At 33.4% G+C, this 72,089-nt stretch overlaps 2 protein-coding genes across 3 annotated transcripts; one reads left to right on the top strand and one right to left on the bottom strand.

Annotated features, from left to right (window-relative positions):
- The first annotated feature begins 52,655 nt into the window (after positions 1-52,655).
- LOC107873066 (IAA-amino acid hydrolase ILR1-like 3) lies at positions 52,656-56,767 on the top strand. Its single transcript, XM_016719783.2, has 5 exons — positions 52,656-53,215; positions 55,142-55,267; positions 55,360-55,674; positions 55,781-55,909; positions 56,175-56,767. The coding sequence occupies exons 1-5, from the start codon at positions 52,850-52,852 to the stop codon at positions 56,544-56,546; spliced, it is 1,308 nt and encodes a 435-aa protein (XP_016575269.2). The 5' UTR covers positions 52,656-52,849; the 3' UTR covers positions 56,547-56,767.
- A 2,138-nt stretch (positions 56,768-58,905) lies between these two features.
- On the bottom strand, positions 58,906-71,203 carry LOC107873065 (eukaryotic translation initiation factor 5B). 2 transcript variants are annotated; one of them, XM_016719782.2, is made up of 13 exons: positions 71,021-71,203; positions 70,003-70,835; positions 68,099-69,879; positions 67,904-68,011; positions 67,713-67,816; positions 67,512-67,602; positions 67,321-67,431; positions 67,157-67,222; positions 62,074-62,133; positions 60,527-61,084; positions 59,940-60,059; positions 59,598-59,717; positions 58,906-59,480 (listed from the first exon to the last, which is right to left on the bottom strand). In XM_016719782.2, exons 2-13 carry the CDS (start codon positions 70,754-70,756, stop codon positions 59,415-59,417), a joined length of 3,939 nt encoding a protein of 1,312 aa, XP_016575268.2. In that variant the 5' UTR covers positions 70,757-70,835; positions 71,021-71,203; the 3' UTR covers positions 58,906-59,414. The 2 variants fall into 2 exon arrangements, with proteins under 2 accessions (XP_016575268.2, XP_016575267.2); XM_016719781.2 differs by having other exon boundaries at positions 68,099-70,835.
- Between the last annotated feature and the right edge of the window lie 886 nt (positions 71,204-72,089).

The following is a 72,089-nucleotide window of genomic DNA, read 5'->3' as shown; positions in this document are numbered from 1 at the left end:
TCATGTGTCAATGTCTTGCTAATTGAAAATTAAAATATTTTATTCAGCGATAAATGAGGAATCATGAATAATGTTTATTATATGTATCATTTATTATTCATATTTTATACAAAATATAAAACTTTTTTGTAATTATATATTATTCTTACTCATATAAGATTTGAATAAAGATGGAGTGGGGTGAATATTAACAATTTAATATCCTTAATTTATGAATAATATAAAAAAAAGTAAAACATAAAATTTTTTTTTACAATTACATTAATTATTTTTTTGTATAAATTTGATTAGAGGTTGGGAGATGGGGTGATAGATAGGTGGAGGCGTGGGGGCATGGAGATGAGGTGGAGGTGGGGATTGGTAGATTTTTATTTTTATCATATTTCATTGAGAAATAATATGAACAATTGATTTTTTAAAGGTAATATGTTTAACATCTCGAAGGAGACATTTCAATATCAAACAATTAGATATAATATTTTAGTGTCATCACATGTGTGCTAATTTATTTTAATACTATTTTAGATATACGCGCATCGCACGTGTACCTCACTTTAACGAGTTCAAACGTTACACTAAATACGATATTTATTTAAATAATTAAAATATTTAAATTCAATATCTTTTGAACATATAAAGGTGGAGAATTTATTTGTAAACATCTAAGATACAAATAAGGTAAGTAAAATACATTGACGGCCCCTTAATTTTGCTAGTAAAATTTATTTAACCACTTGAATTATTGTTGTTTGATTTGAGCACTTAATCACATGATAAAGTGTTTCTGGTGTTAATTTTTCTATTTACTCTCATACATCTATTAAATTTTGAAGTCAATCGAATAGTCTAAATTCATACTTTCATTGAAAAACTTAATAATGTATCATGTTCCGTTGTGATTGATAATCCATAAAGTTGCACAATTTGACTTAGTTCCGTTTTAAAAGTGACGAAATTTTACCTACACATTTCATGTCACTTAAATCCCTCTTATTAATCAAATGGTCGGTATATTTTTTTTTTCTATAGAAGAATAGAAATTGTGATAGAGACACACTCTCATTGCCTTGTACCCAGTAAATTACATGGTATAACCCCAATAGTGGGTGACTTTAAATTTTCGACCTCAATAAGAAAAGTCATTAAACACAAGTCTTCCTTCCTTTTTAAGTATAGTACAAGTACGATTTTGCCTCTCTACACCTCAAATATTTTTAAATTTTTCATACTTATTTGTCTCTCAAATTCTATTTTTCTCTTTTTTCTCAAACATTGTCTATTTCTTTATTTCTTTTTTTTTTTAATTCATTTGTCTCAACCTTTATTTTTCTTTTAATTATCTCTTTTTTCTTATTTGTCTATTTTGTTTGATCTCTTTTTTCTTAACTTATATTATATTTTGCTAATAAATAAAAAAATTAAATAATCCGCAAAGGAATTTTCTTTTTTTTAACATCAAAGCAAATTTAAGGGCATATTGTTGTTAGAAAGTTATTTGGGATAAGTTTTGCCTCTAAGGCAAAAATTATAGAACAACTGATAAATCAAGGTACAATATGGTAGTGTCAAGTCTTACTTGTGGAGTATAACTTATTATTTGAAAATCCTTGAGTTAAGTCTTGCTTCGAAGGTAAGAGTTATAGAACATCTATAAATCAGAAAATAATGTGGTAGTGTCAACACTTGTCCATTTGGCGTAACTTGTTCTTTTAAGAGGTTCTTGGGCTAAGTTTTTTCTTAGAGGAAAGACTAACAGAGCATCACATAAATCAAGACACAATATGATAGTGTCAACTCTTGTCCATGGGGCGTAACTTGTCGGCTAAGTCTTGCCTCGAAGGCAAGAGTTATAGAATATCTCATAAATCAAGACATGATGTGGTAGTTTCAACTCTTGCCTATGGAGCGTAACTTATTTTTTGAAAGTCCTTGGACTAATTCGAGCCTCTAAGGCAAGAGTTATAGAACATCTCACAAATCAAAACACAATGTGGTAGTGTCAATTCTTACCCATGGGGTATAACTTGTTATTTAAAAGTCCTTGATTTATAAAGTATCTTATAAATCAAGACACAATGTGGTAGTGTTAAATCTTGCCCGTGGAGCGTAACTTGTTATTTAAAAGTTCTTGGGCTAAGTCTTGCCTCTAAGGCAAGAGTTATATAATATCTCATAAATCAAAACATAATATGATAGTGTCAACTCTTATCCATGGGGCATAACTTATTATTTGAAAGTCCTTGGGTTAAGTCTTTCCTCTAAGACAAGAGTTATAGAATATCTCATAAATCAAAACACAATGTGGTAATGTCAACTCTTACCCGTGGGGCACAACTTGTTACTCGAAAGTCCTTGGTCTAAGTCTTGTTTCTAAGGGAAGAGTTATAAAACATCTCATAAATCAATACACAATGTAGTGGTGTCAACTCTTTTTCATGGGGCATAATTTGTTATTTAATGGTCCTTAGGCTGAGTCTTACCTCTAAGACAAGAGTTATAAAGTATTTCATTAGTAAAAAACATAATGTGTTAGTGTTGATTCTTGCCTAATGTACGTAATTTGTTTGAAAATTCTTGGGATAAGTCGTGTCTCTAAGGCGAGAGTTGTAGAACATATCATAAATAAAGACATAACGTGGGTAGTATTAACTATTGCCCACGGGGCATAATTTATTATTTGAAAATCGTTGATCTAAGTCTTGTCTCTAAGGCAAGAGTTGTAGAACATCTCATAAATAAAGACATAACGTGGTAGTGTCAATTCTTGCTCGTGGGGCATAATTTGTCATTTGAAAGTCTTTGAGTTAAGTCTTGCCTCTAAGGCAAGAGTTGTAGAACATATCATAAATGAAGACATAATGTGGTAGTGTTAACGCTTGCCCGTGGGGCATAATTTGTAGTTTGAAAGTTCTTGAGCTAAGTATTGACTCAAAGGTAATAGTTGTAGAACATCTCATAAATGAAAACATAACGTCGTAGAGTCAACTCTTGCCCGTGGGGCATAATTTATTGTTTGAAAGTCCTTGAGCTAAGTCTTGCCTCTAAGGTAACAGTAAATCAAAACACAGTGTGGTAGTATCAACTCTTGCCCATGAAACATAACTTGTTGTTTGAAAGTCATAAATATTGTCTCTAAATAAAGTAGTGTCAACTCTTGCCTATGAAATGTAGCTTGTTGTTTGAAAGTCATAAGTCTTACCTTTATAATGTGATAGTGTCAACTCTTACTCATGAGATGTAACTTGATTGCAAGAAATCGAAGAAAAGAATAAAAAAATAAAAATTACGGAAAAAGAAGACTAAAGAAAAATATTTAAAAAAAATAAAAATCAAAGAAAATGTAGCAGATGAGAGAAAACAGAAAAAATAAAGGTTTATAAGAGAAAGATAAAATAAAAATAAGGGTCGAGAAAAATTGAAAAGAAAAAAAGAAAAGAAAAAATAGAAATAAGAAAAATAAAAAAAGTTTTTAATATAAATGTAGATGTTGAGAGGGGTAAAGGTAAAAAAAATTAAGGGTTGAGAAAAACTAAAAATAACAACAAAAAAAAAAAACAGAGGAAAGAAAAAATTGAAAATCAAAGTAAAAGAAAAAAGAGAAAAAAAGTTGAGAGGAAACAAGAAAAAAAAGTAAGGGTTGAGAAAAATCAAAGATAAAAAGAGAAATGAAAAAATATAAATCAAAGTAAAATTAAAAAGAAAAAAAAATTGAAAGATGAATAAGTATACAATTGTTATCCACTATGAGGATATTTATGTAATTTACTCCATTGGTCAGGGGCAATTTTATCTGAAAATATATCCTTTAATAGTCGAAGGCTATTTTTATGAAGTTCTTTTATGGGGAAAGGACAAAAATAACACCTAAAATTAAAATAATTTCACAAAACTAGCACCTAAATTTAAAAACCCGAAAAATAGCACTCGATCATGGTGCCAATGGACAAAAAAGTAAGCAGAAAGCGTGCAGCTCCACTTCCTATGATATACCAAACATAAATATGATATTATCTTTGACCCTTTTTTTAGAAAAAACCAAAATGTTCCACACCCACGTCAATCTTTTTTTCTTTTTATTGCATGTACCTAACTATATGCAATTCAACTTTTCCTTTTGCAAAGCAAAAGTGTGGATTTTGCATGCTAGTTACTTCTCGTTTTTTTCCATTTTATTTTTTAAAACTCTAGTTTATTTTATTTTTTTATTTTAATTTTGTTGCTTTTTTTTATGTTCTATTTTTTAAAAAAACTTGATGTTTCATTCTATTATAAAAAAATCACTGAACTTTTGTGTTTTTTCACTATTTTTATACTCTTTTTTTACAGCTTTTTTATTTTTTTAAATCTATTCCTTTTTTGAAATTAGCATAACCACAATTGTTATACGTTGAAACATGCATTATGTATATCTATGGAATGATGACATTGACTATCAAAAAAGCCCTGTGAAAGCTTTACTATAAGAAACTTTATTTGACCAAAACAACTACATAGGATTTTGAGGAGGCAACTCAAACTCAAAATGGAATACCTAACTCCAACTTTCTTCAACAGTTCAACTGCAATTTCCCAAATCCAAAAACCAACACCCAACATTATTGCAAGTCCAAAAGAGGAACTATAAATAAAACAAGTCAAACATCAAAAAGAAAATAGATATACACATTCTATACAATTTTTAACTACAATTATTATTTAGATACATATTTTATACGACTCTATATAGTTTCTACATGCATTTTAAAAATGTATCAATCTAATATAAGAGAGTATCAATTGAGTATATGGGCACTGCAAGTGTATCAATGTAGTATAAAAGTGTATTAATGTGGTATAAAAGAGTATCAATTGAGTATAGAGGCTGCATGTGCTTATATAGAATTTCCTTTCTTTTTTTCTAAAAAGTGTATCAATGTGGTATAAAAGTGTATCAATTAAGTATAGAGACTGCATATACCCAATTGGGCCAAATGGCTATAAAAGAAGATTACTTTAGCCAACTGGCTATAGCATGTCCATCTTTTCAATTATGGGTCATTTTGTTTTAAAATGGACATGCAATGTCCTTTTCCCTTTTTTTTTTATTTGGGGTCAAAACTTGAAAGTCACCTTATTTTGGGACTATTCTTGCAGTCCCCCCCTCCCTCCTCCCCCAGAAAAAAGAATCAGCATGTTAGGTAAATTTCAAGTCAATTTCAAAGTTTTAAAGATTAGGAGCTTTACATAGTTTAAATAAGGAAAGATTTAACAATCTAATTTTATTTGATTTCAGATTCCTAAATGTTAGAATAGTAATTAAATGTCTAGTTTTAGCATAAGTTATATATTTTATACAAAAAAAAATAAAATTCTCTAAAATAGTAATGAACTCAAAACAAATAGAACATTTATTAAATAACAAATAATGTTATTACTTACATTGATATATACACTAAAATCCTATGAAGAAAGGAGTTTATATAAATTAAGATTTAATGCCCTTTAAATGATATGTTTGACCCATCGGGACACTGGAGAATAGAAGTAAAATTGTTTCTGACAATTATAAAGTTGTTGACTTCAAGATCGAAAAATCTCAATAAATAAAAATAAAAGGATGGTTACAGTGTCGGCTCCATGGTGAAGCATGTAAGGCACTTTCTTTAGACCCCCATATTTTGAGGGCCTTATCTTTTAGAAAAAATAGAGATATGTTTGGACATAAAAAATATGAAATTTAGAAAAAAAATATTTTTTTTGAGTTAAAAATAATGTTTAGAAATTTGAGTTTGTTTGGACATGGATATAAATCGAATTTGTTTTTGAATTTTGTGAATGATTTGAAGTGAAAATAATTTTTGTAAAAGTTTTTCAAATTCATGAAACATTATGGAGTTTTAAGTTTAATACTTATTTGTAATTGTCAGATGACGAGAATTTGAAATAATATTATCTTAAATTTGAATTTTTCTTAAAATATAATATCCTTGATAATGACTATTTAGACTTATTTTCAAAATTAAAAGTGTTAAGGGAAAGTAGTACCAGTAAAAAAATAATACTCTAATCAGTGATAAAAAGACATGATGCTTTTTCAAATTAGTGAACTTTAGAGATAGAGAAATATTTTTATAATTAGTTCATTTCTCTTCTATTATTCTTATTTAATAATGTTAACAGTTCCTATAGCAATTGCCCAGTAAAAATACGTTTTTAAAAAATTCATATCAAAAAATCTTCCCTAAGATCAACAATTCTAAAGAATAAATGAGTTTGTTATAATATCATTTAAAAAAATAATTATTAAAAGAAATCAAAAATAAAAAAACTATAAATACTAATTTTGCATGTTAAGAAAACTAGAAAAATCAATTTTTTTAGAGAAAAAATAATTTTTTTAAACCTTAAGGCCTCTAAATAGTTTTCGGCTTTAGGCCACTAAAATGATTGAGCCGCCCTTGGATGGTTATATTTAAATGTATTAGATGGTCATGGTCTGTTAAATGTAGCCAAATAATTATGGAGAAAATTTACAGAAAAATCAAAAGCTACAGTTCTCAGTTCAATAAAAAACTAAAGATATTAATATGAAATTTATAATTCTAAAGCTAACCAAGCCTTAAACTTTAAAAAAGTTTGTAATTTGAATCTAACCTACGACAAAACAATACGATAATCAAGACATTAAAAAAATACAATTAAATCTAACATTTACACAAAGGAGGGGCACCTGGTTACTTTTCGGAGCAGGTTAGCTAAGACTCAGATTGAGTTTTTGCTGCTTAGGAAAGGGGTGGAGTTTTGTGTAAGGATTGTAAGGTTTTTTCAAATGAGAATCTTGCGACCCAACATAGACTTCTGGTGATGGATTTGGTTATTAAGAAGGGCAAGAAGGGAAGGAGTGAGGAGGGTCGGTCTAGAGTTAGGTGGGGTGGCCTAACTCCGGCTAGTGCTTTGGAGATAGGGGTAAAGTTGGAGGGGATGGGGCGTGGGAGTGTAGGGGGGGACGTGAAAAGTATATGGGATAGGGCCGCGGGTTACATCAAGGAGAATGCTAGAGAGGTTTTGGGTGTATCGAAGGGATAGTCTGGCCGGCCTTGGGGGGACTAGTGGTGGAATAAACAAGTTAAAGAAAAGGTGGAGACGAAGAAGGCAGCGTACGTCAAGTTGGTTGAAAGTAAGGATGAAGAGGAGAAGTGGGTGAGCAGGGAGGAGTACAAGTTAGCTAAGAAGAAGGCTAAGTTAGCAGTTACGGCTGCTAAGACAATAATTGTTTTGAAACTTTATTCGGGTTTAGAGGAGAGAGGCGTGGAAAAGAGGTTGTATAGGCTTACCAAAGCTAGGAAGCGTAAGGGTCGAGATTTGGACCAAGTGAAATGCATTAAGGGAGAGAATAGCAGAGTTTTAGTAGAGGACATTCTAATTAAGAAAAGATTGCAGTCGTATTTTCATAAGCTCTTGAATGATAAGGAGGATAGAGGTAGTGTGTTAGGGGAGTTGAAGCACACCGAGAAGTTTTGCGATTTCGTCTATTGTCGGTATTTTAAGATGGAGGAGTTCTGTGAGACTATTCGTAAGCTACGAAGAGGCAGGGCGACGGGGTCCGACGAGATCCCGATAGATTTTTGGAAGTTTGCTAGCGGGGCAGGGTTGAGGTGGCTAACCAATCTGTTTAACAGCATTTTCAAGTCCGCCAAGATTCCTGAGGTGTGGAGATGGAGCACGATGATTACTTTATATAAAAAAAAGGTGACATTCAGAGTTGCAATAACTACCGTGGTATTAAGTTGCTAAGTCACACGATGAAGATTTGGGAAAGGGTGGTGGAAAAGAGGTTGAGGAAGATTGTGTCTATTTCGGAGAATCAATTTAGATTTATGTCTGGTCGCTCGACGACTGAGGCAATTCACCTAGTGCAGAGGTTGGTAGAGCAGTATAGAGAGAGAAAGAGGGATCTCCACATGGTATTTATCAATTTGGAAAAAGCGTACGACAAAGTTTCTAGGGAGGTCCTTTGGAGATTTCTGGAGGCGAGGAGGGTCCCAGTGGTGTACATACGATCGATAAAGAACATGTATGAAGGGGCGAAGACTCGGGTAAGGACTGTGGGAAGGGATTTTGAGCATTTTTCGGTCTTGACAGAGTTACCAGAGATCGACTCTTAGTCCATTTTTATTTGTCGTGGTGATGGATGTGTTGACGCGGAGTAGCCATGGAGAAGTGCCTTAGTGTATGCTTTTTACAGATGATATAGTCTTGATTAACGAGTCGCGTCGAGGTGTTAATGATAAATTAGAGGTTTGGAGACAAACCCTGAAATCTAAAAGTTTTAGGTTGAGTAGGACCAAGACAGAATACTTGGAGTGCAAGTTTAGTGATTCGAGGCAAGAGGACAAGGTGGTAGTGAAGTTGGATTCTCAGGTGGTTTGTAAGAGAAATAGTGTTAGGTATCTTGGGTCTATGATTCAGGAGAATGGAGAGATTGGTGGGGATGTCTCTCACCGTATTGGGGCAGGTAGGTGAAATGGAGGCTCGCCTCGAAAATTTTATGCGATAAGAAGGTGTCTCACAAGCTTAAAGGCAAATTCTATAGAGTTGCTGTGCGGTCGGCAATGCTGTATGGAGAGGTGTTGGCCTGTTAAGAATTCTCACGTTCAAAAGTTGAAGGTGGCAAAAATGAGGATATTGTATTGGATGTGTGGATTTACGAGGGCAGACAGGGTTAGGAATGAGATTATTCGGGAGAAGGTGGGGGTGGCTTCGGTGGAGGATAAAATGCGGGAAGTGAGGTTGAGATAGTTTGGTTATGTGATGAGAAAGAGCATGGATGCCCTAGTTTGTAGGTGTGAGAGGTTGGCGTTGGACGGTTTTAAGCGGGGAAGGGGTAGACCGAAGAAGTACTGGAGATGAGTGATTAGACATGACATGGGGCAGTTACAGCTTACTGAGGACATGACCCTCGATAGGAAGGTATGGAGGAAAAGTATTAAGGTAGAAGGCTAAGGTGTGGGGTCGAGTCGTAGTCTGTAGCTAGGATGGTTTGGTGTAGCTTGGTTGGAAGTTCAAGGGTTGGGGGAGGGGGGTCCTTGGTTTGTTATTTTACTTTATGTTTGTGGATGGCGTATCTCTGTTAGTTTATCTTGTTGCTCACTTTCGACTTTTTTTTATATACGGTCCTTTGTCTTGAGCCGGGAGTCTATTGGAAACAACCTCTCTACTTCTTCGGAGGTAGTGGTATGGACTGTGTACACTTTACTCTCTCCAGAACCCACTATGTGGGAATATACTGGGTTTGTTGTTGTTGTTGTTGTTATTTACACAAAAAATCTTCAAAATCCACTCAGACATTTATCTACCACTTGTATTAATAAAAAAAAAATAACAAATAGTAACAGGATAGAAATAATAACAAAATAGTATGATAATCGAGTCATAATTTAAAAGAGAAAAACAATACTAAATTTTAGAAAAGAAAAATAAAAATAAAGAAAACAAATAATTGAATCATTACAAAAAAAAAAAAACTAAAGAGAACAAATAATTGAATCATCTAAACAATTCTTTTGCTAAGTTGTTGCGTAATAAAACCTAAAGAAGTGTTAGGTTATATATGTGTTAACCTAGTATTTATTAAAATAAGCAATTGTAGTGTGCACCATGAGTACTAATCTAATTTTAATAGAATTGTTAGCCTATTCAATCTGAATAGGAATGAACTTTGTCCGTGGATTATTATCATAATTCTAGCCGGGCACCATTTTAGTTCAAATAATTTATTTTAATAATTAAAATATTTATTGATTTGCCAATGTATTTAAGAATGTATGAATTATATTTTGAGGCTATAATTTAGGATTTCTTTTTCATATATACAATCAAAAAATTTAATAATATTAATTTTTCATATATTTTTCTCTTGCTATATATTTTAGAATTTCTTAATTTTTCAAGATTATAGTGAATATTATCAAAACAATTAAATATTATCAAAGAAAAAAAAATGAAAGGAGATTTTGTCTAAAGAAAGACTTTTAATGAAGGGCAAAAAATTTGAATAACTTTTCTAAGGGTCTTCACATTTTTAATATGCTAGAGATTAGAGATTAGAGATTAGAGATTAGAGATTAGAGATAAATATACTTCCATCGTTTCAAAAAAAATTAATTTGACTTAACACAAAATTTAAGAAAATAAAAAAGATTTTGAATCTTGTGAATTTAAATTAAAGTTATGTTCAATATTTTAGAATCTTCTTAATCTTGTAGTCTTATATATGTTATATGAAAAATTGAAATTAAAGAGTTATTAAAAAAATGAAAGAGATCAAAAGAAATTTAAAAAAAAGGAGGGAATACTTTTTTCAAAGTTCTCAATATTTTAATTGGAAAAAGGCCTAAAATATCCTTCAATTATATGAAATAGTGCAAAATGTCTTTCATCTACCTATTGGGCCTAAAATGTCTTTTCATTCTACCTATTGGGCATAAAATGCCATTTTTGTCTACCTACTGGGTTATTTTGCCCTTTTATAGAAAAAATTATATAATACTACAACTTATATTTATTAAACTACATAAAATCCCTATCATTTTTATTAATTTTAACCAAAAAATAGTGTACAATATCAATTTTTTCGTTATTCTAAATTGATCTGATAAATAAAAAGAAAAACAACATAAATAGTCATTTTAAAAAAATTATTACATATACATAGCCGTATTAGTTGGTTGTCAGATAGAACATATAAAATATTTACTTTTATAACAAATTCTAATATATAGAAAAATAATTATATATTAAATTCTCATATTTCTTATTTGTTGCCTATTTTTATAGAAGCCTTTGTTCATTCATTTTTATATACTATATCAAAATTTTATGTTTTTCATTTTTATTGTCTGGTTTCACGATGCTTGCATAAAAATATGTGCTATATTTATACCATAATAATTCATGGTATATTTATATATTATACAAATTATATTTATATCATAAAAATACAAGGTATATTTATATCATACAAATTATATATATACCATATAGATTATATTTTGTACCATAAACACACATAGTATATTTTAGAAATAAAAAGTTTATACCATGTAATATTGAAAATGTATATTTATATTCAATAAGTAATTTTATAACAAGAAAAGTACTTCCAACATAATGATATATACCATGAATATTTATCCCATAAATTATATCAAAAATATAATAATAATCTGAATTTGACATAAATTATATTTATACAACAAAAATACATGGTATATTTGTACTTCCAACATAATGATTTTTATTCCATAAATATTTATCAATAAAAAATTATTGTTAAGCCATTACATTAGAATTTAAAATGTTGGTTTTTTAGCTTTGAAAGTAAAGAAATAACAGAGAAGGACTTTGAGAGAGAGAAAATACTGCAATTGTATTGTCAAAGGAAATTATTTTATTAATAACTCAAAGAAATATATTTATAGTTAAATTTCTAACTAGACTTCAATTCAAATTCAAATTCAAATAACAAAGAGATAACTAATTCTTATTCAAATAACAATGGGATAACTAATTCTTAAGTCTAAGCCACATAGAACTCTAATAATATAAAACTACTAAAAGTTATCTACTTCTACTTTATTTCTGAGACATTTTCAACACTCCTCCTTGGATCAGAAATTGTATTTGACCTCTTGAATAAATCTGTCAATTCTTTTTTTGTTTTGTAGGACTTGTGTGCATTTTCTGTTGGATTAAATAAGAAACTTTTGTCTCTCATATCAACTTGTAAAATCTCATGATTAGAGAAATTAAAGATTTGATAATATTTGTCTTCAAATAATAATTTAAATCCTTTTTCCATTAGTTGGCCAACACTTAACAAACTTTTAGCAATATCGGGTACGTATAGGATATTTGAAATTATTTTTGTACCTGAAATTATTTTGATTGCAACATTTCGTTTTCCTTATGCAGAATTATAGTCACCATTCCCAATTCTGACTTTCTTATTTTTCAAAGGCAGAAACTCTTTAAAAAAAGTTTTTTCATATGTCATGTAGTTTGTACAACCACTGTCAATCATCCAAAAATCAGATTTCTTGGTTGAAGAATATGTTGCCACAAATAAGTGATCTTCTTCTTATTTAGTGACTTGGCCATCTCCTTCATATTTTTTAGATTTATTTTTGCAAATCAAAGCTATACGACCAAGTTGATTTCAGATCTTGCATTGTGCATCTGGTCTCTTCCAACATTTAAATGGAGGATGACCTATTTTGCTACAGTGCTGGCAAGGTGGGTAATTTTTTCTTGAATTATTGTCCTTGCTTTGAGTCTTGTGGTTGGCTGCCAAAACTTCTTCAACCATATCATCCTGCCTCATAAGCCTCATTTGCTCTTGTGACTACAATGTATTTAACAATCATGTCAAGGTAATCTTGGACATGTCTTTTGTGTTTTTCAAGGTAGTTATTGATACTTCGTATCTTTCAGGCACTGTAACGAGAATTTTTTTTAACAATTCTTGAATCTTTAAATTTTTTGCCAAGCAATCTTACCTTGTTAGTAATGCCAAAAAGTTGGTCTGAGTACTATTTGACGGTCTCAGATTCCTTCATCTTTTGCAATTCGAATTCCCTTATTAGATTCAATACTTTCATGCCTCGTATTCTTTCATCTCTTGTATATGCTTCCTTCAGATAATCTCAAATTTCTTTTGTTGATTTAACGGTCATAATTCTCATAAAACTTATTGGAGAAACACTAACAAACAAAGTTGTTTTTGCCTTTGATTTTCTAATTTTATTTTCCTTCGACTTTTGATCTAGGTCACCGCGAAATTATCGGGCAGTGGAAGAACATCATAATCCTCCTCCACGGCCTTCCAAAGATCTAAAACCTCAAGATAAGTCTCTATTCTTACTGTCAAAAGTTGACAATTCTCACCATCAAAGACAGGAGGAGCTATTTGGGAAAAAAGTTATTTTCAGAATTCATCTCACTCACAAATCCCTCAAGAAATTGGCTCTGATATCAATTGTTGGTTTTTAGCGTTGAAATTAAAGAAATAGCAATGAAAGACTTTGAGAAAAAAATACTTCAATTGTATTGTCAAAGGAAATTATTTTATTAATAACTCAAAGACATATATTTAAGTCAAATTTCTAACTAGACTTCAATTCAAATTCAAATTCAAATAACAAAGGGATAACTAATTTTTAAGTCTAAGCCACATAGAACTCTAATAATTTAAAACCACTAATAGTTATCTACTTCTACTTTATTTCTGAGACATATTTTCAATAAAAAATACACGATAATGAAATAATACTAGATGATTAACATACATGAAAACAAAATGAAACATACACAAGCAAATAATGGAATACTTAGTTTATTTAAAAATATTTGAATTTTGAATATAAAAGAGAAAGATTTGGAAACAGGAATTATCTTTTTCACTTTTCATTTGAAGATTCAATATGTATCTCTTAAATTAAGGTGAATTGATAATTAGCTATAGCATTAAATTAGAAATTATAATTATCTTTTCTGATTTTTTTTTAAACATCTATATATGTAAAAAGAAACTTTTATTTTTATAATATTGAAAAAGTACTATTATTTATGTAATGAAGTTTTAAAGATGGTCTTTTTATGTAATTTGCCAAAATAAGGAAAAATTAACTAAATAAACTTATTAGATATTTTATCACAAGTTATAGAAACGCTTTTTAGTTTTCAAATTATAGCACTTTCATTTTTAAAAAAAGCTTAAAAATATATTTTTCATTTTTTTTAAAAGGCATATCAAAATAATTACTGAAAAGGAAAATAAAGATTTAATATAACTAATCTACTATATTCCTTCCTTGAATATAGTTAACCTTAATAATTGATATCAATCCCACCCCCAATTCCCTCTAACAGTTTTTATTTCTCCTATTTTAATGCATCCATTAAGAGTTTCCATCTTCATACACTTTTTTCTTTTTTCTACACGATTTTATTATTTTAGTAAATTAATTTCATAATTTCTTTTTATTTTATACAATTTATGAGATTTTTTTTTGAAAAAAAAAGAAAAAGAAAATATAAGTTATTATTGTATTATAAAAATATGAATTTTGATAATTTGCATTCAATCATGATACGTCATGGAGGGAGATAGATTCATCAGGTATGTTAAATTATTCAGCAAATTGAAATGATGTATGTGTTTCTTCAATTAAATAATATTTTTATGTGTTTCTTCAATTCTTTATTGTTATAATGTTGAATTTTGTATAATATGATGATGAAATACTTTTGATAGATTAACTGTGTTTGAAGTTGTGTCGGTTTATGGGTTGCATGATAAAATCAAGAATTATATAATAGTTGTTAAAACAGGTATACCTAGGGACTTTGGTAGTGACAGGATTATGTATGATGCAACTACAAACTACAAAGGATTAGTAGAAACAATTGCAATACAACTGAGGATAGACACAACTTCGTGTCAACCTTCTTATCACCAACTTTGTCAATACTCACATTGGACTTGGACCTTGTAACTCTAGCATTTTCATGATTTTTCATTTTTGATTTATTAGTTTTGTGAGCCAAAATTTCATCTTCAAAAACAGAATCTGAAACTTGATCAACAACAACCTTTTTTCTCTTATCAATCATCTTATATTGTGGAACAACTTTTTTGACACTACTGTCCTTTGCATATTGAGTTGTGGTTGCTTCAATAATAATGAATTTTTTGAAAAATTAATTTTGACCGGCAAAATTTTGCTTTGATTATGCGAAATAGACTCACCTTCAATTACCTTCTTCTTGCTCTGTGATAATGGAAATGGGATAAAACACCCCAAATCAAATGAGGGTCTTGACAGAATAATCAGACTATTTTGTTGTATTAATCTAGGGCTTTTTCTATTAGGAGTAGAATCAAATTTGCATTTTTCTAACATGTTTCAAGAAAAAAATTAAAATGAAGAACTCTTAATCCAAGCGTATGAGTGAATGTTGGGAAAATCTAAACGAATGAGTGAATGTTGGGAAACCCAACTTCATTCGGATGAAAATCAAAAGAAGAGAAAAAGAAGATGAAATAAATATGGTAAAGAGGGAAGACTTTTATTGAAAAAGAAATACTAAAAGACGTGATAAAGTGTAGAAAGTAAGTCAATTATTAAAGTTAATAAATGTCAAATATCAAGTATCAATGTAAAAAAATATATTTACCATATTTGACTCCTTAAATTGTGAACAAACTTTGAAACTTAATTATTTAACTAAAAAAAATTATTGATACCAATAAGATAACTTTCCATAATTATCAAAAGATTTAATGAAAAGTGATAAATATTAAATGCTATAAATAAGAAAATAATATGAATATTAAATATTAACAAAATGATTTTCGGATATTTAAGTAAAAAATATTTTTGTAAAAAGTTGCTATAACTTGTAATTATTTCTTTAGTCCAGTAATTATTGAAAAATGTTGCTATTACTTGTAATAAACAATCTAATCAGTTCATTTAGAATAATTTTTACCTTAAATAAAAGGGCAAAATAGGCCCAATAAGTAGACGGAAAGGACATTTTAGGCTCAATAGGTCGGTGAGAAGGATACTTTAGGCTCAATAGGTAGGCGAAATGGACATTTTAGGCCCAATAGATAGACAGAGGGTGTTTTTGCACCATTTTACATTGTTGAAGGGCCTTTTAGGCCCTTTTTCGTATTATAAATTATCCCATTTTACTTGATCGATGTTTAAGTGAGTAAAAACATTACCAATAAAATAAGACCCACTTGTCTATTTTTTTTTAAATTTAACACAACAATACAAACCCCGTTAAAATAAGATCGTAGCAACAAACAAAGAAAACCATCATATAATATACCTAAGGGTCATTTGGTACACTAGATGGGATTAGGCCTGGGCATATTTTAGTTCAAATAAAAAATCAAAAAAAAAAACAAATTAAAATTAAATTTTGATTCTATTTTTTAGGTTTTTGGATCGATTTCAATTTCTAATTTTTAGGAATTCGTTAAGCGGTTTGGTTTTCAAATTTAAAAAAAAAAATTGATTAAATCAAAAAATCAAAATTATATAAATAATATATTAATATTTTATTATATCTAAATGAAAAAAGTATACAGACTGGCAAACTTAAGTCCACGAGTTTAAAAAATTATGTGGGATAACAACAATTGCAATATTTTAGTGGCTCATTATCCTACCTTTTTCTCTCTCTCTCTTTTTTTTTTTGGTAATTAGAATTATTATTAATCACCAAAGTAGTGTCATTACAAAACTGACACTTAGCCAACACAGCTAGTTTCCCAAATCAAGAAACTAAGTAACTCTCTATACTTAAAGCTACATCTCTTCAAACTGTTTCGTGCCAATCCATAGGTCTAACATAGCATACACTGGCAATTTTCTTAGCTAAATCTTCAACGGTATGTTCAACTTGACGAAAGATCCTCAAGTTTCTTTCCTTCCAGACGACATAGGTTAACTTTATATATACCATTTTTCATAGTTGCGCTCTAGGGGTATTTCCCTTACTTCGTTGGACGATCCATGTCAACATATCATCCCAAGTTGTTTGTATTGGTTGTGCAGCATCCGACCAGTGAACTAATCGCTTTCATAGTATCATTAAAAAGTTGCATTCCATAATTAGGTGATTTCTTGTGTCATGCATTTGTTTACATATGACACATTCAAGATCAACCTGCATATTCCACTTCAATAATCTATTCACAGTGAGTATCCTATTCTGAATATGTAATCAGGTGATGAATTTAGCTTTAGGTCTTGCAGAATTTTGATACACTAAGGGTCGTTAATACACCTTGTTATGAGTACCTATTAGCTGTAAATACACTCTTCTAATTAAACTTCTCTTACCACTAAGAGTATTATGAACCAGGTGAAACGCATGCTTATCCCCAAGAATCTTTCTAACCATCCAACACACTTAAGTAGGTACAACAAGAGCATCCAATCTATTGCCTTTCATGTAATAACTGTGGATCCACTTGATTCACAGACTATCTTATTTTTGTTCAATATTCCAGTACAACTTTAAGATATCAGCCTTGTTCCATAATTTTAGATTGATCGAATTCAGTCCTCCTGCAGCTTTAGGTAAACACATTTTCTCCCATGAGACAAGTTCTCTTTTAGTGATAATATTCATAACAGACCAGATGTAGCTTCTGCAGTAAGCCTGGATAGCTTTCATTACTTTTGTAGGAATGACAAATAATTGCGCCTAGTATGCCTGCACCCTTACAAGCTGTATTCTGCCTTCATATGAAAGCTTCTTAGTTGTCTATGATAGAATCTTATTCCCAATCGAGTCAATAAAAGGTTGCCATTGGAAAATAGTTAGCTTATTGGTGGACAACGGTACTCCTGAATAATTGAAAGAAAGAGAACCATAGCTGAACCCCAAGATCTGCTGAATTTAAGCTTCAACTTCTTCTGTGACTCCTCCAAAGTAAACAATATTTTTTGCTTGATTAGCTTGCAAACTTGAAGCTTCTATAAAGATTGTAAATTTCTCATGTAAGAGCTTCACTGATGTATTATCTCCTCTAGAACATAAGAGGAGATCGTCTGCAAAATTCAAATGTCTTAGATGGAGTTTTTTGCACATTGTATGGTAATTAAAATTCTTCTGATGCTCCAGCTCATTGATATTTCTTCTCAGATACTCTATAACTATAGGAAACAAGAATAGGGGCATTGGATCCCCTTGTCTAAGCCCTTTGACTGCCTTAAATGGTTTTGTCAATTCACCATTAATCAAGAATGAGTAAGAGACAGTGGTTATACTGTATCACCTAATTGGTAAATTTTTTAGGAAAACCTAGCCCATCCATCACCTGGTTCAAATAGTGCCAATCAACAGTATCATAAGCCTTTTGAATATCCACCTTGATCATACATCTGGGAGATACATATTTCATGTTATAGGCTTTAACTAGTTCACGAGCAATTATGATATTATCAGCTCCTTTTCGACCTAGAATGAATCCTGCTTAAGATTGTGAGATGACTGATGCAATTACTCTTTGGAGTCTGAGAGATAAGACCTTAGCAATCAGCTTGTATATCCCTGAGCAACAAGCTATGGGCCTAAATTCTTTAATGGCAATAGGGTTTGGCACTTTAAGCAAAAAGGTAACTGTTGTACAGTTGATTGGTTTGTAGAGCTTTCCTGTGCTAAAAAAATGTTTAACTGTTGTACATACCTCAAAGTTAATCATTGGCCAAGCTTTTTTGAAAAACATGGCATTAAAAACCATCAACCCCTAGGGTTTATCGTCACCTATAGAGCAAAAACTTATGTAGATTTCTTGGCCAGTCACATTATCACATAGGTCTATTTTTTGTTGATAAGTCAAGGTAAGTCCATTCCTCATGCTAGTCAGATTCACAGCTATCATATTTTGTATAGAAGAACCCATGAGAGTATGATAGAAAGTGAGGATTTCCGTTTTAATATCCTCTGGTTCCACCAATTTTTCCCCTGTCAAAGAAGTGAGTTCAACTATTTGTTTTTTGTTCCTTCTATCTGTCATCACAACTGTAAAATATTTTGTGTTTTAATCACCCAATTTAATGCATATAGCTCTAGATTTTTGTTGAATTATGCTTTGTTCAATGATATTCCATTTCTCCAGATTTAGCAGAATTTCTTTCTCTTATATCTCTAACCTTTATTTTTTTTATCTTTTTTTCCTTGTTAGATTTTGTCATTTTTTATTATCATTTTGTTTTTTCTTTTTCTATTTTAATTTCATTTTCTTTTTCATTTTTACTTTTTACTTTTTTTTTTCTTTCTTCTATTTCTCTTTTGTTCCTTTTTCATTTTTTTTATTTTTTAAGGTTTGTTTGTTTATTCTTTTATTTCTCATATTTTTATTTTCTTTTCTTATTTTCATTTTTCGTATTTTTTATTTTTATTTTTTTGCTTGTTTATTTTTACTTTTATTTTTACTCTTATATTTCTCTTTTCTTCTTTTCTTTTTTCCTTTTTCACTTCTTTTTCTTTTTCTTTTGTGTTTTCTTTATTTTTTTTTACTCTTTTATCTCTAGAATTTATTTTTCTTGCTGTTTTTTTCTTCTCTATTGTTTTCATATTTTTTCTCATTTTCTTATGGGTTCTATTTTATATTTTCTTTGAATTTTTGAAAAATATGGCTACGTCGAGCACAAATCATGAATGATAATGAAAACACCACAATCATTTATTGTATTTGTATTAGCATCATTATTTATATTGTATATTCATTGATACAATTGTATTCATATTTTATAGTTCACACTTGTATTCGTATGTATTTTATAGTCTACAATTGTATTTGTGTTTTATAGTTTGTACTTGTATTTGTATTTTATAGTTTGCACTATCATTTAAATTTTGTATAATTCGAACTTGTATTTTTTTTAAAAAAAATTATATTTGTATTTTATTGTTGACTGTATATTGTATTTTTATCTTAGAATTTTATATTGTTTGTATTTTTATTTTTATTTTATTTTCATCGATACACTTGTATTTTAAAAATTATTTTGTATTTATATTTTTAAGTTCGTATATTACTTGTATTTGTGATTTCATTTATTCGTATTTTAATTTATAGTTGATTGCATCATTTGTATTTAACAAGTGAAAAGGAATTGTTATTCTTATTTCAATGAACACTTGTGTTTATATTCATTGATATGATTTGTATTTTTTTTATACTAACTAAACAATATAAATACAAATGATAAATTATACAAATACAAATGTTATATTTGTATCAAATGATACATGTTTATACAACTTGAACAATACATATACAAATGATACATGTTTATATATATATATATATATATATATACACACACACACACACATACACACACAAATACAAATGATAAATTTGACATATGAGTACAGACGTTACATTGTATATTTATATATTTTAGACTCAAGAAAATACAATTAATACATGTACTTGTTTGTACACAAAAATAAATGATAAATTGTGCATATTCACATGTAAATTATTCAAATATAAATAATAAATTTATTTAAAATATATAGTTTAATACAAATAAATATAAAATTTAAAAAATATATAAATATAAAATACGCAAAAGAAGAATGAAAAAACTATATATAAATAAAAAAAGGAAAAAAAAGAAAGAAAAAGAAAAAAAGGAAACAATAAAGAAAAAATAAAATACCAAAAAAGGTGAAAAGAAAAAAAGGAAAAAAATACAAAAAAAAATTTCAAAGATAATTAGAAAACAGTAAAAAAATGAAAAATGGAAAATATGAAGGAAAAAAAAAAAGAAAAATAACAGAGAGAAAAATAGAAAAATATTTTTTTAATCATTCAAATCTATTTTGAGTTTTGAAACTCATTAAAAAGGCTCCTTCAATTAATCTTTAATTGATTAGGTGAACGTGATTTAAGGAAGTTGAAATTCTTTTGTCTTTTTAAACTGAAGATGTTACCTAAAAATAAGTTAATTAATTGTATTTGTATGTGTATTTAATATTGTCTTGCACATCAAATACATATATAAGTTATTGTTTCGGGTAATTATGAAACTGTTGCAATGAAATGCCTAATTATTGATTTGCTACTTGTGAATTTTTCTCTATTTAAATTATATACAAACCTAACACAAATTTGATTCCAACCCAACAATAGGCCCGGGTTCAACTAGCCCAGTACCCGTTATTCTATATAAGTTATAACAAGTGAAATTATATTGTATATACTTATTAGATTGTTTATTGCAAGTTATAACAACACTTTTTCATAAATATTGAATTGAAGAAAGAGTAAATGCATTGTTTCCACCCTGCACTATAAACGAAATTGCTGAGACACACTCGAACTTAAGGAGGGTCCTATTACCTCTGGACTAATTAAAACCGTATTTTTGGCAATCTTAGTGCCTACATGGTACATCAGTGAATCAACACACTGAAGGTCCATGTAGATACTAAGATTGCCAAAAGTACGATTTTAATTAGTACAGGAGGTAATAGGACGCTCCTAAAATTCGGGTGTGTCTCAGCAATTTCGTATATAGTTTAGACGGGAAACAGTGCATTTTCTCTTAAAGAAATAATTGCAAGTTATAGTAAATTCTTAAAAATTATTTTTAAAATTAAAAAAATATTTTTGCATTACTATTAGTCAAATTATCTCCAAATTTTTAGTCTTTAATATTTGTCTCTCCTCATTAACTCTTTTGATAATCATGGCAGGAATAATTGTTGGTTTCAATAATTATCTTTATTTACATATTTTTTTTAACTTTACCAGTTAACTTACAAAATATGTTCTTAAAGTAAGGAGTAAAATTTGGTAAATATATTTTCTACATTCATGCACATTTTTTAACTTCTTAGTAATTTTTTTTTACCTTTTTAATATTTACATGATTCTTCATATTTTCTTTATTGATAAAAGATTTTAAATGTGTTGATATTTATGGAAGAAGTAAAATTTGGTCAATATTATATCTTCATTTATCATCCTTCTTATCATTTTCAAAAGAATCTCACGATTTTTCGTTTGCTTTCTCCCTTTCTCCCCCTAATCTATAGTATACTACGAAATTAGTCAACCCATTTGTAGTGAAATTGATTTGATAAACCCAATCCACTGGTTGATTATTTAGTTGATTGTCAAAGTGCAAACCTAAAATCCTTTTAAAGTTTTCATTAACGGGAAACATGAATACCAAACAAATCAAAATACTTTAAAATTAAAATCCTGACCAGTTAATGTATTGAGTTTTACTACGTGTAAAAACTATTTTATGTATACTTTTAAGATTGTTTATTGCAGTTGTAACTATATTTTTGTATAATTATTGAACTATACAGATTGTCAGAAAGCAAAATCAATATAGTAAATCAACACCAATATCAACCAAGGCTAACACTGATTACCTTTTTTATTAAAATGAAAAATTATTTGATATCAAACAATAGTTTATTTTCAATATGTACGGTGATAATTTTTCACTAAATATCAATTGCATACACTAGATAAGTCATGTAATATACAACACCATTTTTTTAATCAATTCTCGTATTTATAAAGCTCATTTCATACAAATGTGATATACAAAGTGTTTTGTGGAGAAATGACTATTAGAGTTTTTCACAAGTTCAAATACTTTTGAAAAAGCTTTTAAACTCGAGAATAGAGTTGTCACTTAATTTATTTAGAAAAATAAAGAAAACCTTTATAAATTACTTAAATGATTCAAAACAGAAAAATCATTTAAATTTTGAAATTCTAGGTAAGCGATTTCTATTAATAATACTCTTGGAAGGTTATTAAGGCACCAAGAGTATCTGTTAACTTGCGGTTATGCGAATTATTTGAAAATAATTTTTTTAACTAACTTTAAAAAGGAAAATTGATTATTGAAAAGAGAATTGATTAAGAAAATATTTTTTGAGGTTTATGCAAAGACAGTTTTTTAACGACTTAGTAGGGGATTTAACTAGGTTCGAAAGAACATATAACAAACAAACATAGAAAAGGGAAAAGGGGAAAAACAAGTAATTTAGGCTCTTAAGCCCAAATCCATCAATCTTGTCCTGAATTAATTGGTCTTTCGGCCCACCTTCACTTGTCCTAATCTAAATATTGGGCTTTGGCCCATAACATGTCCAAAACTATCTTTTTGGACCTTTTGGTCCATAATCGACTTCACCTGTATTAACTTACAACTTTGACTTTGAGGCCCAAATGAATAGATAAATAAATAAATAAATAAAGCAATAACATAATTGAGACTTTCGAGTCTCTTAGCAACTCTAAGAGAGGGTTTTAACCCATCATTCATCTTCTTCTATCTTCTTGCACCGATATGCGCCACATGATCAACTTTCAAACTCTCTTTGGGAGTTGACTCAAAAAGAGAGGCCTCATTGGCCTGTTATAAAATGCAAAGAGCGAAGTAGTCCATTCGAATACCAAGGCGGGTCCATCCAAAGACAAAACAAGAGAGAATTAATACGTATCCGAAAATTTTACACTTAATAGACGAGATGGAAAAGATAGCACACTCAAGCATAAAGAAATATTGAACTATGAATAAAAGAGGTAAGATTAAAAAGTATATCACTGAAATATTTCTAGTCAAAACATGACTATGACTAGCAAATAACAGTTCATGATTAAGCAACATTCCTAGGAAAGCTACCGTGAAGCCATTCCAATATCATTACTTTCATTATTAAGAGTGGGTGAACCAAGACAAGTTGTTTTACCTCTTTTCTCTCACGATAAACGGGATATAAGACAATCAAATCAAAGAAGGCAAAGAAGGTCATATTTAAGCAAAGAAACTATCAACTTTCTCCCAAGACTAAATTTAAAATGAAGTCACCTACTTCAATAAACCCAAACAATACAAAAACTGTATGATATTCTCATGTTACCTCAGACTAAAGAAAACAAGTTGCAAGCAAATTTTGAAGAATTTTATGCCTAAATACAAATATGTTGGAACTATGCGACCATACCAAAAAAAAAACTAAATGATAACAGAGAAGAGATGAAATCTATGCACAAAACACAAATTCTACCAAAATAGTAGGACATAGTTGCAGCGATGATCATCCAAATATAACATCAAACTAGACGTTTCTAAAACATAGGGGCAAAACAATGTAAAATAAAAAGCTAGGAATTAAGCAGACGAAACAAAAACCAAGGCATTATGCCGAAATAAACAATAAGAGAAACTCAAGGAACACACTTTACTTCATAATAAAATTCCAACTTAAAATAGTCTAAAGAATAATCCTAACAAAAACATGTTGAAACAAATAGAGAAGAATTTAGTCACTATTTAAGAATAAGAGCATAGTCCTACCCACGTTCTGTATATATGCTCAAGAGAAACTAATGTACGATGAGAGATTATAAATCACTTAACAAAAAAATTAACACCAAATACAGATGGGATACCTCGACATATAATTGTATCAACACGGTATATGAGATGGTTTCAAGGAAATAAAATTAAATCAACCTTGTATAGTAAATAAAATGCGATCAAAGATAAACAAGAACATACAGAACCAAGGTAGTTACGCAAGTAATCTTATCTACAATAATAACAATCTTCATAGTTAACACACAAAGAAATACAACTTATAACCCCAAGAGGAATATGCTATGACCTTACCCTCATCTTCTCTTTGACCAACTTGAAATGAACTTTCAAAGGTCAAAGGAGAGATCCTTGAGGGTTACCAGATTTGTTGACCTTACTGCGGTCGTGCACTCATTATCTTTATTGATATTAAAGGTCAAGATAATTATAAGGCAGCCCATATCGGGTGAATATAATCAATTAAACCGACACCTGTAACCTTACCTTAAGAGCAAATTAAAAGGAAGACAAACAATCAATCCGAGAGAGCACCATACTAAAACAAAGCATTAAGACTAAAGTGGGATATTCAGCTAAAAATATAGCAAGTTTGACCACAATGTTTAAGTATAAACATGACACACTGGGAATTAATTATTTTTGATGCTACAGTAGTTTCGCGAGGTGAACTAGACATGAATTACGAGATTTAAATATTGAACTCGAGGTCAAAAATAATAAATAACAAATCAAAGCAACTATTTAATCTTCATCAAACCAAGTTGAGACTGCACAGTGTCCTAAACTCTCACAACAGGAATCGTTAAATCAACGTAGTAATCTAGAAAAGAAAGGCAGAAATTTAACGATATATATGCTGATTCATACTATAAATTTGCAGATAACCAACATCATCAATCATGAGACAGCATATTCAAAGTAATCAAATCAAAAATTACAATGTGAACGCTGATTTAGCAAAACAGCATAGCAATAATGATCATAAAAAAATTCTAAGGTCGTCATAGCTATCTATCACGAATTATCCCATAATTACTATCACTACAGAGAAAGAGATGAAGAAAAAAGTAAAAAATTGCAAAAAAATGAAAAGGGATAAAGCATCACCTATTTCAGAGCAGGAAAACGGTACTTGATTTATTATTGGAATGCCACCACCGGAAGTGATACTTCGAGAATTATGAGAATTTTGATCAGTCGATGGCTTCTAAAAATTTTACTAAAAAAAAATTTGCACTGATTTGCTCGAAATAGTTTTTCACCCTCTTGAAACTTTACCCTTGCATCTCAAGAATGAGCTATTTATAGATAACAACAATGGGGAGTAACATTTGATCAACCAATGTGGGAGGAAAATATTAAGGGCGTTTTGGGAATTTTGAGAGAAACTTTAAATGGGGATGAGAATGAGCTATAATTCGTACTCCTTAGTAGGGTTTTTGAATTTTGAAATTGAAAATCGAATAAGGTTGAAAGTTAAAGGGAATTCGCGGTTGTTAGATATTGTTCGGGAAGGGTTTGGATTATTTTTATCGGGTTGGATTCAGATTGAAGTCGAAATTGAGTTTTACCAATTTATTATCAGTGTTGTTTCTATTGATATCATAGTTATTACTGTTGTTTTGTCGATATCAGTCCGCTGGTTTCGGGTTATTGTTTGCGATCTTTCCGGTTCGATGTTATCATTGAAGTTACTTTTAATGTTATTGGTGTTGCTGTATGCGTATTGCTGAAGAAGATAGGGTAGAGTGGGCTAGTTCAGCTGAATGATTGGGTTGAGGTGGTGATGTTTGGTCCTGGTGAGTTTTTAACGAATTGGGCTAAAATTAGGGTTATTTAAAATAACCCCAATTAGATTAGGAATTTACAAATTTAGGCTATTTGTTAAATTAGCCTAATTATGAGAATTTAACCAATTGAATTGAAATTTTTAGCCTAATTAAAAATTAATTGACCAATTACATTGTAATTGTGGCCAAATCAATTTCAATTCTGGTCTAATTTAATAGTTGGCTAAATTGAAGCAATACTTGAAACAAATTAACAACCGATTTAATTCTGAGTTACTTGATTTCATAAAACCAAACACATATTTTTAAAATAAACCATTTTAGAATAGATTATACTTCAATCGAGATTTTAACCATTTGAATTAATTTTCAAGATAATTCTTTGATTAAAATTCAATTTTCATAATACAATTATTTAAGTAACAAAATTATATAATTTCGTATAATTAAATATGATAATATATAATCTTTACTTAAAATGACAAAATTACCCAGATAACTACTTTGAAAAGTTTTTTATTCGGATAAAATAAATATTATAATTTTATTTAAAATTGAAGAAACTCAAAATTCAACTTAGTCGTGGAGGGCAAAAATTAGGTGTCAACAACTGTCTCCTCCCTTTGGATAGGGTGGATGCAAGTAACCCTGGGCAAAGGTAGTTTGACGTTCCTAATTTTTTGTCCGACCACAAATTCGCTTCTGAAAGAGATTGATTTTTGCACAAGTTTCATGGAGTTATGGCCGGACCTCAGTATCAAGTTTCCTACATATCTTAGATTACATGAGAATTTAGACCACTTGTAGCTCATAAAGCTTGATTTAAAGCATGATTTTAAAAAATTTCACAAGTTATCTCAATTTTGGAGTTTTTTATGAAACCAAAAAACTGGGGAACAAAGGGATTTAGGGGGAGGTTGGAATGCAGTCGAGTTTACAGCATAGAGCCCAGCCTACATATCCTCCAGACTCAGGGAATCAGACTGCTTGCAGTTCGGCTCGATAGGTAGATAAGATAGTATTTTATTTTAGATAATATTTGGTTCGAGATGAGTGACAAGTTGATTGAGTTACGGAAAAGAGGCTTTTAACCTCTTAACCATGAACGTGGGATCCTTTACACCCACAGGCAAGAACTTACCCGGATATAATTTTCAAAACTCTAAGTATGTTGTTACCCGAATTTGAAAGAAAGAGAAGGTTACCCTCGATATGAGTTTAGAAATATCTCAAAGGTGAATCTAAAACCAGAATATTCCAAAATACCCACATGCCTTTTAATAGGGGTGTGGTTGGATAGTGGTGGCGATCATCCTTTAGCTCACGTCTAAATATCTTGACCCACATGCAGTCATATCATGTACTAGCTCAACGAATGTCTTCTTCTTGAGGTTCAATTAATTATGTTCGACATCCTACGGAGGTTTTCAAAACTCATCATCATTGCTGGAGAGTTCTTCAAAAAGTCTTGTCATAGCAAGAGATTTAGTCTATCTAGATTTTGTCGCAACTAGTAATTTTTAAAACTTGACTTTGACCTCCTGGTGTTAGGGGAATTGAAATACATTCCAATATATTGTTGGAAATTTTGAGGACTCCCTTAAAAATTTTTCCCCAGTTTAATACTACTTGAGATGATCCTGGCTTGAGATGATCTGAACCCTTCACGGGTCTTCATCTTCTTTATTGGATGATGATCTTCCTCTTGTGAATTTTTGAGATTCCTTCTTAAAAATTCTACCCCAGTTTCCATTTCCTGGGTTTATATAACTGAGCCGTTGGAGCGCCTACATATCCTGTTGAAGCAGGAATCAGGTCAAATATAGTCCAGGACTACACTAAGGATATATAGAAAAATCTGATGAGTTGACCGAAGCCGACATAGGCCGTCTACGTATCCTTTTCTTGGGAGTTCTGGCCATCACGTAGTTCATACATAAATAAAAAGGATAAATTCTCCTAAAAGGTTCACCGAAGCCGATATAGGCTGCCTACGTATCCTTTTCTTAGGAATTCAGGTCAAACGTAATTCATACATAAAGGAAAATGATAAATTCTCCTAAGGGGTTGATCGAAGCCGACATAGGCCACCTACGTATCCCTTTCATGGGAATTCAGGTCAAACGTAATTTGTACATAAAAGGAAAAGGATTCTAGGAAACAAAACCTAAAATATCCTTCAAGCATAGTATCTCTTTACTGCATCCGAATTAATTGGTTTGGTCCACTCTTGACCATCTATCTCGGATAGGATCAGGGCTCCTCCAGATAGCACCTTCTGAACTATATATGTTCCTTTCCAATTCGGATCGAACTTGCCTTTGTACTCTTTTTAGTGAGGAAATATGCGTCTAAGAACCAATTGATGGACTTCAAATGTTTGAGTTCTTACCTTTTTGTTGAAGGAACGGATCATCCTGTATTGATACAACTGACCATGACACACGGCAACCATTCTCTTCTCATCAATCAACATAAGTTGTTCTTAGCGAGTGCAAACCCATTCTTCGTTACTTAATCTGGCTTCTTGAATAATCCTTAATAAAGGTATTTCAACCTCGACAAGTATCATAGATTTATCCCCATAAACAAGTAGATAAGGGGTTGCCCCAGTTGAGGTTCAAATTGTTGTGTGATACCCTAGCAGAGCATAAGGCAACATTTCAGGCCATGATCTATTATTTTTGACCATCTTCCTCAAGATTTTCTTGATGTTCATATTGGCGGCTTCCACGGCTCCACTCACCTATGGACGATATGCGATCGAGTTGCGATGAACAATCTTGAACTGATTACAAATCTCATTCATCAAGTGACTGTTCAAGTTAGACCCATTATTAGTAATGATCGATTCTGTCACTCCAAAACGAAAAATCAATTTATTATTGACAAAATCTGCAACGACCTTCTTGGTGATGTCTTTATATGAAGCAGCTTCAACCCACTTAGTGAAGTAATCAATAGCCACTAAAATGAATCTATGCCCATTTGACATCGGTGGCTCTATTGGTCCGATAACATCCATACCCCAAGCTACGAAAGTCCAAGGTGAACTCATTGTATAAAGCTAATATCGAGGCATTCGAATCAAACCCTCGTGTATCTGGCATTTTGAGCACTTCTGCACTTACTTGTTGCAATCATTTTCCATAGTCATCCAGAAGTAACCAGTTCTCAGAATCTTTCTAGCAAGGGCAAACCCATTCATATGGGTCCTACAAACTCCTGTATGTACTTTTTTTATTAATTTCTTGGCTTTCGCGGCATCGAGACATCTTAAGAATCCTAAGTCTGGGGTCCTTCTAAAAAGAATGTCCCCACTTGGAAAATAATTCCTCGCCAAACGCCGAAGTATCTTCTTCTGTTTGTTGCTGGCGTATTCAGGATATCTTTCATATTCTAAATACCTTTTGATATCATTGTACTATGTCTTTCTGTCAGGATCCTCTTCGATGTACACATAATATGTGGGTTGTTCATTTAAGCTTATTTCCAAAGAGTCAATGTAACTCTGGTCGTTGCTGAATCATGGAGGATATAGTAGCCAAAGCATTAGCAAACTCATTCTGTATCCTCGGGATATGTCTGAAATCAACTTCCTTGAATCTTCCACATAGATCCTGCAGCAGCCCTACATAATTAGTAATCTTGGAGTTCTTTACCGCTCATTCCCCTCATACCTGGTGAATCAACAAATCTGAGTCTCCGATGACTAGTAATTCACGAACACCCATATCAAGTGCCAAATTGAGACCTAAGATGCAAGCTTCATATTCGGCCATGTTATTGGTACACGAGAAGTGCAACTTAGCAGTTGCTGGATAGTTCTAGCCTATTTTGACACCAAAACTACTTCAATTATTGAGCCTTTGAAGTTGACCGCTCCATCAAAGAACAATCTCCATCCGGGGTATATCTCTGCAGTGTCTTCTCTACGAATAAAATCTCTTCATGTGGGAAGTAAGTTCAAAGTGGATCATATTCATCATCAAATGGATTCTCAGCTAAATGTTTCGTTAAAGCTTGCCCCTTGATTCCCTTTTGAGGCACATACACAATGTCGAACTCACTCAGCAACATTTGCCACTTAGCTAACTTTTTCGTGGGCATGGCTTTCTGAATATATACTTCAATGGATCCATTCTGGAAATTAGATATGTTGTGTACGAGGATAGATAATGCCTTAACTTTTTTGCGACCCAGATCAAAGCACAACACATCCTTTCTACAAGAGTGTAGCAATCCTTATATGGCATAAGCTTTTTCCTTAAGTAGTAGATTGATTTATCCTTTTTATTGGTCTCATCATGTTACCCGAGGACACACTCAAAAGTATTTTCTGAAACTGACAGGTAAAGCAACAACGGGTTTTCTCCCTTGGTAGAACCAAAACAGGTAAAACGGGTAAATATTTCTTGATTCTGTCAAAACCTTTCTTACATTCTTCTGTCCACTCATTCAATACATCTTTCTTCAAAATCTTAAGAATTGGATCACATATGATTGTTGATTGGGAAATGAACCGGCTAATGTAATTCAAATGACCAAGGAAACTCATAACCTCTTTCTTGGTCCTTGGCGGTGGTAAATCCTGAATTATCTTGATCTTGGACGGGTCTAGCTCAATGCTCCTTCTGCTGACTATGAACCCCAGTAGTTTCCCGGCTGACACACCAAAAGCATACTTAGCAGGATTCAACTTCAAGTTGTACTTTCTTAGTCTGATGAAGAAATTTTCCAGATGGGTCAGATGATCTAAACTCTTGCATGATTTGATAATTACATCATCCACATATGCCTCAATCTCTTAATGAATCATATCATGAAAAATCATCGGCATAGCCCTCATGTATGTTGCACCATGTTCTTGAGACCAAACGATATTACCCTGTAGTGATAAACACCTTAGGGCGTAATGAAAGCTCTTTTTCTGCATCTTTCTCATCTATTAATATCTAATGATACCCGACTAAACAATTTATGAAAGACTGCATTTCATGTTTCACACAGTTATCGATGAGGATGTGGATATTGGGTAGCGAAAAATTATCTTTAGGACTGGCACTATTTAAATCTCTATAGTCGATACATATTTGGATCTTGCCGTCCTTTTTTGGAACTGGGACAATATTGGCTAGCCTTGTTAGATATTTTGTGACTTCCACAACCTTAGATTTGATTTTCTTTGTCACTTTTTCCTTGATCTTCAAACTTAAGTCCGGCTTAAACTTCTGCATTTTCTACTTTACTGGATCAAACTTAGGATTAATTGGTAGCTTATGCGACATAATATTGGTGCTTAACACTGGTATATCATCGTAGAACCAAGCAAATACATCAATGTAATCCCGTGGCAAATGGATGAGTTCTCTTTTTTGTGTTCCTGCTAAGTGAACACTAACACTTGTCTCTTTGATTTCATCATGATCGCCAAGTTGACTGTTTCAGTTTCCTTCAAGTTGGGCTTCTCTTTGTTTTCAAATTTCTCTATATCTTCCACTAATCGCTTCTGATCATCTTCTTTCTATTCAACGTCATTCTCCTTGATTTATTCGTCTAACCCTTGGCATGACATGACATTGGCAGGTTTTAAATTACTGCTACTGTAATAAACAAACAAACCAAGTTAGATGATAACAAGATAATAAAATACACTAATATAATCATATTTTAAAATAACTTCTTAAATAAAGGGAGGCCTTTTCATTGAAATTTGGGAAATAATTACAAAATATAGCTTATGACTCGCGCAAATGTGGGCTCATGCTTTTTTGAAAGCAATAAAATACAGAAAGAAAATTTGAGACATAAAAGGATGGATCACAGGGCCTCCTCTGTATCATCACTAATTTTTAAAACTACTAGTAATTGTCATTTCATCTACCACGATGGCCGATGAGTTATGAGTGGAGTGAAGGTCCAGTTTTGCAAAGCCTCTCCTGGTGCAACCTTTCTCACCCCACTAGACTTCAAAAAATCTCTGGTATAGCATTGAAATCCTCGAACATATTTCCTATCCCATCCCCAATACCATCATCTTTTAACATCTCACACATAGAAAATAATTGGTACAGGAGTGGCAACAGTTTAGATAGACTCATCTTTGACTTATTTTCAATCTCATCTTCCTCTTTTGGCTGGTATCCTAACCCATACTTAGATGTTTTTTCTGGGACCATAATAGGCTCAATAATTTCTTTCAAATTCTTACCCAAGCCTCGACTGGGCTCAAACCCACTTCTTAACATCACAGTCGCAATTATTGTATAGACAGGGGGCATCGGCGCTTGGAGAGTCAGATCTTTCTCTGCAGCATTAACAATTTCCATTGTATAGAAACTACTACCCCTTGGAATATATTCACTCACAGGCACATAACCATTGGGATAATTCAAACGACTTCCTTCTCCTTCAATAACTACTCCATGGTCTTCCCAAATAAACTTCAATAATTGATGAAGGGTTGATGAAACTGCCTTTGCACTATGGATCTATGGTCTCCCCAGGAGCAAGTTGTAACTAGGATGGATATCCATAACATGAAATTTAGCCTTGAATTCAGCGGGTCTCATCTGGATGTACAAGTCAACTTCCCTTATAGTATCTCTCTGTCTTTCATCAAAATACCGCATATTAACGTGGCTTTGGCAAATTTTCCCCATAGCCTATTTGAACCAATATGGCTAGAGGACAAATATTCAAACCAGACCCGTCATCTATCAATACCCGATTAATCATATAGTCCCGCAATTAATAGTAACATGTAAGGCTTTGTTACACATAACCCCCTCAAAAGGAAACTCTTCCTCACTAAATAATATGTGGTGATTCCCATAATATTTTCTATTATTGCGGCTAGATTTTCAACACTCATTCCTGTGGGAACATATGCTTCTTCTAGGATTTTTAATAAAGCTTATCAGTGATATTGCAAACTCATCAACAGTGCCCAAATAGAAATTTGGGCTGAAGTATTTCCAAATGCTTGACAATTGAATACTCTTTTGGTTGCATACGCCTCTAAAATTCTCTAGCCTCCCTTTCAGTGATTTCCCTTCTTTTTGAATCCTTTGGTTGGTCAAATCTTAGAGGATGTAGCATCATCTAGATCGTGTTATCCCTTGGGCAGGGGCAATCTCAACAATAAATTCCTTTTTAGGCGGTGGTGGAGCATACACCTGAGTTGGGGCTGTCATTACTAAAAATGGGGGCCTTTCATTAACACTTAAGGTATCCATGACTTTCTCTATCTTATCTAATCCTTCTGTCCTTTTGGCCTTTTTTGAATATACCTTAGTAATGGTCTTGCTAGGTACCCATTCGCCCTCTATTTTGATCATATTAATTGTAGCTCCCCCATGATTAGGCAATAGATTACTATTGATATTTGGTGGCGGTGACTAAAGAGTGATGACTTCCTGATGAATCAAGTCTTGAATCCTATGCTTCAGGTTAATGCAATCCTTAGTATTGTGCCCCACCACTCTCAAATGATAGGCGCAATTTTGATCAGCATGATAAGATCGAGAGTAGGGATTGGCAAGTTTTGATTGGATAGGCTGTAAATGACCGACGTCTTTTAATCTCTCACAGAGTCGGGTGCAACTTTCGACCAATAGCATGAAGTTTTAGGGAGGTCTCTTTTTGAAGTTTGGACGTGGGGGGTTATATGGGTTTTGATTAGTGGTAAGAGGTACTTGATGATTGTTTGGAGGTGCTCATAAATTTATTTGGTTGTTTGGAGGGGTAACTTGAGCATGAGACTGATAATTCGGCTGCAGAACTTGGTGTTAGAGTAAAATATTTGCCTGTGGAGGTTGGTATTGAGATTGTATTTTGGGAAGTGTAACTTGGTACTGGAATTGGATATTTGGAAGTGGATCTTAGTACTGGGATTGTGTGTAGAATACAAGCTGAAAACTTGGTAACGGTGGTGAGGAAAGAACATTCCTAGGCTTAAATTTCTTCTTCAATATAGCAGCAGAGTCGGTAGATACCACACTCACATCTTCCTTTTTCATCTTTGGGAACACAAAAGTCCCAGATGATGCTGGGGTTTTGACAATCTTTCATGTTTGAGTGCCTTCTTTTAGCGATTCCCCAATTTTTACCAAATCTTCAAAAGTTGCCCTGACCGCGGATACTATCCTAGTATAAAATTCTCCTTCCTAGGTGCAAGAGAACACTGACACCATCTCTTCTACAGACATGGGAAGTTGTACTTTGGCAGCTTCTTTTCTCCAATAAAAGGAATAGTCTCAAAAACGCTCATCATTGTTCTACTTAATCCGAGCTAATGAGTATCGGTCAGGGAATATTTTAACTTTAAATGCAAATATATCAAGAAAACTTTTAGCCAAAGCCTCCATCCAGACCATCTTTTTAGCTCCTGAGACACGAACCAATCTAAAGCTTCGTCGCTTAAGCTTCGGATGAATAAGAGCATTAGTAATGCCTCAATTCTTCCTACCCAAACCATTTGGTCACAAAACCTTCTTAGATAAGCTATTGGATTTTCGGTGCCATTAAACACTTCAAACTTAGGGACCTTGTACCCTTCTGGCAGATCTACTTCCGTGAGCACACACAGATCATCATACCCCAAATCATCATTATCCCCTTCCCCATGTGATTTCTTGATCCTCATAATCTCTTCATTTATCCCTAGCAACTTCTTTTCATGCTCAGTCCTCCACTCCTTTTCCTTCTCCTCGTAATGGTCTACCCTAGGATTAGGAAAGGGATTGTAGATGTCAAGCGATGTGATGACATGAGAAGGATTTAAAAGAGTAGATTTATTTTGAGGATGAAAGGAGGTTGGGTGGTAGGTGGGGAGGACATTTTGGAAAGTGAGAACATTCGTGGAATTTAAGAGTAGTTTGGTGGAATTTGAGAAGGATTTTGTGGATTTAGAAATGAGTTCTGTGGATTTGGGGATGGATTTTGTGGATTTGGGAGAGGATGTTGTAGGTTTGAAAATGGATTTTGTGGATTTAAAAATGAATTTTGCGAATTCGAAGACAAATTTTATGAATGGTAAGCATCTGGGTTATTTTCTTAATTGGTGTTTTGGACAGCATGAATTAGAGGATTACTGAATATGGGATCTGGGGGAAATTGGGAAGAGGAGGCGGACGGTATTGTATTTTTATGGTTCCAGAGAATAGGCGTACTGAGGGGAGAAATTTGGAGTAGAGTCACATATCCTCCCGGGGCAGGAGCATTAACGGTGATGGCCAGATTAGCCAGGTCCCTAGTACGATTCATCTCCTCTTGAAGCATTTCCAATGTTCTCGCAAGTTCAGTAATCATCTCACTTTATTCTGCTATCACATTGTCCCTGATGGTTAATACATTATCTTCGTTGCTTCCGATCATATTTGAATGCTGGTCAGGGGATGGAATTTTATGAACTTTTAACCGTGTGAAGTAAGGATGTTCTGCCAGTTTGTTTCAACATGGAGTAGTTTTTTGTTACCTGTGAAGTAAAACAAATCAAAGGCAGATGTTTTAGTTCCCATATGTGATAAATAATGCAAGATATTTGACAAGAAGTAACCACATAGAGTTATTTACCTCATAGGCAAACTGATCCAGGGGAGCATAGTGGATAAATTTGTCTTTGATTCAAAAAAATGTGCATAAACACATAAGGTAGTTATATCACATAATAACATTATAATAAACACATATCCCAGTTGGGGTAACCCTTTTGAGCCAAGGGTTGGTCTAGCGAATTTTGAAGGAAATATATGATTCTTAAAACCAATCCATTATCCCCCAAATCTACACACACACACACACACACACATATATATATATAAAAGGGAACAAAAGCCTATAAAAGTAACATAAGAGGGATACAATTCTTTAGGGAAAAAGAAAATAACATGAAAGGAAGAACAAGTCCCGCACAGGGGGTAGACAAACTAATTCCTAGATGCTCCTTCATTGAACTTTGCCTTCTCAGCTTTATCCACCTCTTTCCATATATGATATTTGTTGATGATCAAGTGACTCCCGCATAACTGTGCTTTGTTCTCGTAGGTTATCTTTCCTATGCTATCAATTTGAGAAACCATACAATCATCCAAATTAATCAGACACTGTCTAGCATCATCAACCTCTTGCCTGACTCGCTTAACTCTTCTCTGAACTGGTGTATGGTGGAGGCATCCTCCATATGCATTTGTTGGTGTACGATCTCATTTCTTTGAAATTCATCTTAAAGCTTGTGGAGTCGGATCTAATATTGTAATTCTACATCAACAATTCTAGTGGGTACATTCGGCCCTGGGATCAATGTTCCAAAAAGATTCTTCTTCAACCATTCCTTCTAAGTGTCACTAACCTCGAGTTCATACTCGATACAAAAAGAGTCTTCCTCTATCTTTTTTCTCCTCCACCCATATACCATGTAGTCCTTGAGCGAGGTTTCATCTTCTTTATACTTAGTGATAGACCTAAGCATAAGCGCAGTTTGCGGTGTCTCCTACTTGATTTTGAATTGCCTAATGACTCTGCCAAGATTATAAGAAAGAGTCCCCCTAAAACCTGGGAGTACTAGAAAAAGCCATTCGCCCCATCGAGTGATGTACTTCCCCGAGCAAAGATACATGATGGACCACTAGACATTTCCATCTTTTAATTACCCGAAAACCTTAAACCAAAAATTCTGAAGATGCCTTTCTCTTAAACCTGTGTAGGAACAACCACATATCATACAATGATATCCGAGGGTCTGGCTGCTCTATTCTAGGATTTTTCACTAAGTATTTCATCATCCACCATTGCAAGATGAGGTTGCAACCTTGAAAGAAACGAAGCTCGGCTTGGCACCTTCCCAATGCCCGATATATTTCGGCTACAATCATGGGAGGTAGGGTGTGAATATATTCTCAGAACCATATTTTATTCCATAAAAAATGTATGTGTCACTATAATGACTCTTGGATAAATAGTGTTATTTTCTCCTTGTGGGAACACCATAGTTCCAAGTAGACCTACCGCAAACGCAAATGCTCTTTTCTCCTTCCATTTTGTCTCTGATTCAAATTTGTGTTAGAACTTCTCAAAAGCATTATACCTTCCAAACCGGTGATACAACTTACGAAAAGATATGTTTGCCCCATCACATTTCCCCAACCAGGTATCATCATTGATTTAAAAGGCATCCTTGATCTCTTAACGATTCCATACAATAGGGACTAGAATACTTTTATCAGGTGTACTTTTCTCTTGACACACATATCAATGCTCTCATAACAAGTCATCACCAAAGCAAAACATTGTATTGTCATCATCCCAAAATATCGTTAGCACATGGATCATTTCAAGCCAAGCATCCATCTCTATGAGCGAAGGCAGGTGCCTAATATGCGTTCTAATAATCTTTTTATCTTCTCCGCTCATGTGATCCCACTTTACTTTTAGGAAGTTATCAGGTCTGGTAACCATCTTGAATTTTTGTAGGGGTATGGTTGGGTCATTCCTACATGAAAGCCAACAAAATTAAGTCTTCCCCCTACCCCAAAGGATAATGGATTGAATTAAACAAACATATATTTCTTCAACACATAATTCTGATTCGTTGGTAATTAACTCGGGGTCAATAGATGCAGGGTAAGTTTTCTAATGGGACAAATACCCCCTCGAGTATTGGGTCATCCTAGGCTCATGTCTAAAAGAGGATTTCGATTTTGCTCTATCCTAGGTGTCTAGAGTGGCTTTGAACCAGGTTCCCAAGCGGATGACTTAAGTTTGGAAATACGAACAACCATCGGACGTCTCACGTGCGGATAAACTGTCGTATTTCCAGCACTTTATTTGGAGTTGAACAATAAGGGACAGGACATCCACGAAACACCAAAAAGTTTAATAATCATCATGCAAAATTATATCATGAAATGCAACAGTTAAATTTTTGCAGAATTTAAATATATAAGCACATAAATAGTTTAAACACTATAACAATTAGTCAAAAGGCAATTTCAAACATTTGGTTAGAACTAGCTAAAACTTCCCCACAGAGTTGCCATTTCTGTTTTACGAAGAAATGACTATTAAAGTTTTTCACAAGTACAAATACTTTTGAAAAAATTTTAAACTCGAGAATAGAGTCGCCACTTAATTTATTTGAGAAAATCAAGAAAACCTTTATAACTTAAATGATTCAAAACAGAAAAATCATTTAAATTTTGAAATTCTAGGTAAGCAGTTTCTATTAATACTCTTGGAAGGTTATTAAGGCACCAAGAGTATCCGCTAACTTGCGATTATCCGGACTATTTGAAAATAATTTTTTTGACTAACTTTAAAAAGAAAAATTGATTATTGAAAAGAGAATTGATTAAGAAAATATTTTTTGAGGTTTATGCAAAGTCAGTTTTTTAATGACTTAGTACGGGATTTAACTAGGTTCGAAGGAACACATAGCAAATAAACATAGAAAAAGGGGAAAGAGGGAGAAATAAGCGATTTAGGCTCTTAAGCCCAAATTCATCAACCCTGTTCTAATCTAATTGGGTTTTCCGCCCATCTTTACTTGTCCTAATCTAAATATTGGACTTTGGCCCATAACCTGTCCTAAACTATCTTTTTGGACCTTTTGCCCCATAATCGACTTCACCTGTATTAACTTATAACTTTGGCTTCGAGGCGCAAATGAATAGATAAATAAATAAATAAATAAATAAAATAAAGAAATAACATAATTGGGACTTTCAACTCTCTTAGCAACTCTAAGAGTAGGTTTTTGACCCATCCTTCATCTTCTTCTATCTTCTTGCACCAATATGCCACATGATCAACTTTCGAACTCTCTTTCAGAGTTGACTCGAAAAGAGAGGCCTCATTGGCCCATTATAAAATGCAAAGAGGGAAGGAGTCCATTCAGTCTCCAAGATGGGTGCATGCAAAGATTAAAAAAAAAAGAATTGATACGTATCCGAAAATTTTACACTTAATAAACAAGATGGAAAACATAGCACTCTCAAGCATAAAGAAATATTGAACTATGAATAAAAGAGGTAAGATGAAAAAGTATATTACTAAAATATTTCTCAGTCAAAACATGACTGTGACTAGCAAATAACAATTCATGATTAAGCAACATTACTAGGAAAGCTACTATGAAGCCATTCCAATATCATTACATTCATTATTAAAAGGGGGTGAACAAAGACAAGTTGTTTTACCTCTTTTCTCTCACGTTATACAGGATATAAAACAATCAAATCAAAGAAGGTAAAGAAGGTCATATTTAAGCAAAGAAACTGTCAACTTTCTCCCAACACTAAATTTAAAATGAAGTCACCCACTTAAATAAACCCAAACAATACCAAAACTATATGATATTCTTATGTTACCCCAGACCAAAGAAAACAAGTTGCAAGCCAATTTCGAAGAATTTTATGCCTAAATACAAACATGTTGTAACTATGCGACCCAACCCAAAAAAAGACCGAATGATAACTGAGAAGGGATGGAAACTACGCACAAAACAAAAATTCTACCAAAACAGTAGGACATAGTTTCAGCGATAATCATCCAAATCTAACATCAAACTAGACATTTCTAAAACATAGGGGCAAAATAATGTAAAAGAAAAATCTAGGAATTAAGCAGACGAAACAAAAATCAAGGCAGTATGCCCAAATAAACAGTAAGAGAACATCAAGGAACACACTTTACTTCATAATAAAATCCATCTTAAAATAGTCTAAAGAATAATCCTAAAAAAAACATGTTGAAAAAAATAGAGAAGAATTTAGTCACTATTTAAGAATAAGAGCATGGTCCTTCTCACATTCTGTATATATGTTCAAGAGAAACTAATATATGATGAGAGATTATAAATCTCTTAACAGCAAAATTAACACCAAATACAGATGGTATACCTCAATATGTAATTGTATCAACACGGTGTATGGGGTGGTTTCAAGGAAATAAAAACCTCATAAAGTAAAGAAAGTATGATCAAAGATGAACAAGAACATACAGAGCCAAGGTAGTTACGCAAGTAATCTTATCTACAATAAGAACATTCTTCATAGTTAACACACAAAGAAACACAGCTTATAACCCCAAGAGGAATATGCTATGACCTCACCCTCATCTTCTCTTTGACCAACCTGAAATGAACTTTCAAAGGTCAAAGGAGAGATCCTTGAGGATTCACCAGATTTTTTGACCATACTGCGGTCGTGCACTCATTATCTTATTGGCATTAAAGGTCAAGAGAATTAAACCGCTACCAGTAACCTTACCTTAAGAGCAAAATTAAAAGGAAGACGAACAATCAAACCGAGAGAGCACCATACTAAAATAAAACATCAAGACTAAAATGGGATATTCAGCTAAAAATATAGCAAGTCAGACCACAATATTGAAGTATAAACATGACATACTGGGAATTAATAATTTTCGATGCTACAGTGGTTTCGGGAGCAGAACTAAACATGAATTACAAGATTTAGACTTTGAATTCGAGGTCAAAAATGATAAATAACAAATCAAAGCAACTCTTTAATCTTCATAAAACCAAGTTGAGACTAGACAATGGCCTAAAATCTCACAACAGGAATCGTTAAATCAAGGTAGTGAACTAGAAAAAAAAAGCAGAAATTTGACGATATATATGCTTATTCATACTATAAATTTGCAGATAACCAAAATCATCAATCATGAGATAGTATATTAAAAGTAATCGAATCAAAAATTATGATGTGAACTCTGATTCAGCGAAATAGCATAACAACAATGATCACAAACAAATCCTAAGGCCATCATAGTCATTTACAGCGAACAATCTGACAATTACTATCACTATAGAGAAAGAGATGAAGAAGAAGTAAAAAATTACAGAAAATGAAAAGGAATAAAGCATTACCTATTTTGGAGTAGAAAAATAATACTCGAGTTATCGTCAAAACGCCACCACTGGAAGCGACCTTTCAAGAATTTCGATCAGTCAGCGACTTCTAAAAATTTTACAAAAAGAAAAATTGCACTGATTTGCTCAAAATAGTTTTTCACCCTCTTGAGACTTCACCCTTTCAGATCAAGAATGAGTTATTTATAGATAACAACAATGACTTCACCCTCGCAGCTATTGTTGTTGCTTCATCGATATCAAGCCACCGGTGCCGGGTGTGGGGTCACCGGTGCTGGGTTGTTGTTTGCGATGTTGCCGGTTTGTTGTTATCGTTGGAGTTGATTTTAACGTTGTTGGTGTTGTTATATACGTATTGCTGAAGAAGATAGGGTAGAGTAGGTGGGGTCAACTAAATGGTTGGGCTGGGGCGGTGGATTTGGGGGTTGATGTTTAGGCCTGGCGGGTTTTTAACGAACTGGGCTGAAATTGAGGTTATTTAAAATAGGAAAAATTACATAAACTAACAACCTTAAAACTTTAATTACAAGAAATAATAATAGTTTGATAAAATTACAACTTATAACAAAAATAGTAATATATTTTATTTTTTTTAAAAAGCGCGTGATATCACCTCAAACTTTTCACATCCCTACTTTTACTCTACTTTACCAATTTACTTCCCTCCAACTTCCGTTTCTTTTCTTTTTCTTCTTCAATTTCCGCATATCTCTCCCAAGATCTTGATAAAGATCATACCCACTTTTTAAGGTAAGTATTTCTTTTAGTTAATGCACGTTACTTTTTTCTATTTAATTTCTGTTAATGTGTTTAGTGTCGCTATTTTTTTCAATATTAGCTCTGCGAAAATTCTCTATTTCAGATTAATTTTTTTCTGTTAAAATTTATAATGGCTCAACATGCAAATCGAAGTTGTTCAGTTAGAGAAAATCAACCGAAGAATTTACTTACTGATGAAGTACCATCGTTTAGTCTTGATTTAACACAAGACGAAGTTTTTAATTTGGGTTCTACTAATGTTTTCTCTAATGAAGGTGTTACCATTGAAGAGTTGAGATCTAAGCACCTTAAAGATTTCAAAAAGATTGTGGAAATAATGAAAAGGAAAGGATTGACAAAAACTTCATCTCCCACAAAATTTCAAAAATCAGTGAAAAGGAAAAAGTCGGATGAAAAAGGAGAATATAATAAAATTGCAAGTCCCGTTGCATCAGATTTTGAATCTGGACAAGAAAAAGTGGAGGAGGTATGGTACTATTCGAAAATTTTGTTATTGATATGAATTGTATATGCTATGTACAATATATTTTAAATATGTATTTCATATCTAAATTTTGTGTAAGATATTTGTATTTATTAGGTTTCTGTATATATATATTCTTTTGGAAAAATGGCTGAAATAGCAACTGTAGAAGTGTAATATGTATTCTGAAAATACATATGTTATATAATTTGTATATGTGTTGTTATATTATTTTCTTTTTAATGAAATTTGTAATAATCTTGTATTCATAAAATACATATGTGTTTGTTGAAATATAATTCTAATATGTATTCTAAAAATACATACAGGTTAGATATGTGTTTTTAGGTTTACCTCTAAGATTTTTGTTCGATGTTAAGTTGTATTTGGTAGTCATTAGATTTTTAATGTGATATGTATTTCTTATTTGTTAAAATTTATTTTTTACATACATAGTTGTATTTGTTATTATACATCTTATAAAATAACTATAAGATGTATTTCATAAATACATATAAGACAATTTGTATAAACTAGTTTTAAGATGTATTTCATAAATACATATAAGACACTGTTTTGTCATATAAATACATATGTGTTTGTTGAAATTTAATTCTAATATGTATTTTGAAAATACATACAGTTTAGATATGTGTTTTTATGTTTACCTCTAACAATTTTATTCGATGTTAAGTTGTATGTGGTAGTCATTAGATTTTGAATGTGATATGTAGTTCTTTTTTGTTGAAATGTATTTTTTACATATATAGTTGTATTTGTTATTATTCATCTTATAAAATAACTATAAGATGTATTTTATAAATACATATAAAAGAATGTTTGGATTAATATGTATTATTAAAATACATTTGTTATATAATTTGTATATGTGTTGTTATATTCTTGTCTTGTCAATTAAATTTGTACAAATCATGTATTCACAAAATACATAATGTGTTTGTTGAAATATAATTCTAATGTGTATTATGAAAATACATACAGTTTAGATATGTGTTTTTAGGTTACCTCTAAGATTTTTATTCGATATTAAGTTGTATTTGGTAGTCATTAGATTTTTAATGTGATATGTATTTCTTATTTGTTGAAATATATTTTTTTCATACATAGTTGTATTTGTTATTATACATCTTATAAAATAACTATAAGATGTATTTCATAAATACATATAAGACAATTTGTATAAACTAGTTTTAAGATGTATTTCATAAATACATATAATAGATTGTTTTGTCATATAAATGTATTTTTTTATTGTTTAGGTCATTCGTGATTAAATATTCATGGCCCAGGTATTGCCCAAATTTGCTCCTCATATAGGATGTCATACGGTCAATGACATTGAAGATCGTATTAAGACAATGTTGACGAAGAGTCAGTACAAGATGTTTTGTACTAAAAGTATATTTGGTTTCTTCATGAAGAAGGAAGATTGTGTAGTCCAAGCCCAGTTAGGGAGATGCATTATGTCACTTGAAACTAGGGAAAGTTCTACAAGTGTCATAGTCATTCAAGCAAAGGGCATAATTCTTCATTTCACTATTAAAGAGTTTGCTTTGGTGACTGGTTTGAATTGTGCTACAAATAAGGATAAATTTGTATTTGACGAGGAGCGCCCAAATAGAATTATTGATCAATATTTTGATGGTGAGAGTTTTGTACAGAAAAAAGATTTATATGCTGCTGTTTCTGACAAAATTTGGGGAAATGATAACGATGAAGATGCGTTAAAGTTTGCCAATTTGTATTTTATTCACGCACTCTTACTATCGTCAGTTGATACTGTAGCTATTCCACGCCTCCACTTTGATTTGGTTGAGATTGATCGCTATAGTGATTATCTGTGGGGATCGGTTGCATTTGAAGAATTAGCTAGAAGTTTGCATAAAAAGTTGAAGCCGAAAGGAAAGTTCTATATGCTTCTTGGAATGCCACTGGCCATTCAAATTTGGTTGTACGAGTGTTGTTCAAACGTGCCTCGTAATGTTGCTTCCAAGGTGGATTCTCAAATTCCTCGTATTTTGAATTGGAAGACAAATTCTCCTCGTTCAAGATATGAAACTCTTATGGGAAGTATGTTTGATGATACAGATGACAAGGTTAGTTTTATGAATTTTTTTTTGTATGTGATGTTGATTATTTTGTAAATGTATTTTCTAATCTGGTATATGTATATATACAACATACCATTTGTCAGTGTATATTCATTATTGGGTTTAGATCATGGTTAGCTGATTTATAATGTAATTAATTTTACCATCTAAATTATTATTTTCATTATGTTATTTAAATTGTAGGTTGTTTTTAAGAATATCGAGCTAACAAGAAAGGAGATTTCAGCTTTTCATATACCAAAGAAGCTTGTTCGTGGATCTTCTAGTCATAATGAAGATGACATTGATTTGGATAATGATTTTCAGGATCCTCCAAAAAGACAAAATCAGTTTACCACAAAGAAAAAACATCATGACGATTTCTCAGCTTCACCTACAAAGAAAAAATGAAGCCACATCCTGAAGGTGTAGATGACGTGACATCAAAACGGATCCCTCCATTCCGTGCTGCAAATATGCCTTTTGTCAGGTCTCCAATTCACAAGCCAATTCAAATAAAAATTACGTTATGTGGAAATAGGAAGGACATAAACCGGCCTGACAGTAAAAAATCTATTCCGGTTCAGTCACCTGTTCTGTCTTCGTTTAGTTCTGAAGATGAAGACGGTGTTGTCTCGAAGAAAGTCTTTGATAAGTTTTGTGAAAAGGTAATTTTTCTTTAAGCTTTTGATTAATTTATTTTTCCATTTCTAATTATTTTTTTTATAATTCAGGTATGGCAAGAGTTTAATGATATCCGTGGCCTAGTTTCTTCCAGGTTTCATCAAATGATGAATGCAATCAATGAAAATAAGGTACAACATATATAAATTTACAGCATATGTATTTTTTTACAACTAAGTTGTTATTTACTAATTTTTTTAATTTATATTTTCATGTTTTAAACTTGAAGAAACAAGCAAAAGGCAGCGAATTTGATCAGCCACCAGCGGATGAAAATGTTAAGAGTACATCACCCCATCAAGCGACTACAAAATTTATTCATGAGTTTAATAAGAATCCTGAAGTCTCATTGGTAAGTAAATTCTGTACATTTATATTCAACTAATTTTATATATACAATTCTAATTTATCACTATAAAAAATAATATTAAAACAGGTTGTCGAAGAGATGGCAGGATATCAAAGCAACAGTATGAATGATGTGTATAATGAGATTGATGGGTCCAATGAGGATAATGACATTATTCTGGTAGAGATATTTTTTTTTATTTTTTTTGGTTAGGTATAGTTATAATGATCAAAAAAAATTATTTTAATTTTTGTTGTTTCATTTTTTAAAGGAAAAAACGGATATAGATGTTCATGAAGCAAAAGATGTTTTTGTCGCTCCGGTATGCTGAATACATATTGGTTAGTTTTTTAGTTCTTCATAAATATTATTTTATTTAATTTGTATGAACATGTGTAGTTCACAAAATCAGTTGACGAAAGTATTAGTGAAGCACAAATATCAGAATCTCAACTCAAATTTTTAGATGACGTCCTTAGAAGCATTGATCTTGACTCCATAACAAAAGTCAATGTTGAAGTTGAAGATAAGTTCAAGGTATCTACAATATGTGCATTGATTGCTATTTTTAATTTGTTGAAAAATACAATCTAACTAGATCTTTATCAAATTTATACAGAACAAAGAAGGTGCGATTGAGATGAATATAAATACACCAGCGGGACATGAGTCAGAGGTTAATGATGTGGATAATTCAAAGTTAGATCAGCAATATAAGAGTGCAGTCCACATTCCTGCGGGAGTAAATGTTGAAAGCAATGCTGATCAACATTTGTCTGGCTCTCAGAATACTCTTCCAGATGAGCTTCTTCCCAGTCTTAATGCGTATGTCAATCTTGAACGAAGTATAATTGTACATCCATCGGCAAATCAAACACAACAAACGCCAATGCATTTTTCAAGGATTAGGCGACCATCTAGATACAATGAGTCACCATTCACAATGAAATTTGGTTCAGCAGATGGTTAGTACTCTTAACATAATTTATTTCGTTAATAAATTTGCTTACTTTATATTTTTTTCCTAATGGATAGTGAAGTATGAATTTGGTTTTTGCTGTACTGTTGTATTTTTGAAACAACAGTAAATGTTTTTAATGAGATATGGTTATATTTTGAAGAATATTTTTTCATTTTGAAGTTGCATAGTTTAGACATTTTTACTCTTTATTTATTCATATGTATTTCAGAAATACATCTGTTGCAGTTTTCAGATATGATTTAACTTTTGTTTCAGCAGATACTTATTGTTTCTTATAATACTGCATTATCTTATGTAATTGACTATATATACATAATTAATTGCATAACTTAATAATAAAGTAAGCACGGAAGAGCAATGGAGAACATTTGATCAGAAGCATCCCTTCATATCTCATCCAGTTAATGCGATAGAAGACACTAAAGTCACCAACAAGTTCATGACGTGGCTTTCATTGGATCTTCTTAAATATCATTTGAAGAGGTATACAGAATACAACTTGATAGTACTAACTTTTGTAAATTAAGATTATGTAAATTACAGACTAATATGTATAATGAATAAACAGGAACAACAAAGAAGAACATTATTTGAAGGAAAAGGCAAAAATACCAGTTATCAACTTTGGAATTTTATCTGTTGAAGACAAGAATTGGTTCTACGTTATGGGTACTCCTAGACAGACGTGGTCAGACGAGGTAAGTGATGTATTATTACATTGATTTGTATATTGGAATATATATTAGTTCGGTGTTAAATATGAATAATTGTAATTGATTATTTTGTTATAGTTGAAAATGTATATTTGTAAATACATATGAAGTATGTTATACCTTCACTGATTTGTAAATACATGATTTATACTCTATAAAAATATATAACTTACCGATTATGTGAATGAAATTTATTTCATAAACATAATTCTCAACTTTAATATAAATTCATATATCTAAAACATAAGAAATAGATAGTACAAATATAAATATGCTGCATATATATATATATATTATAAACATATACATCTATTCATAGAGTCAAATACATTTCGAGAATAGCTTACCGGCTCCATCCATGGTACATGCAGCTACAAATGTGCCACTGTATAGTCCTCTAAGATAACTTGCATCAACAACTATCACAGGTCTACAGTGATCGAACCCTTGTATGAATATAGTTAGTGTGACAAAAATATACAAAAACTCATTATCTTTATGCTTTTTCATTCGTATATGTGAAACTGGATAAGTAGTGTTCAAAACATGAATGTATGCAGGTAGTTTTCCGTATGATGCCGAAGGTTTTCCTCTCAAATCTTCAAGTGCTTGTTCCTTAGCTCGCCAACACATAATATACGTAAAATCCATACCAAGGTCTTCCTTCATGTCACTTCTGATTTCAGTCGCGCTGTACTTTCTTTTGTGGTTTTTAAACTTTTATTTCACCATACCTCCAATTAACTTACTAGTAGCATGAAACTTACGATAAATCTTATCCTTTATCGGACATGTGTGTTCGGGTAAGAATTCTCTAACACAAAACATTCTTGATTTGTTGATATCAGATGCACGGAATAAAAAATCACAATTACGTGATTTGCATATTAATGTGTAACTGCAAAAAAAAATGATGTAATGTAATTTACAACATGTACAAAAAAAATAATCTATATGTATTTTTTAAATACATATGCTGTAATAAAATTTAACAAGAAATAAACAACAGATTTTACATACATGACAAACTTACCAGGTTTTACTTGATCTAATAGATAGTGATTGAAACTTCTCTCGAATCGTGTAATCCTTCATCACAGATTTTAACACCCTTTTCGAGATATAAACTTGTTCAACCTCAATATGTTTGTGATGTGGGTCCGAGATAATTACTTTAGTTGCTTCAATATCCAATACATCCAAACATTCATCTGAATTAGTAACTATCAATGCTCTTTCAGTACTTGTATTCACAACGTTACGCGCAGTGATAGATAGATTCATACTCCCAGCGTTACATATTGATGAACTAACGAATTCATTGAAACTATTCTTTTCTGAAACACTTATGTACAAGGGCAAAACACTTAGACCTTCAAACCCATGTCATTACGTATACGTATTTTACCTTCAATATCTGTTAACTAATATTCAATTTGAATGCTTTTGCATGTCAAATCGACATCCATGTGCGAAGCTAGTACTTCGCGCAGTTGGTTGTATGAAGCGTTTATGCTCAACAATATTGCATCACTGATGTAATCTTCATACTGTTGTCCAATGTTTTCATACTACCAGTATGTTTAATGAGAACAGGTATGCTTCCCATCGTCAAGATCCAGAACACTACAAAATATTAAATACAAATTAAATTATATATTATGTACTGCATACAATTAATAATTTGTATGTGCACAAACAAAAAAAAATTCCCACGGAAAATTATTTAACTTAGTTTAGTTTCATACATAAATGACTAAAAAAAAATCTTTGATGTTTGAGGAAAAAAATAGAAAAAAAAAAATTTCACCCACAACTTATAAAATTCAGAATACAATATATAAAATTTAACCATACCTGTAATCGTTGAGTTGATTATTCAAATATTCTTCGTAAAATACAGAGTTCATCAATGATATTCCAATCTCTCAATTTTTTTTAAATGCTTTTACCAGATGTATATAGAAACCGAGTTTTGAATTTCAAATTGTTTATTAACGGTTAAAGAAAAAAAAAAGAGTTATTAATGGTAAAGGTATCTGTTAATTGAATGTTGCTTAAAATAAGGAACAGTTTAATCCCATAATTTGCTCTAACTAATTAGAGTTTAATAAGGAACGTTTTAACATATTTGTATATGTATTTTTATAGCAACCTTTTACTAAAATACAAAATACATATTGCTATTTTTCGTAATTTTGAAACTGTTGCTATAAAAGTTATAATTATGGCTCTACAGTTGCTATTTCTGAAATTTCCCCTTTAAAATAACCCCAATTAGATTAAGGATTTACAAATTTAGTCTATTTGTTAAATTAGCCTAATTATAAGAATTTAATCAATTGAATTTAAATTTTTAGCGTAATTAAAAATTAGTTGACCAATTACATTGTAATTATGGCCAAATCAATTTCAATTCAGGTCTAATTTAGGAGTTGGCTAAATTGAAACAACGCTTGAAACAAATTAACAACCGATTTAATCCCGAGTTTCTTGATTTCATAAAATCAAACACATATTTTTAAAAGGCTAAACCCATCGACAGACCGTCAAACTTGTCCCGAAAATTCACTTACACCCCTCAACTAAGGCTTGTACCTATCAGGCCCCTAACCCACCCGAATTTTGATCCAATTGAGCCTTTTTTACACAATCAGCAAAAGGTACATAGAGAGTGTGTTACATTCGGGTGACATGGCACAAACGATAAATTAAACGATGACACTTGTCATTAAATTATAATTAAAAATTTTAAAAAAGAATAAAAAATAAACCCTTACCCCGCCCGTGCGCCACCACCCCACCCCACCCACCCTCCTCTTCTTTACAATTTTGTTGAATTAAATTTTTAATTTTGTAAATTAAATTAAATTTACATTTTTATTGATTTGTGAAAAAATATTTACATTTTTTCGGCAAAGTTTTATTTTTTCCGGCAAAGTTTTATTTTTTTCCGGTAAAGTTTTATTTTTTCGGTCAAAGCTCCATTTTTTTGGGCAAACTAATGGCGGAAAAGAATTAAGAATATGATCGAACTAAGAATAAAAAATTCAAATCGAATTCAAAGATAAATTCAAAACTAAGAACAAAAAGGAGAAAAAGGAGAAAAAGTAGAAAAATGGGAGGTAAATTGGCAAAGTTTCATTTTTTCCGGCAACGTTTTATTTTTTTCGACAAACTAATAGCAAAAAAAAATTAAGAATAAGATCGAACTAAGAATAAAAAAATTCAAATCGAATTCAAAGGTAAATTTAAAACTAAGAACAAAAAAAGAGGAAAAGTAGAAAAAATGGAAGATAAATTAAGTTTAAGAAAAAAAAATAAGGACGAAGAGTGGGAAAGAATATGAAGAGGGGGTGGGGGTATCGGATTGGGTGGGTGGGGAGCCTTTTTTTAGAAAAGTTTTATTTTATTAAAAAAAAATTGGGACCTCAGTGACACTTGACACGTTTTCATTCGTTAATTATTCAAAAAAAACGTGTCTCGCGCGCTTCTAGGGAGTGGACAAAACGCGGAGTGCCACATAGGCAAAAAAGGCCTGATTAGATCAAATTTGGATGGGTTAGGGGTCTGATAGGTACAGGTCTTAGTTGAGGGGTTTAAGTGAATTTTTCGGACAAATTTGAGGGCCTGTCGATGGCTCTAGCTTTTTTAAAATAAACCATTTTAGAACATATTATATTTCAATCGAGATTTTAACCATTTGAATTAATTTTCAAGATAATTTTTTGATTAAAATTCGATTTTCGTAATACAATTATTTAAGCAATAAAATTATAAAATTTCATATAATTGAATACGATAATATATAATCTTTACTTAAAATGCCAAAATTACCCAGATAACTACTTTGAAAAGCTTTTTATTCGGATAAAATAAATATTGTAATTTTATTTAAAATTGAAGAAGCTCGGAATTCAACTTAGTCATGGAGGGCAAAAATTAGGTGTTAACATGAAGCTTCATTGATACTAATTTAATTATCAATTTCATACATTAAGACCTCAAAAAAAACATTACTTAAGTATGAAATGAGTATATAAACTGGTTTCAACAAAATTTATTAAACGAATTGATGGATATCATATTATGTACCATTTTCATACATTAAAAACAGCTATAAGAATACATCATTTATATGTAGAATCTTATATAAACTAATTTCATAAATTGAGACTCCAAAGTTGAAAATCTTTTAAAATATAACTTTGTTATATATAAACTACTTTCAACTTAATCGTATAAAATAATACATGAATACTATTTTGTATACAATTTTCACATATCAAAATTAAATTATTAACATATAATATTTATTGACATCAATTTTCATACGATAATTCTACCACCAATATTATTGCAAATTTAAAATTTATGAATTAGAAATTAAAGATATATATAATCCGTAATTATAGAGAGATTGGATAAAGAGGAACTATGAAGAGAGAAGGAGAATATTTGTTTTTGTCTTTTAAAAAAAATGAATATAAATATAATTGAAGAAATAGGAAAAAACATGTCCATTAACAGGTTACATAATTTTAGCCACATAATAATTAAGTCTCCTTTTTTTAACAAAAATATAAAAGAATTTTTTCCTTAATTTTGTTTTGTTTTAAATCTGTTATTAATTTGTTTTTCTTTTTTCTTTTTTAAAAAAATTGCAATCTAAGAAGTTATTGTTATGACTTGCAATATATAATCTAAGGATGTATATTTCTATTTTTTTCCCTTATAACAACCCTAATTCATTATTCAATATTAACTTCACAATTCTATATCAGCAGTGCCTCACGACCTCACAATCCTAATTTTATTTTTTGATTCTCAATTCTCACTTTCGTCAACGTACTTAGTAGTCACTGCTCACTTCCATCAACAAGTATACTATTTTATTTTTAAAAAATACCCTCCAACACTAAATAAATTATTTAAGAAAGTAACACAATGATTTAAGACAAAAAAAAAAATTCAGACATTAATGTAGAAAAAAAAAGGATGAATCGGAAGTCACTACTCACTTTCAGTCATGACAAAAAAGGGTCCACTACTTTGATATTCAAAATCGAAAAAGTCAAATCGAATTTGCAGAAATCAAACCATACCGAATTTATTTCAGTTCGGTTGTGGTTGTCATTTTCACCAGGTCGAAAATCAAAAAATCGAATCGATATTAAATAACTAAACCGAACAAATCGAACGTCCACCCCTAGATGGGATAACTAAAAATATCCCATAAGGTGGGATATTTCATGGGATTATTTTATCCCTTACTTCTCATGGGATAGTAATCCCACCATTTTAGTACAAATGGTGGGATAAAATAGTCTCGAGATTAAGTAACATCTTATACCAAATATGAAATAAAGTTAATCTCAAATTTTATCTCGGAACTATTTTTCTTATCCCTTCTACCAAACGAGTCGTTTGGTGTGAGGTATAAGGGATAAATAGTTTCCGAATAAAATGAAATATCTCATGTCTGGTGTGAGGTATTAATTAGTATTGGGATTATTTATCTCATCATTTACATTATAGTGATGACATAAATTATCTTAAAATAACTAATTTTAAAATTAATTATTTCGAAATAGCTCTTTTCCAATCAAACAACCCCTTAACAATCTACGCCAAAGAAACAAATATAATATTCTCTCTATCTCATTTTGTGTATCGTCATTTTTGTTTTTATTTGTTCCAAAAAAGACTGTCACATTTCTTTATTAATAATTATATATTATTGATTTCACTTATAAGGTCTGCCTTATTGATTCCACTTTAATTAAGGATAGCAATAGTATATTTTTTTTTAATAAAGAACAATTTGATAAATATCATCAAATCTTTCATTATTTCTTTGGCTTTGTATCTGATAAAATTATGGCAAACAAAAATGGGACTAATGAAGTATTTCATGATAAAAATCTAATAACATGAAAATAGAGGAATAATTAGATGGTTTAGTAAGAGGAATAAGAATAATTAATTTTGAGATTAACTTAAACAAGAAGCTTATATACATTTGATTGAAACAACTCATCCCGAAATGAGTTATTTGGGGATTATAATGTTTTCAAATACCACCATATTGTTCCTGTAATCGGAAAACAATAACCTAACCTACCTCATTTTCTCTTGTTTTTCAGTTATGAACCCATTTCGCATGAACTTGACACTCATATTAGCTTTACTATCCACTAGTTTTCCATACAATTCATGGGCTGTACATACTTATTTGGGATCTGAAACTGAGTCACTGACTCGGGAGCTTGTGGAATGGGCTAGGCAACCGGAGTTCTTGGATTGGTTGAGAAGGATTAGAAGGAAAATCCATGAGTACCCAGAATTGTCATTTCAAGAATACCAAACGAATCAACTCATTCGAAATGAGTTGGACTCACTTGGGATTAAGTACAAGTGGCCAGTAGCTAAAACTGGTTTGGTTGCAACTATTGGATCTGGTGCCAAACCTTGGTTTGGCTTGAGAGCTGATATGGATGCTCTCCCCATTCAGGTCTCTTTCTTGATTCTTCGAATATAAGTAACTTTATTTTATTGCCTTATAGTTCACCCTTTTGGATGTTGTGTGTAGACTGTTTTTCACTTCATATTATTTCGTTGTTGTTACTGCTGTTATTTTTGCATTTCCTCTTTCAGATTGCTTTGATATGCCTTTTTTAAAGATGCGTGTCTATCGGAAGTAGCCTCTATATGGTATGTTTTTGTTGTTGTCGATTTTTGACTCCTGTTGGAGTGGGCTAAAGTCCCATGTTGGTTGGGCAATGGATTAGCTGTCTACTTATATGGATTTGGGCAAAGCTCCCCTTACGGGTTAGCTTTTGGGTTTAAGTTAGCCTCAGGTGTCATATCTATTTATGCAATCAGAGCCAAATCCATTTCCGTTTGGACTCTTGGTCCATGCTCCAGTTGGACCTGGGCGTGAAGGGGGTTTAGAGTGGACTGAAGTCCACATTGGTTGGGGAATGGACTGGTGAACTGGTTATATGGACGTAGACAATTCTCCCCTCATCAGCTAGCTTTTGGAGTAGAGTTATACTTAGATGCCATATCTTTACGCCTCAATTAGCTAAAAACTAGGCTTATTGTTGGGTTGGAGGTGGCAATATTATGAAAAGCTGATTTGTCATAGTTACATTGAAACTCAAAAATAATGAAATGATTAATCTTTTGACCATATTGTGCATTTCTGGCAGTTGAATCACCATCCAATGATTAGTTATTTGTTAGATGGTTGCATTGATGGTGGGGTTGGGATACTAATTGCTTTCCCGAAATAAAGGCTTAATTATTTGATAGTACCTTTGTTTTTGCAATAAAGATCATTTTAAAATTCTAAATGGTGTAGTATCTTTTGATTGAAGAGGGAGAAATCAGTCTGCTTGCGGTGCTAGGTGAGAGGGATTTTCAATCATTCTGTAGTTAAAATTTGAAATGTCCAGCAATTTGCAAACTCTACTTAAAAATTCTAAGGTTAAACAGTTGAAAAACATTATGTGTTACATGCCTCGAAGAACAGATAGAAGTTCACCCCTAAAAGTTAAACCTATTCTTCCTTAATGAAGTTGCTGCCATGTGACCATAAGGTCATGAGTTCAAGCCGTGGAAACAACCTCTGGCTGAAATGCACGGTAAGGCTACGTCCAATAGACCCTTTGGGTCCAGCCGTTATCCAGATCCTGCACATAGCGGGAGCCTTAGTGTATGGGGCTGCCCTTCATTAAAGAAGGTTGCACTTAATTCTTCATGGTGGAGGCCAAAACTGTATGTGTGATACTGTATACCTTATACTGCTTGAAATTACCATTAGTTCATCCTTTTGGCTTCATTTACTATCTTATTGATATGTTTTGTTGTCTCCACCTCCTTCATTCCTAATTTTGGAGCCAAGTCCTCAGTGTTGAGCTGCTAAGATGTTGACATTGTGGATCTTATCTTACTTGTTAAAACTGCCATTGAGGGAATTTTTAGGACATTTGTATGATGATGCATTGATGCTTGACTTAGCTTCCATTTTAAGATTCCACCAAAACTACGCTATATATAAGTTATCTCATACTTATGTGCGAAGATAATCGGACATATCGGTGTAACATGTTAGGTAACAATCAATTCTTTGGTTTCTTTCACTAGCTCGTAGCCATGGATTGATTCAGATGGGAGGTTGAGAAGAAGTGCAAATTCGAGAGTTGAAATATATTTCTGAATTTAACAATCATAGTTTGGAGAGCATTACTCGAACTCACACTATTCTCTCCTATGACCTCCACCAGCATTGGTGGGAGAAGGGAAAAAGAATGACCATAAACATAGCTCTTATTTTCATATTTGCTCAATCAGTGTTTTGTCAACTGTCTCTGCTAAAAAAAATTGAGTTCCTCTACAATGACTAGACTAACTGATTCAAAGTGTAACTTCGAAGGAATTGGTAGATTGGGAGTGCAAAAGCAAGATCAATGGCAAAATGCATGCTTGTGGCCACGATGCTCATATTACCATGTTACTTGGAGCAGCTAGATTGATTCAGAACAGAAGGGACAAGTTGAAGGTAGGAGAAATATTATTATTTCTGATGAATTAAACATGATATGTTAAATTCTCAATAAACTGATTTGGGTAATACTTCACTCTGAACTGAAGGGCACAATTAAACTTGTCTTCCAACCTGCAGAAGAAGGATTTGCTGGTGCCTCCTATATGTTAGAAGAAGGAGCATTAGATGGGTTTCAAGCAATGTTTGGCTTGCATGTCTGGCCATTTATGCCCGTTGGCACTATTGGTTCAAGACCTGGTCCTATTATGGCTGGCTCTAGCAGGTTTAGTGCAATAATGCAAGGGAAAGGGGGCCATGCAGCAATTCCGCATAAAACGAGGGATCCAATTTTGGCTGTTTCTATGGCAGTTCTTGCACTCCAGCAACTTGTTTCTCGAGAAACTGATCCTTTAGAGCCAAGGGTATTTGTCGCTTGTTTGAACAGTTAAAAACATAATTTTCTTTTTGTGTAGAATCCTAAATTCCTAGAAGGATCTAAATATTTCTGTTGATTTTTGATGCATGCAGGTGCTCTCTGTTGCATTTGTAGACGGTGGTCAAGCCGGTAATTTAATTCCTGCAAGTGTAAGGTTTGGTGGAACCTTCCGGTTCATGACATTAGAAGGATATTCCTATCTTAAGCAGAGGATCAAAGAGGTACTATCAAAGTTTTCTCTAGGAACTAAGGCCTTCCTCAAGTTCTGGAGAACTTTTCGACCTTCTTTGAGCTTCTCTCTAAACTGTAGCTTTGATAACTTCTATCTGAAATATCATGCAATAGAAGGGTCAATAATTGTAAAACCAGTGCTCTACTTTTTCAGGATTTTTCTCATTGCTCACCATATACCAGTTCTCTTGTATTGTTTGCTATAACTAAACATTTTTATCTACGAGTAACACCAGAAATGCTTGCTACAAACAGATTATTGAGACTCAAGCAGGCGTACATCAGTGTTCTGCCACTGTTGATTTCATGGAAGAAATGAGGCCATATCCACCAACTATAAATGATCCCACCATATATGATCATAGTAAAAGAGTTGGAGAAATCTTGCTTGGCAATAATAGCGTGCAACATTCCCCAGCTATGATGGCTGCAGAGGACTTCGGGTTCTATTCCCAGAGGATGGCAGCTGCATTATTTTTCATTGGGACGCAAAATAAAACAACCGCATCTGCTTCTAAAGGTTTGCACTCCCCACACTTCACCATTGATGAAGAAGTTCTTCCAATAGGAGCAGCCCTCCATGCTGCTGTTGCGATATCTTACTTGGATACACACTTTCTGTCGTAGACATTGGTGATTATTACTCTTTGGCAAGTGAACAGCCATCTGCTTATAAACGAAAATGTTGAGATTTGACTTTATTTATTAGCAGACAATTCTGTAAGCTTTATATCCTCTTCTCCAACAAATGATGCTTAATCAAGTGACACAAATCCTCTTCTGCCTCTTTTTTAATCCAACGCAGCTCTCTTCTCCATAGAAGAAGGCTATGGACTTTTATATTTTCACTTATTTATTGGCATGTACGTTTTTGTGCTAAATTTTTCTCGACTACTTTTCATTGAACTGATTTTAGTTTTCTTCAGTTTTCCATCACTTTCTTGCTTTTCGTTTTTGCTTGTACATTTTTACCTTTTTCGTGTTTTCCTTTTGCCGCAACGATTTTGTTGCTCGGCATACATACGGTAAGAAACACAGAGAGATCATGCTATTCCCATCTAAAAGTTACTTAAAGAAAAAATCTTAGTATTTCTTTTTCCAGACTATGGAAATATGTGATCTTGGAAATTGCTAGGTATTGTGTTAAAAGAATTCTGCTCTCTATGATAAAAATTAAACATTGGCCTCTGAATGTTTTTTAGCTTTGTGAATAATCCTTCAAACAGAAGTCATGTAGCAATTTGGTGGAACTTATAATGGTGCTTTTGCAGTGGAAAATAAATGTGGATATCCAGTAGGAGTGGCCGTTAGGAAGATCGAAATGGGTTGAATCAATGAATGTCCTGCTAAAGTATTGCTAAGCGCTAATTAGGGTGAACAAAATTAAATTGCAAATTTGAGTCAAATCAAACAAAAAATTTTGACTAATGATTTGATTTGACTTGGCTGGTAGTGAAAAAAGAAATATTCGATTATAATTGGTTTGGTTTGATTCTAACTAAAAAAAGCCTAACCAACCATTTGTACAATTTTTAAAAATATATAATACATAAAAATATTTATATGTAATTTATAAATATTTCTTAAACTTTTTCATAGTCTTTTATCTTTCAACACATTATTTTTAGTTTAAATTTGAAATTTTAAATGGTCCAAATAAGTTTTATAGCTCAGATATCAAATAAAAATCAATATTATTGCTGACAAAAATATTCAATTAAACACTAGGAATGATAATAATATTGGATATCTTTTCTTTAATTTTGTATAAATACATAACCTAAATTTATTATTTTTAATTTAATATTTAGTATAATTTTTTTAAGGAACACCTAACGTAGTTGTATCTTACAACAATTAAAAAAATATTTACAGCACAAGTTAATTATATATTTTACGAAGACTTTACCGAAAAAACCGAGAAAATGAAAAAACTCGAAGTTGAAAACCCAATTTTATTTAATTTATAGATTTAAAAACCCAACGCAAATAGTTTAGATTTACATGTGAAAAATCCAAACCAACCCGTAGGAGTACACCCCTAGTGCCACCTATGAAATGCTTGTAATTTGAACTACTCCCTCCGTTTCGGAATATGTGAATCCTTCTGTTTCGGAATAAGTGAATTATTGGGGTATTTATTGATATTTTAAAATAAGTGAATCATTGAATCTTTTTTCAAATTTGCCCTTATGATTTGACAACCAATTAACTTTTGAAAAGGATCACAAAGGATCACAAGATCAGTTTCTTTTTTTGAGGTAAAAATGAAAAATCGTATTAAATTTATGTCTTTAATACTTTTTCCTTAATATGTGTATCAAAATCCAACAATTCATTTATTATGAAACGGGAGCATTAATTGCTTGTGGAAATGCTCGTTTTCAATTACGCTGATAAAGCCACATCATTTTGGTCTTTAGTTATTCTTAATTTTTTTTGCTTGTACTCTCTTCATCATCCTCATGATCACCAAACGTTTAGCCATTGTTCTATATTTTTCATAAAAAACTCCCACTCCCTATAAGAAATTGAGAACAGAATAATGGATCAACGTCTTTGGCGTACAGAAGCCATACATTTCTTGCATACTAAAATTTGTTATCTAATGGCTTGATAGGATTGAGTTTGATAACTCAACTAAGACAGATCCATACATTTCTTGCATACTAAGATTTGCCATCTAATGGCTTGATTGGATTGAGTTAGGTAACCCAAAATATCTAGTGCCTTCACCAGCAGAAGTTTCAGATACGTACTACTCCAATCCTGGTTTCTTTACTAAAGCTATTTTAAACTTGATAAAGGGCTATACAGTTACTTTTTAAAACTCCTGGGTGCTGCAATATATACTTATGGTAGGACTAGGGATCTACAATTCATTACTAAAGCCTTTAAGCTTGATAAAGGGCTAGATGCAGTTACCTTTTAAAACTCCTGGGTGCTGCAATATACACTTACTTATGGTAGGACTAGGGATCTACAATTCTGAGAAAATTAGAAGAAATTTATAGGAAACAAGAGCAGGACATTATCTCGCATATCTGACATACTCACAAGCACATAAAAAAGATTAGTCTGTAATTTTTGCCGCCCCTGTACAACACTCATCTCTGTGGTTGGCCAGCACTACCAAAATTATCACAGTACTTATGCTATTTTTACCATTTCAGTATTGGAAGAGCTGTACCAAGAACGTGTATGGTGCCTTCTATCTAGAGTTCAAACTCAACAGTGAAGGAATCAGAGCTGCTATTGAATCAGCATCTTACTCTTCAACGGAAAGCTCAGCAACCAAAAATTTTCCTCTGCTGGAAACCAGTCCACAGATATGGCACCTTAGTTGTTGCTGGTTTAGTAAGCTAAGTATCTCCATCCTTTATGATTATGAGTCCCAACAAAATCACTGGTTATTGCCCCGATGAATTGCTGAACCCAAATGCAGTTCCACAAAAAGCCAAGGCTGTAGCTACTTGCAAAGCTTGGCAAGAAGTCTCATTGTATCTTGAATAAGGTCTTCAATTTCACAACTAGCCTCCAATCTTCAACAGACAGGTCATTCTGTAGAGTTTCACAGACGCATCAAGTAAATCTGAAGATTAGCCCAAATAAAGGGGAGCAAGGTTCAAAGTTGCCTGTGTGATAGGGTTGGTTCACCATAAAGCTATTTTTACATACCCGGAAATTGGCCTTGAGAATGTCAATGGATCTTCTCGATACTTTGCTAACAAGCTCGTCTTCGATTTCAAAATGCCTGCCGAACATCTTCTGTTGCTCCTCAGGGTTGGACCCAACTATCTGCAATTTAAGGCACGAGGTGAGTCATATAATATGCATAGATGAAAATATCCAAGTCAATTTGCTTAGAACTACTGAAGGAAATTTCTCACAACTGATATGCAAAGACTGATGCCGGAAACGAACAGAAATATCTCAAATATTACCACATTGTTTAAATAGGGGATGTAACAGACCAAATTCTTTATGCAGATAGATATCAACCAACTTGTGGCTTCATACCTTAATGGCCACCCTCTGGCCTTTCTTGGCAAAGTCAACAGGTCTATGGTTGTTCTCGATGGACGCAATCCGACCAATATCAATGAATTCCCTCTGTGGAATACATATTGGAGTGCCGACCTATTCAAATTAAGCTCATTACAACATGGGAGTAGAACATTAAGAAGCATCTACAAATGAAGGTTGACAAAAGAGCACTACTACCGCAAAAAATGTGATACAGCTGTGAGCAGGAGAACAGTAATGCATACTAATAAAAAGGGGGAGAAGAGAATTGAAAAGGGCAATATTAGCGACAATACTCAAAAGAACTATCCTCTGAAAATTAAGGATCTCTTAGCCAAAACAAAGTGAAACCCGCTTCAACATACAAAATCAAGGTATAAAGAATGATTGGGATGTGCTCAAAACCTTTTGAAAGAGAACACCACAACAATAAGAAAAGATTGTATTCATATATTACCACAATTAATAGAAAAGGTAATTTTTTCAAATGCAGTTCTAAGAATTTGACTTTTTTTTTTGATGTGTGTGTTTGGTGAACGAGATTCCATGAATCGGTGATATAAAGAAGCAATAGTTGATACCCTGGCAATGCCCTCAAGAACATCAGCTCCTACGACAATTGGGTCCTTCTTGTTGAAGACACAATTAGGTACAATCTTGAGCACACAGGGGAAGACTGCTTCTTCAGCAACTTCCTTCTTTTTTTCTTCCTTGAGATTATCAATATAGGCCTTAAACTGATCGAATAGGTGATAAATAATATCAGCCATAAAAATTTTTACACCAGCCTCATCTGCAAGTTCTCGAGCTTCTTGTGTCACTTTCACGTCAAAGGCCAAGATTGTTGCATACTCTTTCTTCTTCTCAAGCATGACACTGGCTTTCATGACATCCTTTTTGTGCACAGGGCCTATGCCAATTCCACTAACAGGTATTCTTACTTCGTCAGTTTTCAAGAACTCCAGCAAAGCTTCCAATGATCCAAGCGTAGAGGCTTGAACATAAACTCCCTCCCCACTTCTATCAATCCTGCTCATCACCGACCTCATATCTTCCATGGCTGCTTCTTTTATGTCCTCCACATCATCATCAGGCCCCACAACATATAAACTAGTGCCAGCAATTGCATGCTCAAGTCCCTGTACAAAATGAGAGAACCAACGGGCAGAAGGAGGTTATCCTTTCAATCACATGACTTCTAGGACACTCTACAGCAATAACGAAGATTTACCATGGTGGAAAACGATGGCATCATGCATCAAGACAAAAACTACTCAAAAAACAATAAGATGAAATAAAAAATCCTAGAAGTGGCACTAGTTGGCTTCAATGTCAAGTTTTACTCAACTAACAAAACAGACACAAGAAATGCTGAACCTTTGTCAAAATCGGGAAACTAGTCTATCATCATTTCAGGTGCATTATGATAATAATTTATTAGAGGTATTTTCAAAGATCCAACATAGAGAAAATGAAAATTGACAGGACATCCAGGATGACAATGAAAAATAAAGACAACCTCTTCCCTAACCAGGATAACGTTTTCATGGAAAAAGAAACCAGCAGGAAGGAAAGAAATGGCTCCATCCACCTACCATTTCAGTGCAATTTACAACCATCCTCCAAATCCCTATAAAAAGTTGCTTCTAAAGTAAGCAAGATTCTGACAAATATCCAGCACAATCCCCTTACCTCCCTGATAGGATCCAAAGTGCCCTAAACTCAAGTGAAGAAATCACATAGCTCAACTTCACCATCCCATGACAAGATTATAGACAAAAGAACTCCAACATAAGTTGCCTGAACTACAATTGACAATCAAGAAATGCTTTCTACCCAAGGATGAATTGAACGCCTTGGAGATATCGCACTAATAATTCAACTCACCACAGCCGTTGAACACGAGTAGGATGCAATGCATACGGGTCTCTCAAATTGAAGACAGAAGTAATGATGAACGAGTAAAAAAGTACACATTCGGCTCCAAATTACAGATATCATTTTTATGCGTACATGCCCCTGGACCAGTTCTCTAGCCCAATAACCTTTCAAAGGTCTAAGCAAGACAAAAATACGGATACTATAAAAGAGAAATCAAGAACACACATTAACAAGCAAATGACATTACCTGAGCACTAATCTTTATCCCCTGTGCAGCTTTGATTTCTTTATGATGCAGATATGATCCCTGAATAAGATATTACCCGAAAATAAAATCATTCATCACTTCATGCAAACATTAAACATCATGAAAAGAACTTCATTCTTAAGAATGTTTCATGTTTTGTGCACTACAAGTTAAAAGTGCTGAAAAACATACTAGGAGATGAGCGAACATATCATTCTGAAACTTTAAACCAGACAACTGGATCTAACAATTGAAGACAACAAAGGGTGGCAAAGGCAGTTCGTATTGGGGAAATAAATCTGACACCATAGATAAACTTGGCTACCCTTTTTTATGTGAAATTTTAGAGTGGGAACTCCAAGTTCTGCAAATATAGCAGCAATGTTGAATTTTGAAGCACTTTAGCTCAACTAATTAAACCCATGAAAACATCCAGACGTGTGAAAACATTTATACAATTCAAAATCAACGGACCAACAGCCATTACTTCACAAGCCCTACCACCAATTGTGGAGTAGAGAAAAAACTACAAGAGGGGAAAAACAAGACTAGTTGAACTTCTTTTATGACCAAAACAACAGACTATGAAGTCAACATGCCAGACAGCCACATCTATAACATGAGCTGAACCATCTGCAATATAGTCAACTTTCTACTTTTCATTTGCCACATTTAGCAATAAAAAATCTAGATTAGTTTGGCACCAACAGAGATGGATTGAGGATTTAACATCTGCCGGTGCCGCTATTTTATGTATAAAACGAACCTATACTGACTAGAAAAACTGAACAAGAACGGTGTATCAGAGGCTTGGTATTTGAGTAATTCAATTAGGTCTTTATTAATAAATAGAAAAAGTTCGACTTTAGTTCAGCTTTGTACTTCTATTTAAATCATATTCTAAGATATTTATTTAAAAAAATTACAAACGACCACCTCCGATTAGAAATTTGCTGAAAAGGTATTTATTTAGTCCATACGTTTTGTTCGACTATATGAATTTACTTTTATTATTTTCAAAGTAATATTTGCAGTAATGGTTGAGTTATATGACAATTATTCCGAGGTAAAAAGTTCAAATTTTCAATATATGAGGAACAACTCAAAACGTCTTTTACATAACAACAACAACATACCCAGTGTATTCCCACAATCCATTTACATTTTTAAATTTTACATCAATCTATTTAAATTTTAAAAAAGCCAATAAGAGTTAATGATCAACTATACTTTAGTATATAAAATAATAATCTATCATTCAAAAGATAAATTTTTTAATAACTAAAATTAATCCCAACTACGCTCCGCAAGTAGGTTTGGACGAGGAGAAGAAGGGGTTTTGGGAGGTTTTGGATGAGGTGGTGAGGGGCGTCCCAAGCACTGAGAAGCTTTTCGTGGGAGGAGATTTCAATGGGCATATTGGGTCTTTGTCGAGAGGTTATGATAATGTGCATGGCGGTTTCGGTTTTGGGGAGAGGAATGAAGGAGGAGCTTCTCTTTTGGATTTTTCTAGGGCTTTTGGGTTGTGGATAGCGCATTCGAGCTTTCCAAAGAAGGAGGAACACCTTATTACATTTCGTAGTGTAGTGGCCAAGACTCGGACTTTTTGCTCCTTAGGAAGGGTGATAGAGCGCTATGTAAAGACGATAAAGTCATAGGTTGTTGGTGACGAACTTGGTAATCAATAAGAGCAGAAAGAAGAGAAGTGTGGAGGCTCGGCTCAGGATTAAGTGGGGTAGCTTGACTTTGGCTAGTACTTTGGAGATGGGGGAGAAGCTGAAGAGTAGGGAGCTTGGGAGAGTAGAGGGGATGTGGATAGTATGTGGAGACGAGTGCCAGTTGCATTAGGGAGATCGCTAGAAAGGTATTAGGTGTCTCGAGAGGTCGATCTGGCAAGCATCGAGGGAGCTGGTGGTGGAACGAAGAGGTTAAGAGGAAGGTGGAGTCTAAGAAAGTGACTTATGCTAAATTAGTTGAGAGCAAGGATGATGAAGAAAGGCAGACGAATAAGGAGGAGTATAAGGTAGCTAGAAGAGAGGCTAAGTTAGCGGTTACGGCGACTAAGACAATAGTTTTTGAGAGCTTGTATGCGACTTTAGAGGAGAAAGGAGGGGATAAGAAATTGTATAGGCTTGCCAAGGCCAGGGAGCGAAGGGCTCGTGACCTTGACTAAGTGAAGTGCATTAAGGGAGAGGATCGTACAGTGTTGGTTGAGGATGCCCCCATTAGGAAAAGGTGGCAGTCCTATTTTCATACACTTTTGAACAACGAGGGGGACAAAGGTTTCGTGTTGGGGAACTTAGAGAAGGTCTAAAGAGTGTCGCGATTATGGTTACTGTAGGCGTATCAAGGTTGAGAAGGTCAAGGGGGCTATTCGCAGGATGCGTCGGGGTAGGACGACAAGGGCAGACAAGATTCCAGTGAATTTTTGAAAGAGCACCGGCGGGGCAGGTTTGGAGTGGCTGACGAGGTTGTTTAACATCATTTCTAAGGCGGCGAAGATGCTTGAAGCGTGGAGGTGGAATTATTCTATTATATAAAAGCAACGGAGACATCCTGAGTTTCAACAACTACAGAGGTATTAAGTTGTTGAGTTATACTATAAAGGTTTGGGAAAGGGTAGTAAAGTTGAGGCTGAGAAGGATCGTAACTATCTCTGAGAATCAGTTTGGTTTCATCCTCGACTAATGAGGTCATTCACCTTGTGAGAAGATTAATGGAATAGTTTTGGGAGAGAAAAAGGACTTGCACATGGTGTTTATTGATCTTGAGAAGGCATCTGACAGAGTTCTCAGGGAGATACTGTGGAAGTGGTGGAAGTGCTTGGAGGCTAGAGAGGTGCCTGTGGCGTACACTAGGTCAATTCAGGACATGTATGATGGCGCGAAGACTCGTGTGAGGATGCTAGGGGGAGATTCGAAGCACTTTTCGATTTTGATAGGGTTGCACCAGGGATCATCTCTTAGCCCTTTTTTATTTGCCTTGGTGATGGATGTTTTGACGAGACATATTCAAGGGAAGGTGTCTTGGTGTATGTTATTTGCTGATGATGTGGTACTGATTGACGAGACTCGGGGAAGAGTTAATGATGAAGTTGGAGATTTGGAGACAGACCCTTGAGTCTAAGGGATTTCGATTAAGTAGGATCAAGACGGAGTACTTGGAGTGTAAGTTTAGTGATGTGTCGCAGGAGGCTGACGTGGTTGTGCAGCCGGACTCTCAGGCCATTCAGAAGAGAGAGAGTTTCAAGTATCTGGATCTATGATTCAGGTCAATGGTGAGATTGATGAGGATGTCACGCATCGTATTGGGGCAGGGTGGTTGAAATGGAGGCTCGCTTCGAAAGTTTAATATGATAAGAAGGTGTCCCGAAGCTTAAAGGTAAGCTCTACAGAGTGGCAGCCCGACCGGCTATGTTGTATGGAGCGGAGTGTTGGCCAATTAAAAACTCCCACATCCAAAAGTTGAAGGTGGTGAAAATGAGAATTTTGCTATGGATGTGTGGCCATACCAAGAAACATAGGTGGAAGTGGATTAGGTGGAGGACAAGATGCGAGAAGTGAGGTTACATTGGTTCGGGCACGTGACGAGGATGGGCTCTGATGCTCCAGTGCAGAGGTGTGAGTCACTTGCTATGGATGATTTTAGGCGGGGTAGAGGTAGGCCGAAGAAATATTGGAAGGAGGTGATTAGGCATGATATGGAGCAGTTATAGCTTACGGAGGACATGACCCTTGATAGGAAGGTGTGGAGGACGCGGATTAGGGTAAAGGGTTAGGCGGTGGGAGTGCGTCAGTAACAGTAAAGGAGCATTCTTTATTTGTGCCTGGAGATTGTTATTCGTGTTGTTGAGTGATGTTTATGGTTTCGGATAGATAGTTTTTAGTAGTATCTTATGGTTATAGTATTATCTTGTGGCTAGTGGTTGTTAGTTTATTTTGCATACTGTACTAGTTTATATGCATTTATGTTTTATGTTTGTTATACTGTTATCGGTCCTAAGTCGGGGGTCTATCGGAAACAGTCTCTCTACTTCACCTGAGGTAGTAGTATGGTCTGCATACACTCTACCCTCCTCAGACCTCACTGTGTGGGATATACTGGGTATGTTGGTGTTGTTGTAATCCCAACTACTTATTGAAGAAGTTGCTCATGAATAAGGTGCAATTACAAACAAATTAAGACTAATATAATGAATTTAAGAAAAGAAAGAGAGAAATCTTAGCAAATTAAAAGGAGAAAAATAGAAAGAGGCGGGCCCCCAACAGAAACAAAAAATACCTAAAGGGCTAAAGAAGTAGATAGAAGGGTTTACAAAAAACATTCTGCGGAGAGTCGAAAATGTTGCTCAGACTCTTCAAAAATTTTAGCGGGTGCATGTTGGATTCATCAAAAAAAAAAAAAGTGTATTTTTGGAGAGTCCAACACGGGTGCGACATCGAAGTGAAGAGTCCACGCAACTTAGGTAACCATTATGGGAATGAAAACTCCAGACCATGGCACCCGCGTGCCACTTCTGTACTTCAGGTGCCATTTAACAAGTATACAAATTCTCACAGGTATCTACATACATCTACAAATTTTAACCGATACGTGTGGGTCCCGTGGCACCCCTAGCTTATAAAGTAGATCCGCCCCTAGGCACCAAGAAAATGTTGAGATATCAAGAACCAGCATAAACTCTATATCACGTATACCAAACAAAGAAACAAGTTGTGATGGAATATTTGTTTTTTAACATCTTCAAACCAATTTTAACAATTCAAGCACAAAAATAGCACCACTATTACTATGTGGACGAAATGCATCGGTTAAGCAAAACAAACCAAAAAGATTATGTTGCAGAGAAAAAGGAAGGACCTTGTCTCCATAAAAGAAAGGGTCTAGGTCCTTTTTCAACCCCATACCCCAACTGAACCCCTCCATTTTTTTGGATAACCAACCCCCTCCATTGTTTTTCTCCTGTTTCTTTGATAGTTCAAACATAACAAACTGCTTAATCATCTATTGACTACAATATACGAGTATGTCGACTCAGAATGTAATCAAATGAAAATGCATAAAGAAACACATAATTTCATACCTTTATTCGAAGTTCCTTCATTGGATGAGGCGTCAATAATGCACGGATTGAGGTGACAATAGGTTCCTGCACAGAAAATAGGATAGAGAAAGAAAAAGTTGAACATCAGACATTCACAATTACCGGAGGAATCTTACCGCACCATAAGAATAATAGAAGCTTGCCTGCATGCCACAAACTACTATTTGATCTCCTTCATGGAGCACACCATTGACCAATACCACATCAATGGTTGTTCCATGACCTTCAACAACCTTAACCTCCAAAACAGTACACTGCCAAAGTAACAACAGTTAATCATAACATATTCACCTGTCTCCATGTAAGTGAAGTGAAAATGGTATATGAATCATACTTGGACTTCATTGCTGTATCTAAGTCTCCCAACCATCGTCTTTTGAGTCCATTGGACCAGTAATAACAACAAGTCGGGAATACCTTCACCACTGTCAGAGTCCAGAGTCATAACACATAGCTAAACTCAACAGCATAGAAGTGCTGCAGAAAAGCATAACCCAGCAAAAGAAAAATTGGCGGAAAAAATACACACACACACCTGATTGCACTAGTTGGTACAATGCTAAAAGTATCCTTCCCCATTTCTTTGTTTTTATAGTATAATTCTGTATTTATACCCTGTTCCTTGAACTGGGTTATGACCTGCAATAAATGAATAAAAGATTGATGAGATGAGGATCGACAAAGAGCAGGAAACATTGAATTGAGACAACAGAGGTTACAAGTGACCTGAGTAAGCCTGGTATTAAATTCAAACTGAACATCTTTGGACTGTTGCTTCATTGCCTTAACAATGGGTGCATTGCGGCACACTTTCCATCCATAGAGCCTATCTACCTGCATTTGTTAAAATAAAATAAGAACTATAAAGTAAAGAATATAATCAAAGTTCAAAATAAAACCTAAAACCCTAATAAAATTCACCTTGTTCAGTGCAACAATAAATTCTGTATTCCTCATCTTTAGAAGATTAAGAGACTCAATAGTCTGTGGTTCTAACCCATGCATAATGTCTACGACCAAAATTGCAATATCACATAATCCTGAACCTCGAGAACGCAGATTAGTGAATGATTCATGTCCAGGTGTGTCAATGACCAACAATCCAGGGACCTTCAGCTTGGCATCAGCTTTCAGCTCCTTAGTTCTCTCCCTTATATTGTCAGCTGGAAAATAGGTTGCACCTATCTGCTGTGTAATCCCTCCAGCTTCACCTTCTTGAACATTAGTGCCACGTATGCAGTCAAGCAGCTTGGTTTTACCAGTATCAACATGCCCCATGATACAGCATATAGGAGACCGGAGATTGTCTTCACTCTCGCTTTGAGAAGCACCAGGTTTTTCAGTTCCTTGCCCTGCAACCACAACCTCAGGTTCCCTCTTCTTACTTACAGTATTCTTTGTGACAGCTGGTGCACTTACAACTGCTTTTTGAGTAGGAATTACAGCCTTGGAAGCAACAGGCAGTGGACCCGCATCACTTGCAACAGACCTTGCAACCTTAATCTCTTTCTTAGTGATAGGTTGGGGATCTGAATCTAGCTCTTCATCTTCAAAAGCACTCTTTCCTGGCAGTTTAAGATCAGCATCATCCCAACTTCTTGCATCCCATTCCTCATCATCATCCTCTTCCTCAACTCTGGTTTCTTCAGCATCAGCTACTTCTGACTTCTCCTCTATGCTTACAAAATCCATATCCTCAACCTTCTCAGTTTCCATGGCATCAACCTCAGAGACGATCTCCTGCAGATTTTCTTGCACTTGTGTGCTTTCAACAGACTCTTCCTGAGCTTTTCCATTAGACAGAGCATGTGCCTTTGACTTCTTTGATTGATAAATAGGCCGCTTGGTTGCCTCTTTTTTAGTCTCCCCAGTTGAGAGTGGTAAAGCCCCGCCACTAGCAAGAAATTGCTTTCTCATTGCTTCTAATCTTCGAGCTTCTTCCTTTTGCTTTCCAGTAAGCAATTTCCCTTCTTGTTTCTTTTTCAAGAGCTTTTCCTTCTCCCTCTCTTTTCTCAAGCGTTTTTTCTCCTCTGCAAGTCTTTCTAGTTCTTCCAGTCGAAGACGTTCTTCTTCTTCCTTCCTTAATTTTTCCTCCTCTTCTCTTTTCTTCCTTTCTTCAGCTTCCTTCATTTTTTTAAGTCTCTCTTGCATCTCCCTAACCTGCTTCGACTGCTTTTTATCTGCCAACTTTCCTTTGGTATCATTCTTTGTTACTTCCTGCTTTTCCTCCATCTCAGAGACAGCCGCAGCAGCTGCCTTTTTCTCTTTCTCCTTCTCCTTCTTCTTTTTCTTCTTCTTCGCAGCGGCAGACTCCACAGCTCCTTCCTCAACTGCTTCTCCTTCCCCTGTATCATTTCCTAATGGAGACGGCAGTTGACTTTTCTCCTCTTGTGGAAGAGAAGCATTAGCAGGTTGAGCAGGAGCAGGGATTGCTGACCCTTCACCAAGCTCTGCCAGAATCTTGTCGATCTCATCTTCATCTTGTTGAACAGTACGCCCACCCTTTTTTTTCTTGGTTTTGTTCTTTGAAGTTTCTGACACATCAGTTGTCTGCTTTTTGCCTCTATTATCATCAGCATCTTCCCCATTAACCCCTAGGCTAGTTTGGTCTTGATCAGCAACACTGGTTGAGTCATTTCCGACATCAGTGGCCAATGGGCTCGATGTACTTTTATTCTTTTTCTTAGATGACTTCTTTTTACCTGAAAAAATAATTCCTGCTGCATCATCTTCTTCAATTGCCTCTGACTCCAATTTAGGAGAGGCATCTTCATCATTTTCTTCGTCAAGAAGGGCAGTACTAAAAGAAACACCAGTACTCTTACCGGTAAAGGCAACAGCTGGCTCTTCATCTTCCTCAGACAGCATCCCAGTTTCGCCATCCTCATCATCAATGGCGTGAAACGCAGATGTAGCAAACAAACTTGCACTGCTCTTCCCCAGTTTTAAATCCTTAGTTTTTCCTGTAAGGGAGGCAACGCTTTCAGCCTCTCGGCCATTATCACCAGCCACTCCATCCCTATCCCTCGTCAAACCCGCCATGTCTTCATCATCATCATCATGTCCTAGAATTCCAAAACTAGACGTACTAACCCCGCCCTTCTTCCCCTTTTTACTTTTTTTCTTGCCAAATGCCATTGCCGGTGCTACTTCCTCTTCCTGAATCCCAGACTCCGCAGATATTTCAGTCCCGATAGAGTACTCATCATCATCAATAGCCACATTCTTCTTCTTCGACTTGCCTCCTCCACCAACCTGCTTAGCACGATTCTTTTCACCACCTCCCAACTTCTTTTCCTCATCCTCCTCCTCTCGTTTATCCTCTGTATCATAATCATCTTCATCTCGACCCCCAGATTTCTTGCCCTTCTTACCTCTTTTCTTACTAATCTCCGACACTGCCACGCCTTTGTCTTCCACAACGACAGGCTCTTCAGACAATTCTGTCCCAACAGAGTATTCATCATCATCTATCATCCGATTCTTCTTCTTCGACTTTCCTCCACCACCAACACCAACACCACCCTGCTTGGAAGATTCTAGACTCTCTTCTTCACGCACAGGCTTCTTTTTCCCCATTGAATTCTACTTGTAGTTTCGGCTGATTTACTATTCCAACAACAATTCAAGCAAGACCAAACCTTCAAATCCCTGATTCCTAATTAACAAAAAATATATATAATTAAGACTAGCCAAAATCTACTAAGAAAAAGTAGTTAAGGAGCAAATTACGAAATCAATTAATCAATAAACCTCCATTCCACAATCAAATAAAATCAAAGATAAATTGGAACAACTAAATTTTTTTTAAAGAAAAAAAAAATCATAAGCATATTGATTTACCTTAATTGAGCGAATGGAGAAAAAATACCGATAGGAATGTATTTCAGTGATAGTTATATGTGCAAATTGATATATAATATGTATATAACAGATGCAGTTTGTTTGGTTGAATTTTTGGAAGAACAGAAAGAGAGAGAACCAAAATAGAATACAAAAAATTGTTAGGGTTTTCGCTGGGCCCATTGCGGGAAATTTTCAGATCTAGCCATTCTGGACACCCTTTTGAAAAATAACCCTACTTTTCAGAAGTTTTTGAGAAATAGCCGTTTTCATAATGAAGAAAAAAAAGAGCAAATTTCATGCTAGAAAATAGTAAAATCACTCCGGGTTTGTTTGAAAAGTCATCCGGTAATTGAAATTGATGTAATTATTAGGATGGTAGTAATTAGGGGTGTACAGACCAAACCGTCAAGTCAAATCGAATCGATGAACCAAACCAAACCGAGAAAAAAAACCGACTTATGGTTTAGTTTGATTGGTTTGGCATTAGAAAAAAACCGACCATTCTTGATTTGGTTTAGTGTTGACCAAAAAAAATTCGAACTGAACCCGAATCAAACCAACATAATATATATATATATATATAATATTCAAACTTCTTTATATTGTATATAAAAAAGTTTACGCGCCACAGGTGGGCCTTGACGAGGAGGATAAGAGGAAATTTTGGACGAGGTGGTTCGAGGCATGCCTAGCTCAGAGAAGATTTTCATAGGAGGGGACTTTAATGGGCACATCGGGTCAGTGTCGTTAGGGTATGAGGATGTGCATGGAGGCTTTGGTTTTAGGGTTAGGAATGATGAGGGAGCTGCTCTTTTGGATTTTACGAGGGCCTTTAGGTTGGTGGTGGTGAATTTCAGCTTTCCGAAGAAGGAGGATTACCTATTTACTTTTCGTAGTAGGCTAGCTAAGACCCAAATTAACTTTTTGTTGCTTCGGAAGGAGGACAGAGTTTTGTGTAAGGATTGTAAGGTTTTCCCGAAAAGAATCTTGTGACCTAACATAGACTTTTGGTGATGGATTTGGTTATTAAGAGGGGCAAGAAGAGGAGGGGTGGGGAGGGTCGGTC

Source organism: Capsicum annuum, chromosome 6 (genome assembly GCF_002878395.1).
Source record: "Capsicum annuum cultivar UCD-10X-F1 chromosome 6, UCD10Xv1.1, whole genome shotgun sequence".
Taxonomy (NCBI): domain Eukaryota; kingdom Viridiplantae; phylum Streptophyta; class Magnoliopsida; order Solanales; family Solanaceae; genus Capsicum; species Capsicum annuum.
The sequence above is the reverse complement of the archived record's forward strand: the minus strand, read 5'-3'. Positions and strand labels throughout refer to the sequence as shown.

Coding starts and splice junctions, on each gene's coding strand:
- LOC107873065 (XM_016719781.2), bottom strand. CDS start 70,756: ATGGGGAAAAAGAAGCCTGTGCGTGAAGAAGAGAGTCTAGAATCTTCC. Junction 68,012..68,098: donor TTATTGTTGCACTGAACAAG/GTGAATTTTATT, acceptor TAACAAATGCAG/GTAGATAGGCTCTATGGATG. Junction 60,060..60,526: donor TTCTTGAGGGCATTGCCAGG/GTATCAACTATT, acceptor TAATTTGAATAG/GTCGGCACTCCAATATGTAT.
- LOC107873066 (XM_016719783.2), top strand. CDS start 52,850: ATGAACCCATTTCGCATGAACTTGACACTCATATTAGCTTTACTATCC. Junction 53,216..55,141: donor TGGATGCTCTCCCCATTCAG/GTCTCTTTCTTG, acceptor GTAACTTCGAAG/GAATTGGTAGATTGGGAGTG. Junction 55,268..55,359: donor ACAGAAGGGACAAGTTGAAG/GTAGGAGAAATA, acceptor TCTGAACTGAAG/GGCACAATTAAACTTGTCTT.